This window comes from Aquarana catesbeiana, linkage group LG12 (genome assembly GCF_042186555.1).
Source record: "Aquarana catesbeiana isolate 2022-GZ linkage group LG12, ASM4218655v1, whole genome shotgun sequence".
NCBI classification, from domain to species: Eukaryota; Metazoa; Chordata; class Amphibia; order Anura; family Ranidae; genus Aquarana; species Aquarana catesbeiana.
The window spans coordinates 43423943-43496031 of NC_133335.1; the positions used below are offsets into that span (position 1 = coordinate 43423943).

General features: G+C 43.5%; 1 protein-coding gene across 2 annotated transcripts; it reads left to right on the plus strand.

The window, feature by feature from the left end:
* Positions 1-5812: 5812 nt before the first annotated feature.
* Positions 5813-35646, plus strand: GOSR2 (golgi SNAP receptor complex member 2). Of its 2 annotated transcripts, XM_073607658.1 has the most exons (6): positions 5816-5996; positions 10910-10974; positions 15557-15665; positions 24699-24831; positions 31089-31229; positions 35243-35646. In XM_073607658.1, the coding sequence occupies exons 1-6, from the start codon at positions 5968-5970 to the stop codon at positions 35402-35404; spliced, it is 639 nt and encodes a 212-aa protein (XP_073463759.1). In that variant the 5' UTR covers positions 5816-5967; the 3' UTR covers positions 35405-35646. The 2 variants fall into 2 exon arrangements, with proteins under 2 accessions (XP_073463760.1, XP_073463759.1); XM_073607659.1 differs by lacking the exon at positions 31089-31229 and having other exon boundaries at positions 5813-5996.
* Positions 35647-72089: the final 36443 nt, after the last annotated feature.

Below are 72089 nucleotides of genomic sequence, written 5' to 3' on the forward strand. Positions count from 1 at the left end.
TGAAGGGGTTAAGTGTGTCCTAGGGAGTGATTCTAACTGTGGAGGGTCGGGGCTATGTGTGACATGACACTGATCACCGCTCCCGATTACAGTGTCCTGTCACTAGGCAGAACAGGGAAATACTTGTTTACATCAGCATTTCCCCGTTCTTCCTCTCCGTGAGACGATCGCAGGTATCCCCGCGGACATCGAGTCCACGGGACCCGCAATCACACTCACGGAGGACGCGGCGCGCGTGCGCCCGCAAACCACTTCTTAAAGGGCAACGTACAGGTACGTTAATCTGCCTGTACGTGCCCTTCTGCCAACGTATATCGGCGTAAGCCGGTCGGCAAGCTGTTAACGGGGAACTAAACCCTTCTATTCTTTCTCTTCAACCCAGGAAGTTGCCATCTTAGCCTCTGTTTTATTTGCAACTGCCATGGTGCTGCACATGGAATCAGTTATGATCCCAACCATTTGATGGCTTTAGTTTGGTTGAAAGCACACAGAACCATGACGGTTAGCATTCACAGCATGCCTTGAATGTAACCGTTTTGGGTAACAGTTAAATTAATGGGATTAATTTCTCTTTAAAGCGGAACTAAACCCATCGATTTAACAGTTTTTAAAAAAAAAATCATTCCCGGATTGCGGGGAATACTAACTGTCACAATTTCTTGTGCTCTCAACCAAACTGTAAAACCATGGCTGGTGTCATAACTGATCACATGTGCAGCACTATGGCAGTTGCAAATCAAACTGAGGCTAAAGCACCATACACACGATCAGAAAATCACACCAAAAAAAATATTGTTCAATTAAATGTTTCAAAACTAACAAACTTTTCTGTTTTTGTTGATTCTTTCTTCCATTCTCTTTGTGCACTTTTTAAATTAAAGGGAAACTAAACCCTTCATCCTTTTCAGCCAAGGAAGTTGCCATCTAATGCCTGGTTCACATGATGAGATTATCGGAACAAAACAATCGTCCGTTTTTTTTTTTTTATTTTTATGCAAATCTCAGATCGAACCTGAAGAGTTTACTAAAGTCACGAAAATTGTCGGACGACAGAATAAAAAATTCAGAAGTGATGTCATGTGTTGTAGTGTATATGTATTGCATTTTCGAATGACAACTGTACTGATAAAACAAAAAAATCATACAATCTGGCATCGTCCGAAAAAAAAAAAATGTGTGCATGAAAGCTCTGTACTAACTATAAGATTATTGTACGATCGCTCCGAAAGCTGTATTTTTTTTTTTAAATAAACTTTTAGCCCTGGTTCACACTGACAGAGGGAATGAATTTGCACAATTTCATTCCCGCATGTCAGTCCCGACTTCGGGGGCGATTTCAGAGACATCTGTGCGCGTTGCTGCACAGATGTCAATGGAAATCACACCCCAAAATCGGCAAAAGTAGTACAGAAACTACTTTTGGGAATCGGTGCGGCATCACCTTGATTTAGACAGTGCCATTGCCAGCAATTGCTGCTGATATGGCATGCGATTTGACATGTCAAAACTCGTGCCAAATCACATCAATGTGAACCAGGGCTAAAAGCAGGAACTATCCCTGGAAACAAAGGGGATAGAATCAGTTCTTAGACATGGGCTGCCAGGGGGTGGTAAAAACAGGCTGCTGAGCCGTGGTTTTACCCCACCCCCCTCCAAATCACAATACAACCAGCCAGGGCTATACAGATAAAGGAGACGTTGGGTGGAGGGGACTTTTTTTTTTTTTTTTTTTTTTTTTTAGGCACCATATCAAACACAAACAAGTATTTAACAAAGCTTTATTATTCCAAAGTTAAAAACCAAAACCTCTGCACTGGCCATATATTATTGCACCTCACATATTGTATGTACAAACAGGGTTGTATATCCATACATAATGCACAGAGCAGCATGTTTCTCCCAATAGTACAGAAGATATATATTTTCCACAAGGAGCATTATATCATGTCCACGTGCCCATCGCGTTTCAAGACTCTCTCTTCCTCAGGGGCAATTTGATAGACAATATGGTGCAATATATGAATAGTATACAGGACATATGAGAACGCAGCCTGTGATCATAAATTTAAAAAGGGAGGCTAAGATGCAACAGCAGAGAACTTAGAGGGGCCTAACAAGATATGACAGAACCATCCAGTTGCATGGCCGACTGCAGCCCACCACAAAGAGGAGCCAGCAGTGTTATGCGTTGATATATGGTTCCTATAAAAGTCCCCGCCACCTCTATTTTTGTATTTGAAATTAATCTTTCGGAATAGGCACCTGTAGTTCTAAGTCACAGCATCACTAGTTACGGCTATACACCCCTGATGACTCCCTTATTGGTTCTAACGTCCAATCGTGCCCATACACAACGGGACACGACATCTACCGATCTGTCTACTTGATGATCCGTGGTGTGCTGGCAAATGTCTTCATTGTGGCTTTCTGATCCAGTCTCCAGCTGGTGGTTGTTGCAGCATCAAAACCTCTAGAGCCGTGTTTTTCAACTCCAGTCCTCAAGGCGCCCCAACAGGTCACGTTTTCAACATTTCCCTCAGATGAAATGGCTGTGGTAATTACTAAGGCAGTGAAAATGCAAATCACCTGTGCAAAATAATGGAATGCCTGAAAACCTGACCTGTTGGGGCGCCTTGAGGACTGGAGTTGATAAACACTGCTCTAGAGCTTTCTCCAGGAATGCGTGAAATGGGAATATGCAGTACTAATTGTGACTGGCTTTCACATCTTGCACCCCTGACGACTCCCCTATTTGAGGGTTCTAACATCCGATCATGCCCATACACAACAGGACACGACATACACCGATCTGTCTACTTGATGATCCGTGGTGTGCTGGCAAATCTCCTCATTACGGCTGTACACGTGCCACGGTCGCGGCAGTTTTAACTCAGGCTTCAGTGTTTACCGCCTATCAGACTCGCCCTTTGAGTTCAATGGGGCCGCTCTGCAATGGTGACCGATGCATTTCAGAGGCACCCCCTGTCAGAAAGCGTTCCCACTCATGTGAAAGAGACCTAATGCACCAGAAAACACCAAAGCATGTAGCCTTTCTGGCAGTGCACTACACATCCTTTAGGATGCATGGCGCCGCATTGCAAAAATGCAGGCAGTGTTCATTGCTGCACATTACCACAACGCAATAGTGTGAATGGGCCCCAAAAACGTAAACACACACCACCTTTGAACTTGCAGGAGGTTACCATGTGACTACCTCCATTTCATAAATGAAGGGCCCTTTAATACCATTGTGAAAACACGTAGGTTGGTGACGGCGGCCCCCATGGGCTGTTCTAGCACAACACACAGAGACCCTGTGCAATGTAAATGCAGCCATCTTTCCTCCACCAGGGAAACCCGGGGGCTGCGTACTAGGGATCGATCGATTATCGGGACGGCCGATATCAGCATTTTCTGAAAAATCTGTATCGGTCACAAACTAGACCGATTTTGGTCTCCGTGGGCCACGGCCATCTTTTTGGGGCCCAGAAGCCTGCAGACCCAGTGCGCAGGGGCGCGTGGCACACAACTTCATTATGCCTCCACGCACTGGGCGTAACAGGCCTCCCTCACCTCGACAGTCGGACAGACATGCCACCCACCCACAGTAAGGTGCCAGGCCACTGAGGCCGTCCAGCCAGGTGCCGCCACCCCCCCCCCCCCCACAGCAGGGTGCCAGCCAGCAAGCCCCCCACAGCAGGGTGCCAGCCAGCAAGCCCCCCACAGCAGGGTGCCAGCTTGTTGTTATTTTTAAAAAGTTTAAATGTACAAAATATTCGCACATAATATTGGCTAGGAGAGGTTGCCAAAATATTGGTATCGAATCGGCACAGGAAAAAAAAAAAAAAACATATTGGTCGATCCCTACTGCGTACAGCCTTCCATAAACACCAATGGCTGTGCACGGCTGGACTCCACTATATACAGGTACTTGCCTAAGGCCTTATACACATGGACATTTAAAAAAAAAAACAGGCTGTAAAGCTAGTAACAACGCCTGGAAAAAAGCAGCGTTAAAAACGCGATTTTATTAGCGTTTTGATTTGGCGGCAGTGCGCGTTTAGCGTCGTCGTTTGTAAGCATTAACACTAAGGCGCATTTAAAAAAAAAAAAAAAAAAAAAAAAAAAAAAACATCCCTCTGCTATTTTTCACTCCCAAATTACCCACATAAAAACGCCATGGTGTGTATGAGCCCATTGAATAACATGGAGTGGCAGCAAAAAAAGCCGCTGTTAAAACATCCGTGTGTATGAGGCCTAAACATGAGTACACCATGCAGGCACATAAAAGAAAGAAAGAAAAAAAAAAATGGAGCATTTTATATTTATTACATACATTGTATGCTATCTAACATTTTATCACCGCCATACAGCCAGGGTACTTCTGAGCACAGCCATACAACTCTATGGGCAGCTCTGGCCAGTCAGGTAAACCAACACACCAACAGCAGCCCAAAAATGGTTCTTGCATTAACCGCTTCTGGACCAGCCGCCGCAGTTATACTGCAGCAGATTGGCTCCCCTGCGCAAAACCACGTAGCTGTACGTTGGCTCGCGGGGTCCAGATAGCAGGCACGTGCCCGCTGCACAGCGGGGGTGCTGATGCTCACGGCCGACGATCACCGGCCACGAGCAATTGTGACCAGGAGACACAGAACAGGGACGAGTGTGTGTAAACACACACTTCCCTGTTCTGACAGGAGTGACAGATCGTGTGTTCCTATTGGCTAGGAACCAGATCTATCACTTCCTGTAGTTAGTCCCCTCCCCCTTCAGTTAGCGCAGGGAACAGTTAACCCCTTCACTGCCAGTGACATTTTTACAGTAATCAATGCATTTTTAATCGCATTGATCGCTGTATTAATGCCAATGGTTCCAAAAATGTGTCAAAATTGTCCGATGTGTCCGCCATGTCGTCGCAGTCATGATAAAAGTCGCAGATCACCACCATTACTAGTAGAAAAAAAAAAAAAATTAAGGATGAGCTCCGGTGTGTTCACACAACCCACGTGCCGAGCTCGCCAGGAAGTTGGCAATGCGCTAATCACAAGCAGTGAGACATTGTCCCGATGTGCGGCTGCACATGCTATAAATCTTTCCCCTATTTTGTAGACGCTATAACTTTTGCGCAAACCAATCAATATACACTTATTGCGATTTTTTTTACCAAAAATATGTAGAATACATATCGGCCTAAACTGAGAAAAAAATTGCCTTTTAAAAAAAAAAAAAAAAAAAAAGGGATATTTATTATAGCAAGAAGTTCAAAAAAAATTGTGTTGTTTTTTTCAAAATTGTCCCACTTTTTTGTTTATAGTGCAAAAAATAAAAACCGCAGAGGCGTTCAAATACCACCAAAAGAAAGCTCTATTTGTGGGACAAAAAAGGACATCAATTTTGTTTGGGTACAACGTCGCACGACCTCGCAATTGTCAGTTAAAGCGACGCAGTGCCGCATCGCAAAAAAACTAAATTCTTCCGGGGCTGAAGCGGTTAAACTCCATTATTTCTTGGCCTCAGCATGCTGAGACTTGTAGTCCTACAGAAGCTAATGTGCCACACAGGTTACCTCTCCAGCCTTCTACCACCTGCACCTACACAACAACAAAAAAAAACCGCCAAACCATCGTTTCCATAGCAGTGACCCACTATACCACACTGGGGGGTGTCCTAGTACTGCCTGACAAAACCACCTTCTCTGAACAAGAACTTCATCATGCTGCGGTGACTTCTATCCGACGAAAATAAACCAGTCAGACAATACGCTGCCTTTCCCTACGCCCACCTCCACAACGGAACGCAAACAGGCAGTAATGTAGACAGACCGGCAGCGGCAGGGCTCTGCCGGAACCCGGAAGTGATGACGTGTGCCGGCCAAAGTGGAGAAAGAAAAAAGCAGCTGATTACCTATTGATAAGTAATCGACAGCCGAGCGCTGAGTGGTGGCTGCAGGCAGGAGCTGGAGCCATGGAGGCTCTCTATCATCAGAGCAACAAGTGAGTCTGGCTGACAGGCAGGAATGATAGGAGTGAGTTCTGATAGATGTATAGGAGAAGGGGAGCACAGGGATCAGTGTGAATCATACAGGGAATGGGGCCATGACACTGACAGCCTGGACACATGGGAATGTCACTGGCATAGTGTTAGGAGATGTAGATTCTTATTGATTGCTTTGGACTTCTATATCTAAAGGCTTTGTATTTGGATAGAGTGGAGAGGGTTTAGAACACCTGTCAGGTTTTATTGCTGTCTGTGTCCCCATTAGAGAGATTCAACATATTTATTTGTCCTGTTTACCATTATTGTTAAAAGTGAAAGTAAAATTTGTGGGTTGTCACCAGAACAGGAAGATAAGGAAAATCTTCCAGTGGGGACACCAGTTGTGGTGACACCCAAGGATTTCCTCTCACTTCCTGTTTTGGCTATGGGACAGGAAGTGAAGGGAAATCTCTCCTATAGGACACAGATGGCAAAAAAAAAAAAAAAAAATCTGGCAGGGGTTATTACCCTCCCTTACCTTATCCAAAATGGGGAAAAAAAGTTTTATTTCTACTTTTAGGGAACCTGTGTTCATAGAAATATGAGAGCTGACTTTATAAAGATGGAGCTTCCCCGGCTGTCATCTTGCTGCTGTTGCATGGAGTCAATGGACTCAGAGAGGGTCATTTACTAAGACTGGTGCAGACAGAACAGCTGTGCCCGCCCAGCGCAGTGTAGAATTTTGGCATTGCCGAGTTGAATGAACTCCCACGCATGCGCAGGAGTGACGTCATCACGGCCCAGCCACTGGAAACTGTTGGCGATCGATTCCCGGAAGCCACCAGGCGAAAGACGACCGCAGCCACTGGGCAGCTCTGGAACAATCGCAGCGCTGGAGGGCGAGGGTGAGTATATGAGTATAGTTCTGCTCTAAGCCCTCGTTCACACCAGTGTGATTTGTCATGTGATTTGACAGTTCAAAATCCCATGACAAGCGGCACCCTATTTTCGGCAATGGAACCTTTCAAATCATTTGCGACGCTGAAAAAGGTTCCTGCACTAATTTTCTGCGATTTTTTTTTTTTTTTTTTTTTTTTTTTCTATTGCGTCTTGCACTGACTTCTGCTAAATGGAGCCGCAGTGAAATCGGAGCACCAAATCGCACTGATCTGTGTCTTTGAAATCACCCTGAAGTAGCACAGTTTCAAAACCGCACTGGTGTTAACCAGGTTTTACTGAACAAGCTGTAGATAGAAGATGATTGGTTATTATACACAGCAGCTCCAGATCCTGTCTTCTCCAATTTTAATGCATTTTCCCCTACTAGGTAGTGAATCCAGGATTAGGTGGATCAGAATGAAACGACATACAGCTGCACGATTAATCGCCAAGAATCGTTATTGCGATCCCCCCCCCCCGTCGCGATCTTTAAAAAAGTGTTTCACGATACTTGCTATGCAAAGAATTCTCTCTGCTCTTCTGAAGCCACAGCGCTCAAAAGAAAGGAAGGAAAAATCTGGGCAGTCTGCCAAGAATCAAAACATTCTTTAGCAGTTAAATTGAAGTATAAACATTGTAACAATTTGTACAGTACAATAGAACAGACTTGTGTGTAAGTGAGGAAAGTTTAACCACTTAACCGCTTCAGCCCCGGAAGAATTTACCTCCTTCCTGACCAGAGCACTTTTTGCGATTAGGCACTGTGTCGCTTTAACTGACAATTGCGCGGTCGTGCGACGTGGCTCCCAAACAAAATTGACGTCCTTTTTTTCCCACAAATAGAGCTTTCTTTTGGTGGTATTTGATCACCTCTGCGGTTTTTATTTTTTGCGCTATAAACAAAAAAATAGAGACAATTTAAAAAAAAAAAAAATGCATTCTTTTTTACTTTTTGCTATAATAAATATCCCCAAAAAATAATTAAAAAAACATTTTTTTTTTTTTCCCTCAGTTTAGGCCAATACGTATTCTTCTACATATTTTTGGTAAAAAAAAAATCGCAGTAAGCATTTATTAATTGGTTTGCGCAAAAGTTATAGCGTTTACAAAATAGGGGATCGTTTTATGGCATTTTTATTAATAATTTTTTTTTTTTTTTACTAGTAATGGCGGCGATCAGCGATTTTTTTTTTTTTTTTTTTTTTTTTTTTTTTTTTATTATGACTGCGACATTATGGCATTATGGCGGACACATCGGACATTTTTGACACATATTTGGGACCATTGTCATTTATACAGCAATCAGTGTTATAAAAATGCACTGATTCCTGTGTAAATGACACTGGCAGGGAAGGGGTTAACCACTAGGGGACGGGGAGGGGTTAAGTCATTACTAGGGAGTGTTTTCTACATGTAGGGGGGATGGGCTAGCTGTGACAGGTCACTGATCTCTGCTCCCCGATGACAGGGAGCAGAGATCAGTGACACTGTCACTAGGCAGAACGGGGAGATGCTGTTTACATCAGCATCTCCCCGTTTGTCCTCTCCGTGAGGCGATCGTGGGTATCCCCTCGGCGATCGAGTCCGCGTGACCCGCGACCCGACCCACGGAGCTCCCGGCCGGCGTGCACGCAATGGCACGGTGGGAAATTCAATGGGACTTACAGGTACGCCCATTTGCCCAGCCGTGCCATTCTGCCGACGTACATAGTCTTGCGTCGGTCGGGAAATGGTTAAACGCTAAACCTTTTTCTGACATTTGTTGGTTTCAAGTTAAAATCTTTTTTTTTTTTTTTTTGCTAGGAAATTATTTAGAACCCCCAAACATTTATATATATTTTATTTAGTAGAGACCCTAGAGAATAAAATGGTGGTTGTTGCAATATTTTATGTTGCACTGTATTTGCACAGCGGTCTTTCAAATGCAATTTTTTGGGGAAAAAATTACTTTAATAAATTAAAAAAAAAAAAAACAACTAACCAGTAAAGTTAGCCCAATTTTTGGTATAATGTGAAAGATTTTACGTTGCGAGAATCATGATCTTTTTATCCTAAGCAAAAAAAACGTGATTCTCATTTTGGCCAGAATCGTGCAGCTCTAACCTGACAGTGCATGGCCATCCCTTGAAAAAAAGTAGATCTGTGTGCCATTGGGGAGATTTACTTTCACTTCCTGTCCCATAGCCAAAACAGGATGTGAGAGGAAATCCCTCCAAAGTGAGGGAATCCCTGGTTGTCACCGGAACCAGTGTCCCCATTAGAAGATTTTCCCCTCTATTTCTGTTCTGATGACAACCCAAAGTTTCTGATTTTCTTACACTCTTAGTAATAATAGTAAACAGGACAAATCGAGAGGGCGAATCTTCGGGAACACAGACAGCAATAAAAACCTGACAGGTGTTCTAATCCCTCTCCACTCTATCCAAAACTAAAAGGAATGTTTTGCTTTTAGCTATACTATAAAATGGAACTAAAGCTCAAACTTTTTTTTTTGGATTTGAACAGAGTGTAGAGGGAGTAGAAACCCTTTTCAGGTTTTTATCACTGGCCGTTTTTCCGTTGAGAGAGTCACGTCTCGATTTGTCCCCCGTAACTATTATCAGAGGGAAATTTAAATAAAATTCAAAATTTTGCTCAAAAGAACAGGAACAGTGGGGAAATCTTCCAGTGGGGACACTTGGGGTTTCCTTCACTTTGGAATGCTTTCCTTTCACTTCCTAGTTTTAGTTATGGGACAAGAGGTGAAGGGAAATCTCCCCAAGAGGACACAGAAGGCAAAAATAAAATCACACGGGGTCAAAACCCTTCCTTACTATATCCAAAATGCAGAAAAATAGTTTTGGTCTAAATGGAAGTAAAAACCTTCACCTTACATTTAAAGTCGCCTAGTAGAAGATGACATCATAGGGTCCCAACACGGAATCCTGATAAGGCCCCTTTCACACGAGCGGTCCGATCATGTCCGCTAGGCGGATCCAATCACACCCTCCATTCTCCTCTATGGGTAGTCGGCTGTAACTGGACTTGTGTGCGTTTACACTTCCATCCCGCAAAAACAAACAGAAGGGGATCAGTTCCTCTCTGTCTGGCCAGATCGGGGGGCAGTCGGGTGTAAAGGGACCGCTGGTCCATCTATATCTGACTGCCGATAGAGCAGAACAAGCTGTGTCTGCGTTCGCTCTGCATAAGCGGAGCGGGCACGGATCTGTCATCTGGTTGCTCAGCTCAGCAGGGGATCAGCGGACGGATCCCCTGCTAAGAAAAACCGGATCCAGCCTGTTTGAAAGGATCCCAAACTCCACTAAGGTGGGGCACAGTGACATCATTCGCTTCTAGGCAAGTGCATCGGAATTGAAGGGGATAGGCAAGGTCAGAATTTTACAGTGGGGGTTTTTTTTTTTTTTTTTTGCTTTAATGAAGTAGTTTTGTTCAGGGGTCAGTGGGTAGGTAATAAGCAGACACTGCATTTTTATGAGAAGTCCCCTTTAAACATTAAAGTGTCTCTCCAGCCAGAGTTTTTTGTTTTTTTTTTTAATTCAGTTATAAAGTGTGAAAGTGACAGATCCTGTCGGGTTTTTATTGCTCATTCGAGAAATGGCCAGCATAACAAAAATTAGCCTCTGAAGTCCAAAGCCTTTATTGATGTTCAAATAAAGTGCAATAAAATAAAGCACAAAAAGAAGGTATATCCACCAATATGATCTATCAAGGGTCTCAAACTGGCAGCCCTCCAGATGTTGCAAAACTACAAGTCCCATGAGGCATTGCAAGGCTGACAGTTACAAGCATGACTCCCACAGGCAGTGGCATGATGGGACTTGTAGTCTGGCAACAGCTGGAGGGCCGCCAGTTTGAGACCCCTGATTATCATTCTATATGCTTGTTTTTTGCACTTTATTTCATTGCATGTTGCATGACTGCTAGCTATATTTTACCGTTTTTTTTTTTCTTTTTTTTTTTTAATTTACTATGACCCACCTTTCTCTCATAGACATGTCCATGAGGTTCAGTCTCATATGGGACATCTAGAGACAGCTGACAAACAGTCCGTACATCGTAAGTGTCTTGATTTTTCCATATGTGTAAGATGCAGGAACATGATTATGATCGTACTCACATTCAATTAGAAGCGTCCCTAATGCTGGTGACTGCTTTTTTATTTGAAATCTTCTGTCCTCCAACCCCCCCCCCCCCCCCCCCAACTCTTTGCAGCTGGCAGGTGTTCTAATCTATCTCAACTCTGCCCAAAACTTAAATAAAAAGTTTTGCTTTAGTTATATTTATCCAATGCAGGGTCCACAGCCCTGCACTAAATGTGAGGATGCTAAGGAATAGTTCACTGTTTGAGAATTGGGGAGTACCCACTGCTGTAGTAGCAGGATTTTTGCTTTCCCTCTAGTTGGGCTTTAATTCATATGTCCTACCAACACTTTGCATGTTGAGTGACATCAGTAGAATCCTAATTCACTTTCATGGCTGCAGCTTCTTCTGTGGCTTAACTATTTGCCGATCGCACACTGTAGTTATACTGCTGCAGTGCAGGGCGGCTGTGCATTGCCCGGAGGCTGTGCTGTGTTTTGTCACAGCACATGCCGATCACTGGGTCCCGGCCAATGATTATTCGCCAGCACCCGGTGATTGGTTCTAAATTTTGTTTGGGTACGGCGTTGCATGACGGCATAATGTGGCGCAGTGACGCATAGCAAAAAATGGCCTGGTCATGAAGGGGGAAAAACCTTATGGAGCTGGAGTGGTTAAAGAAGTGTGGGATTAAAAAAAAAAAAAAAAAACCTTCATAATGAACTATGTGGCTGCAGCATTGGTCCGATGCTGCAGCTGTCCCTCCGCCGGCACTAAGTCTTGGAACTGAGCGATTGCATGATCGCTCGGTTCTCAGTCTTCACTGAGCAGAGCAGCTGCTCTGCTGCTCCAGTGCTCACTGGGGTGCCAGGCTGTGGAGAGGGCGGGAGCAGCTGGCTCAGGCACTCGGAAGCATTTTGACATCAGCTGACGGCGGGTTTTAGCCTACTGACAGCTGAATCTCAGCCAAAGAAGTGCAAAAATATGTGCACTCCTGTGACCCAGAAGATAAGAATGGCCAAAAAAGCTTTGACTCTACTTCTTCTTTTAGGTCAGGTGAGACAAAACCAGAGTACCACAAAACCACCTTTTTTACTGTGAATTAAATGTTTGTTAACTTTATTGCCCCTCCTCCACCACTCTTCAGTTTTAACATAGGGGAAGCAGACCTAACATAACAGTTACAAGTAGTAGGCATAGCCTTTATGTGTAACAAGGAAATATGGCTGCCCCCATGTACTTGTATAAATTCTAATTATACATATAAACAAGGTTTCCAAAACATTAACACATATTGATAAGATTTTGTTTACACCCGGTAATATATTATAATATACAGTGGGGACAGAAAGTATTCAGACCCCCTTAAATTTTTCACTCTTTGTTATATTGCAGCCATTTGCTAAAATCATTTAAGTTCATTTTTTTCCCTCATTAATGTACACACAGCAGCCCATATTGACAGAAAAACACAGAATTGTTGACATTTTTGCAGATTTATTAAAAAAAAACCTGAAATATCACATGTTCCTAAGTATTCAGACACTTTGCTGTGACACTCATATATTTAACTCAGGTGCTGTCCATTTCTTCTGATCATCCTTGAGATGGTTCTACACCTTCATTTGTGTCCAGCTGTGTTTGATTATACTGATTGGACTTGATTAGGAAAGCCACACACCTGTCTATATAAGACCTTACAGCTCACAGTGCATGTCAGAGCAAATGAGAATCATGAGATCAAAGGAACTGCCTAAAGAGCTCAGAGACAGGATTGTGGCAAGGCACAGATCTGGCCAAGGTTACAAAAAATTTCTGCTGCACTTAAGGTTTCTAAGAGCACAGTGGCCTCCATCATCCTTAAATGGAAGACGTTTGGGACGACCAGAACCCTTCCTAGAGCTGGCCGTCCAGCCAAACTGAGCTATCGGGGGAGAAGAGCCTTGGTGAGAGAGGTAAAGAAGAACCCAAAGATCACTGTGGCTGAGCTCCAGAGATGCAGTCGGGAAATGGGAGAAAGTTGTAGAAAGTCAACCATCTCTGCAGCCCTCCACCAGTTGGGGCTTTATGGCAGAGTGGCCCGACGGAAGCCTCTCCTCAGAGCAAGACACATGAAAGCCTGCATGGAGTTTGCTAAAAAACACCTGAAGGACTCCAAGATGGTGAGAAATAAGATTCTCTGGCCTGAAGAGACCAAGATAGAACTTTTTGGCCTTAATTCTAAGCGGTATGTGTGGAGAAAACCAGGCACTGCTCATCACCTGTTCAATACAGTCCCAACAGTGAAGCATGGTGATGGCAGCATCATGCTGTGGGGGTGTTTTTCAGCTGCAGGGACAGGACGACTGGTTGCAATCGAGAGAAAGATGAATGTGGCCAAGTACAGGTATATCCTGGACGAAAACCTTCTCCAGAGTGCTCAGGACCTCAGACTGGGCCGAAGGTTTACCTTTCAACAAGACAATGACCCTAAGCACACAGCTAAAATAATGGAGTGGCTTCACAACAACTCCGTGACTGTTCTTGAATGGCCCAGCCAGAGCCCTGACTTAAACCCAATTGAGCATCTCTAGAGAGACCTAAAAATGACTGTCCACCAACGTTTACCATCCAACCTGACAGAACTGGAGAGGATCTGCAAGGAGGAATGGCAGAGGATCCCCAAATCCAGGTGTGAAAAACTTATTGCATCTTTCCCAAAAAGACTCATGGCTGTATTAGATCAAAAGGGGGCTTCTACTAAATATTGAGCAAAGGGTCTGAATACTTAGGACCATGTGATATTTCAGTCTTTCTTTTTTAATAAATCTGCAAAAATGTCAACAATTCTGTGTCTTTCTGTCAATATGGGGTGCTGTGTGTACATTAATGAGGAAAAAAATGAACTTAAATGATTTTAGCAAATGGCTGCAGTATAACAAAGAGTGAAAAATTTAAGGGGGTCTGAATACTTTCTGTCCCCACTGTATATGGGGGGAAAAAAAGTATTTGATCCCCTGCTGATTTTGTACGTTTGCCCACTGACAAAGAAATGATCAGTCTATACTTTTATAATATAATTTTAATGGTAGGTTTATTTTAACAGTGAGAGACAGAATAACAACAATAATATCCAGAAAAACGCATTTCAAAAAAGTTAAAAATTGATTTGCATTTTAATGAGTGAAGTAAGTTTTTGATCCCCTGTCACTCAGCAAGATTTCTGTCTCCCAGGTGTCTTCTATGCAGGTAACAAGCTGAGATTAGGTGCACTCTCTGAGCCTAGGTTCACATAGCGATTTGGCATGTTAAATCGGCGGCTATTCCCGGCAATGGCACCGTCCGAATCGGTGTGACACCGACTTTGCGGCGCCGCACCATTTCCCAAAAGTAGTTTCTGTACTACGTTCGGGTGCGATTTGTATAGACATCTGTGAAGCAACCCACACAGATGTCTCTGAAATCGCCCCCGAAGTCGGGACTGACATGCGGGAATTAAATTCGGTTGAACTTGCACGATTTCAATCCCGCTGTCAGTGTGAACCTGGGCTAATCTCAGCTTGTTACCTGTATAAAGACATCAGTCCACACATGTACAGGCCCGTCTGAAGTTTGCTAATGAACATCTGAATGGTACAGAGAGGAACTGGATGAAAGTGTTGTGGTCAGATGAGACCAAAATCGAGCTCTTTGGCATCATCTCAACTCACTGTGTTTGGAGGAGGAGGAATGCTGCCTATGACCCCAAGAACACCATCCCCACCGTTAAACATGGAGGTGGAAACATTATGCTTTTGGGGTGTTTTTCTGCTAAGGGGACAGGACAGCATCAAAGGGACAATGGACGGGGCCATGTACCATCAAATCTTGGGCGCGAGAACCTCCTTCCTTCAGCCAGGGCATTGAAAATGGGTCATGGATGGGTATTTGAGCATGACAATGACCCAAAACACACGGCCAAGGCAACAAAGGAGTGGTTCAAGAAGAAGCACATTCAGGTCCTGGAGTGGCCTAGCCAGTCTCCAGACCTCAATCCCATAGAAAATATGTGAAGGGAGCTGAAGGTTCAAATTACCATACATTAGCCTCGAAACCTTAAGGACTTGGAGAGGATCTGCAAAGAGGAGTGGGACAAAATCCCTCCTGAGATGTGTGCAAACCTGGTGGCCAACTACAAGAAACGTCTGACCTCTGTGATTGCCAACAAGGATTTTGCGACTAAGTCATGTTTTGTAAAGGGGTCAAATCCTTATTTCACTCATTAAAATAGAAATCAATTTATAACTTTTTTGACATGCGTTTTTTTTTTTTTTTGTTCTGTCTCTCACTGTTAAAATAAACCTACCAATAAAATTATTGACTGATCATTTCTTTGTCAGTGGGCAAACGTATAAAATCAGCAGGGGAACAAATACTTTTTTCCCTCACTGTATTACTCCATGTCCTTAAATATAACTGTCTGTTGTACGGTACGGTACTATGGATTTATATTTTACACACCACAGGAAGAGGTTAAGCATTAGATTCATAAGTTTTCAAAATTAGTCATGTGATCTTCTTCCCTTTAATTTCCTACCAGTCGTGGAGAATGAAATTCAAGCAAGAATAGACCAGATCTTTAGTAACTTGGAACGATTGGAGATCCTTTGTAGCAAAGAGCCTCCCAGCAAAAGGCAGAATGCTAAACTGTGAGTATAACGGTAAACCACTGGAGCGTCCATTGTCTCCCTAAACCACTGATGCAAAAATTGTTAATTCACCTTTGCACCACGTTCTTCCATCATTTAAAATGATCCTTCATTTGTGCAATATTTTGTAATTGACCTTAAGCGTCATACTTTACTCTTAGGACACCTCCCAATCACACCTACTATGGCCAAAGTTCACCCCTTCAAATTACTGAGTTTAGGTGTTTCCAATGAAGGGTGCTCAGTGGCGGCTGGTACTCAAAATTTTCGGGGGTGGGCACTGTGAGCCCCCCCCCCCCATGCCTGTTTGCCATCTGCCCGGCACTTACCCTGTCTCGGTTGCGGGTCAGGCAGGCATGCAGGTGACGGCGGTGAGCGGTGGGACCTTGCAGCAGGTCAGACAGCTTCTGTGCGGCGGCACCTGTGTCCCCCGTGCATCTCCTCCCCTCCTCCCGATAGGCGTCCAATCATAGCGCCTGTCCTTTCAGCCAATCAGGTGACGGGTAACAGACCTGCGCACCTGATTGGCGGAGAGGCGGTTCAGTGTTAGGAAAGCGAATATTCATTCACTTTTCTAACACACCCTCGTGGTAACAATCTTGGGAAGGCCCTTTTTGTTCCAGCATGAGCGTTCCCCTGTCCAAACCATGCTATATGGAGATGACTTTGTGGTGTGTAGCAATATGGGTGGTCTGCACAGATTTCTGAACTTAACCCTACTGAAGGCCTTTGGGATTAAATTGGAACGCCAATTGCGAAACTTGTCTCCTAATCCAAAATCCACACCTGAACTTGCAAATGCTCATTTGGCTGAATGGGCAAAAATTCCCACAGGCATGCTCCACAATTTTGTGGAAATCCTTCCCAGGAGAGTGGAGACTGGTATAACCCCAACAACAGAGACCACGCCATGGTTTAAGAATGCAATGTCCAAACACTTCTTATAGGTGTGACACTTAGGTGTCCACTCAGTGGCTCCATATTTCATCTTGCGAAGAACTAGATCGGCAGTGCAAATATACTGCTATTGTACCCTGCATATTTGCCCATGTTTAAGATATCTATTCAAAGGGTTTTATTGCAGTCCATACTGGAACACTAGCAACCAAGCCCTCATAGAGGGGGATTCCTTGGCCCCAATGTGTCGGATACTGCTTTTTCACTGGTTGTGATTTCACTGTCAAGAGTAAGCCCTTGTTCACCCTAAACGCGGGTTTCAAATCATGCAAGTTCAGCTAAACTCACACGATTTCAAACCCGCATTTCATTGCGAGTTCGGGGACAATTTGAAAGACATCTGTGCAGGTTCATGTACAGATGTCTATTGAAATCGCCCCTGAAGTTGCCAAAAGTAGTGCAGGAACTACTTTTGTAAAACAGTGCGGTGCCGCAAAGTCGGCGTAGCACTGATTGGGACAGTGCCATTGCCGGCAATAGGCTGCAATTTGCCATGCGATTATTTATTTATTTTTATTTATTTATTTATTTATTTTTTGACATGTCAAATCGTGCCGATGTTAAGGGGGGCTGAAGGATATATGGACTTTTGAACTGACTGGATATTGTTTTTCCTGTTCACAAACAGTGGATATAAAAAGTCCACACACCCCTGCTAAAATGTCAGGTTTCTATGATGTAAAAAAAATGAGACAAAGATTAAATCATTTCAGAGTTTTTCCACTTTTTAAAGTGACCTATAAACTGTACAACTCAATTGAAAAACAAACTGAAATCTTTTAGGGGGGGAAGTAAAAATAAAAAAAAATAAATAAAATAATGCGGTTGCAGAGGTGTGCACACCATCTTATAACTGGGGATGTATCTGTGTTCAGAATTAACCAATCACATTCAAACTCATGTTAAATAGGAGTCAGTACACCCCTGCCATCATTTTAAAGTGCCTCTGATGAACCCCAAATAAAGTTCAGCTGTTCTAGTAGGTCTTTCCTGACATTTTGTTAGTTGCATCCTACAGCAAAAGCCATGGTCTGCAGAGAGCTTCCAAAGCATCAGAGAGATCTCATTGGTAAAAGGTATCAGTCAGGAGAAGGGTACAAAAGGATTTCCAAGGCATTAGATATACCATGGAACACAGTGAAGACCGTCATCAAGTGGAGAAAATATGGCACAACCGTGACATTACCAAGAACTGGACGTCCCTATAAATTTGATGAGAAGAAAGCTGGTCAGGGAGGCTGCCAAGAGGCCTACAGCAACATTAAAGGAGCTGCAGGAATATCTGGCAAGTACTGGCTGTGTGGTACACGTGACAACAATCTCCCGTATTCTTCATATGTCTGGGCTGTGGGGTAGAGTGGCAAGACGGAAGCTTTTTCTTATTAAGAAAAACATCCAAACCCGGCTAAATTTTGCAAAACACACATCTGAAGTCTCCCAAAAGCATGTGAGAAAATGTGTCATGGTCTGTTGAAACCAAGGTTGAACTTTTTGGCTATAATTCCAAAAGATATGTTTGTTGCAAAAACAACACTGCACATCACCAAGAGAACACCATACACACTGTGAAGCATGGTGGTGGCAGCATCATGCTTTGTGTCTGTTTTTCTTCAGCTGGAACAGGGGCCTTAGTCAAGGTAGAGGGAATTATAAACCGTTCCAAATACCAGTCAATATTGTCACAAAACCTTCAGTCTTCTGCTAGAAAGCTGAACATGAAGAGGAACTTCATCTTTCAGCATGACAACGACCCAAAGCATACATCCAAATCAAAAAAGCAATGGCTTCACCAGAAAAAGATTAAAGTTTTGGAATGGCCCAGACTTGAAATCTGATTGAAAATCTGTGGGGTGATCTGAAGAGGGCTGTGCACAGGAGATGCCCTCACAGTCTGACAGATTCTGGAGTGTTTTTGCAAAGAAGAGCGGGCAAATGTTGCTAAGACAAGATGCCCCATGCTGATAGACTCCTACCCCAAAAGACTACTGAGTGCTGTAATAAAATCAAAAGGTGCTTCAACACAGTATTAGTATAAGGGTGTGCACACTTATGCAAACATATTATTTTTGTTTTTTATTTTTACTTCCCTCCACCTAAAATATTTCAGTTTGTTGTTCAACTGAGTTGTACAGTTTATAGGTCACATTAAAGGTGGAAAAAGTTCTGAAATGATTTATCTTTTGTCATTTTTTTTACATCACAGAAACCTGAGATTTTTAACAGGGGTATGTAGACTTTTAATATATCCATGTATGACTTTTTCTATATTATGTATACTTCTCAAGTCAGGTATGTCCCCCTCACATTTTCATGTTTTCCGAGCAACCGGGATTCATTTGACAAGAACTACTATCGACCTGTATTTGAAGAAAGTCAAGCTTTAAGTCCAGCACCTCCTTTTTATTTTATTTCGTTCCACAATTTTTCATCTTGGCAGTTGTGTTCTGCCTCAGTAGCTAAATGATTATAGTTTCTGTTGTTCTGAATCTGAGCCAAGACAATGCAGTGAAATGTATAACATGGTCCCTTTGCCCGCTTCTTCAGAGAACACTGCAGCTTTCAGTTAAAGTGGAAGGTTAAAATACCAACCATTTAATGTGGAACCCCTTGAAATAATTTCCTTTTGATTTTGGATAAAGTAAGGATTGATAAAAATATAGATTTGTGTCAGTGTCTATAGCCCAATTAATGACATCTTTGCTCCCTTCCTGTCCCATTGATGGCAACAGAAAGTGAGGGTAAATATCCCAGACGGGGACACAATAAAAAAAAAAAACAACTGAGGTTTTAACCATTCCCTATTCTTTCTAAAGCTAAGAAAATTGTGTGGCTGGTGATGCAATATTCGTTTTTTTGGCTTTCTATCACTTTTTTGTCAACTTTATTTTTATGTCAGTCCCAGACAGTCATTTTGTAGACATCTTTAGCTACTATTGATATCAAGTATAGCATCTGATAGACTTATAATGTGTGCCTTGAACAATCTTTCTCATTAAAAAAAAGTCTAACTTTTTTTTTTCCTGCCAAACAAATCTTATGTTTAAAGCAGAATTCCCTTTATTTGCTAAAAATTTAAATTAGGCAACTGAGGTGTTTAAAATATTTTAAATGCAGCTTTTGTTGCAATACTCTCCTCTTCTTTATCTTTCCTGCTTTAAATAAAAGGTGGGGGTGATTGGCAGATGACTTGAAGTGTGGGACAGAATGATAATCTTAAAGCAGTATTAAACCAAAAAGCAAAGATTTTATTATATTCCAGCTTACCAATGCTTAGACGTGATGGCTGCATTCTTTTTTCCTTTTTTAGGCTTTTTTTTTTTTTGCCCTGGTGATCCAGCCAGTAAGTCTGTTATATAGTTAGTCAGGCTGAAAATAGACAAGTCCATCCAGTTCAACCAATAAAAAAAAAAAAAAAAAATCATACAATCCCATATACACAATCCTAGACCCACAGTTGATCCAGAGGAATGCAAAAAAAAAAAACAAGTAAAGCATGATCCAATTTGCTACAGCAGGGGAAACGATTCCTTCCTGATGTCCCGAGTGGCAATCGGATTTTCCCTGGATCAACTTTACCTATAAATGTTAGTATCCAGTTATGTACATTTTAGGAATTAATCCAGGCCTTTTTTTTTTTTTTTTTTACCCACTTCCCGTCCGCCCTATAGCGGATTGACGTCCAGCAGGATAACATGCCGCCGCGCGCCCATCGCGGCGATTGGTGTGTCAGCCTGACACACCGCTCTACCGATCTTGGTAAAGAGCCTCCAGCGGAGGCTCTTCACCACGTGATCAGCCGTGTCCAATCACGGCTGATCACGCTGTCAATGGGAAGAGCCGTTGATCGGCTTTTCCTCACTCGCGTCTGAGAGACGCGAGTAGAGGAGAGCCGATCGGTGGTTCTCCTGACAGGGGGGGGGGGGGTCTGCGCTGATTGTTTATCAGCGCAGCCCCCCCTCAGATCACCACACTGGACCACCAGGGATCGCCACTAGGACCACCAGGGAAGGGGCAACATGTGGATGGCCAGGTATGTACCCCATGGCCATCCACATGTGCCCAATCTGTGCCAATCCGTGCCCACAAATGGGCACTGATTGGCACCATTATGTTTTAGTTATGCCCAGCAATGCCACCAATTTTATCAGTGCCACCAATCAGTGTCATCAGTGCCACCTGTCATTGCCCATCGGTGCCACCTATCAGTGCCACCCATAAGGACCAATCAATGCCACCTATGAGTGCCCATCAGTGCCGCCTATCAGTGCCCATCAGTCCCACCTATCAGTGCCACCTCATCGGTGCCCGTCAGTGCAGCCATATCAGTGCCCATCATTGAAGAAGAAAACGTACTTATTTACATAAAATTTTAACAGAAACAAAGAAAAACCTTTTTTTTTAAATTTTTCGGTCTTTTTTTATTTGTTGTGCAAAAAATAAAAACCGCAGAGGTGATCAAATACCACGAAAAGAAAGCTCTATTTGTGGGAACAAAATTATAAAAAATTTGTTTGAGTACAGTGTTGCATGACCGCGCAATTGTCATTCAAATTGCGACAGCGCTGAAAGCTGAAAATTGGTCTGGGCGGGAAGGTGTCTAAGTGCCTGGTATTGAAGTGGTTAAAGCAATCTACTGAGCTGGCCAGAACCACCTCCTGGAGGGAGCCCACATTTTCACACCTCTAATTCCGCGTACACACGATCGGACATTCCGACAACAAAATCCTGGATTTATTTCCGACGGATGTTGTCTCAAATTTGTCTTGCATACACCCGGTCGCACAAACCTTGTCGGAAATTCCGAACGTCAAGAACGCGGTGATGTACAACACGTACGACAAGCCGAGAAAAATGAAGTTCAATAGCCAGTGCGGCTCTTCTGCTTGATTCCGAGCATGCATGGAATTTTGTGCGTTGGAATTGTGTACACATGATCGGAATTTCCGACAAAGGATTTTGTTGTCGGAAAATTTGAGAACCAGCTCTCCAATTTTTGTTGTCGGAAATTCCGACAACAAATGTCCAATGGAGCTTACACACGGTCGGAATTTCCGACAACAAGCTCACATCGAACATTTGTTGTCGGAAATTCCGACCGCGTGTACGCGGCATTACTGTGACGAAAACTTTCTGTATTTGGAGATTAAATCTTTTTTTCCTCTAGACATAAAGAGTGCCCTCTTGTCCTCTGTGATGACCTTAAAGTGAATATTGTACATGTTGATCATATTCCCCCTTAATCTCCTCTTCTCAAGAGGGAATAAATTCTGTCCCTCTAACCCAGGGATCCTCAAACTACGGCCCTCCAGCTGTTATGGAACTACACATCCCATGAGGCATTGTAAAATACTGACATTCACAGACATGACTAGGCATGATGGGAATTGTAGTTCCTGAACAACTGGAGGGCGGTAGTTTGAAGACCCCTGCTCTAACCTTTCCTCATAGCGGAGCTCCTCTATGCCTCTTAGTCTGTTTTTCAAAAAAACAAGCTGTCCTGCAGATGTAGCAGTTACAGGGCTGAGAAAAACCATTTAAACACCTACAGCTGTGCTTACAATGATCAGCTCTTGTTTATGTAAAATATTTACCCCCCCCCCCCCAATTTTTTTATTCTGTAACTGTCAACGAAGTGTTAGCTGGAGTTCAGCTTAGTTTGGTAGTGTATCTAAATCTGCTAGTGCATCTAACAGTCCCCTCCCTCCAGATTAACAATGCTGCTGTCCAAAGGTGCTCTCTGTGCTCCTTCATCCAGAGGGGGGGGGGCACTCTGGGGGTGTGTTACCTGCCAGATCACCAGGTAAAATGGGATGGGGGTTTTAAGGAAGCCTAAAAAAAGAGAAAACTAATGCAGCCACCCTATCTAAAGATTGGTAAGTTTTAATATGTTTATATTTTTGGTTTTGGGTTTAATATTCTGTAAATCTAAGCTTGCAGGCAAAGGAAATGGGCATAGGTAGTATCTAAGATCTTTCAGTTATCTTAAGGCTAAAAAACAGAGATGCAAAGTGATCAGAAAATGTCAGAAAATTGGTCAAATTCCAGTTCTAAATGTGTTGTCGTGGGCAGTGTTCATTTACATTAAATCAATCAAGGGTCCACCTATTTGGATAAAAATTGGAAGGATTTTTACATTACATAGTTGATTAATGAGATGGAGATGTGCAAGAAATTGTGCAGTCAGCAAAAACACAAATTTTTGTTGCAATCGCACATTTCTTAAAATTGTTAGTATCTGTCCAAAGACAACTTTTAAATTGGAGACCAGTCGGTGCCCTTTACAACCTTGTAATGATCTACATTTTTCCTGTCGTCCACTTTTACCAACATGACTCAGATATGGCACCTATTGTCGAGAACCTACCTGGAATGGGTTAAGAAGATAAACTCTACTGGTATGAAACGGAAGCAAAAATAATTTCTTTACAATTCTCTGCTTCCATAATTCTAATTATTTTTTTTATGGTTTAAAAATGCCTCAGATCCTATCTGCCGTTATAACCTGGACTTCAAAAAGGGTTGGAAATGGACAAGAATAATAATTTACTAAAGAGAGGGGGAGGTAAGGAGTGAGAACTGCAATACCTATGTAGCTGGCATGCACACTCCCCCCCCCCCCCCCCCCCTGCTTCGGATTCCACACACACCCCCAGGGCGGTTTTGGGAAGCTTTTAAATGATTCAGGTCAGGAGAAGGGCTTGAAACAGGTTTCCTGTGTATGGTTCTGTGATAGCAAGTCAAGTTTCCATACTGAGCAGGTAGTTACCACCATTAACCCACAGTGCACCAGGACAAAAGAGAGCACAGCCAGGAAATGAGCAATTGGGATTTGCCTGCGTAAAGATATATTTGGGAAATAGTTGGCAAATCTTTGCTTACAGTAAACGATACATTTAAAAAAAATTTTAAAAATACAAATATATATATATATATATACAAGGGGTCCCCGGGTTACAAACAAGATAGGGACTTTAGGTTTGTTCTTAAGTTGAATCTGTTTGTAAGTCGGAACAGGTACATTTTTTAATTGTAGCTCCAGCCAAAAAAATCTATTTTTAAGTTTTGTAGATAGCATAGGGAAGGGTTATCACCCCTGTAACATTTGTTTTGCTGTCTGTGCCCCTGTTCAGAAGATTTCACCTCACTTTCTGTCCCAATGACAATTGGATTTTGAAAATTTGGGGTTATTAGGGAAATAAGGATTGGTGATAAAGCATCAGTGGAGACACCTTTTTCCCATATTAACTCTTACAGGAGTGAATTTCCCTTCCTAGGGGTAGATTTCCTCTCACTTCTTGTTGTCTCCCTCCGTTTGTAAGTAGGAGTCGTTTGTAAGTCGGATGTTTGTAAGTAGGGGACCCCCTGTATATATATATATATATATATATATATATATATATATATATATATATATATATATATATATATATATAAATATAATGTATGGTTGTTTGTTGTTTTTTTAATATACATTTTATGATTATTTTATGTTCAGTCCCAAAAAATATTTTTAAGGCTTGTGTTTACCATTTGCAGCCAGCTAGCGACAAGGTAAGTGCATTCAGTCATCTCCATAGGCACTTTTTTATAGTTTTTTTGTTAGAAACAGGCAGCAGTATAAATCGCAGAGGTGCACATCCTTCTTTCCTCACTGCTTTCAGAGAAAGAAATGTATTTTGCAAAGGCTACCAAAAAAAAAAAATAGCATGCGAAGTGTAAGCCATGGATTCATGTATCCATTCCGCTATATCATCCAAGGCAATTCTTCCCTAGGCTTTTTGCAGGGCTACTTGGTAGGACTGCAGCCTCTTGTCTTATCATTTTAGTGTTTTGCAACCACTCTCTTTCTCTAATGCTCCAGTGAATTTGGAAAGAGAGTAGTGCTTGAGCCACTGAACACCTTGATCTGCATTTTTGCAGGCTTAGACTTGTGTCATTTTAAATATGTCTTAGGTCTTCGGATTTAGATAGAAGCAAACCAAGCATGTGCAAAAGATGAACACCAGCATGAGATTTAGCAAAACTCCCTATGTGGATAATAAGTTAACCCTTCTTCTGCAATTTTTGTCTTGATAGCCGGGTAGACCAGTTGAAATATGACGTGCAGCATCTACAGACAGCACTGAGAAACTTTCAACATCGGCGCTATGCCAGAGAACAACAGGATAAGGAGCGTGAGGAGCTGCTGACACGGAATTACACCACCAATGTAAGTTTCACTTCCTAAATTGCCCACATTTATTCATACCATAGACATATGAATTGATAACTAGTTTCACCTCTCAGCTGCATCTAGACCCATTTTATTAAAGTCCAGGCTAAAATCTCTAATGGGTAGGTCCCCTACAAATCTGTATTTCAGGGGCTTAAGCTGGTCCATAGCAGGAACCAGCCTAATTTCAATCCACCTAGGGGCAGGCTGGTTGTATTGAAGTCGATGCATTGACTTCTGTACAACCAGCCTGTCTGTTTTGGGGTTTTTTTTGCCCACTCATCGCCAACATTTATAGCTACCAGCAGTGATCATTGTATTCTGCCAGTGGGGAAGGCTCCCTTCTGGCAGAACAAAATGGCTCTGGGGAAACTGAACAATTTTCTTTCCTTCAACCCATGGTTGAAGGAAAGAAAATTGCATAATGTATGGCCTGCTATGCCCTGCATAAGTCCCCCTGTCCATCACTGTAATTGATGCAGTGGGATCCTTCCTCTCGCCCCTACCCCTATGTAGGCAGAGTATGAGAGTAAGGGTCCTGCTGCCCTGATTACATTTATGATAAGCTGGACTCCAGGACCATTTGGGTGCCTGTTGGGCCAACTGCCCCATTTTTTAATACGGATTAAATCAGCCCTGGAATTTCCTGGAGCCTTACACTTCTCAAAAGTTCCTGGCTCTTCCCCACTCTGCCATAGTCTCACCCCCTCTGTTGCACCAAAATGTATTCTCTTTATGTTTTATATCCTCCTGTTCACAAACGGATATCTAAATGCTGAAGTGCCTATCTAATATACCCATGGTTTAACTCTCAGCATCCACCAGAAACTGAAATGGTGGACTGACCCTGTTTCATTTCCCCAGCAAATTAAATATAAAACCCAACTGGGTTCAAATTTTGGTTTCATTTTTAAAACCTCATCTTCTTATAGAATCTCTTGGGTGGTAAGAGAGCTCTACCTTCACTCCATTTAATTCTTTGTATTTAGAGTGGATGTAAAAAGTCTACACAAAGACAAGACAAAGATAAATCATTTTAGAACTTTTTCCACTTTTTTAATGTGACTTATAAACTGTACAACTCAGTTGAAAAACAACCTGAAATCTTTTAAGGGGGGGAGTAAAAATAAAAAACTAAAATAATGTGGTTGCATAACTATGCACACCCTCTTATAATTGGGGATGTAGCTGTGTTCAGAATTAAGCAATCACATTCAAACTCATGTTAAATAGGAGTCAGTACACACCTGCCATCATTTAAAGTGCCTCTGATTAACCCCAAATAAAGTTCAGCTGTTCTAGTAGGTCTTTCCTGGCATTTTCTTATTTGCATCCTACAGCAAAAGCCTTGGCCAGCAGAGAGCTTCCAAATCATCACAGGGATCTCATTGTTAAAAGATATCAGTCAGGAGAAGGGTACAAAAGAATTTCCACGGCATTAGATCTACCATGGAGCACAGTGAAGACAGTCATCATCAAGTGGAGAAAAGATGGGACAACAGTGACATTACCAAGAACGGGGACATCCCTCCAAAATTAATGAGAAGAAAACTGGTCAGGGAGGCTGCCAAGAGGCCTACAGCAACATTAAAGGAGCTGGAGGAATATCTGGCAAGTACTGGCTGTGTGGTACATGTGACACCAACCTTCCGTGTTCTTCATATGTCTGGGCTTTGGGGTAGAGTGGCAAGACGGAAGCATTTTCTTACCAAGAAAAACATCCAAACCTGGCTAAATTTAGCAAAAACACATCTGAAGTCTCCCAAAATCATGTGGGAAAATGTGTTCTGGTCTGATGAAACCAAGGTTGAACTTTTTGGCCATAATTTCGAAAGATATGTTTGGTGAAAAAACACTGCACGTCACCAAAAGAACACCATACCCACCGTGAAACACAGCGGTGGCAGCATCATGCTTTGGGGCTATTTTTCTTTAGCTGGAACAGGGGCCTTAGTCAAGGTAGAGGGAATTATAAACAGTTCCAAATACCAGTCAATATTGGCACAAAATGTTCAAGCTTTTGCTAGAAAGCTGAACATGCTGAGGAACTTCATCTTTCAGCATGACAATGACCCAAAGCATACATCCAAATCAACAAAGGAATGGCTTTACCAGAAGAAGATTAAAGTTTTTGGAATGGCCCAGCCAGAGCCCAGACCTGAATCTGATTGAAAATCTGTGAGGTTATCTGAAGAGGGCTGTGCACAGGAGATGTCCTCGCAATCTGATAGATTTGGAGTGTTTTTGCAAAGAATGGGCAAATATTACCAAGTCAAGATGTGCCATGCTGATAGACTCGTACCCAAAAAGACTGAGTGCTGTAATAAAATCAAAAGGTGCTTCAACAAAGTGTTATTTTAAGGTTGTGTACACTTATGCAACTATATTATTTTTATTTTTACTTCCCTCCACCTTAAAGATTTCAGTTTGTTGTTCAATTGAGTTGTACAGTTTATAGGTCACATTAAAGGTGGAAAAAGTTCTGAAATGATTTATCGATGTCTGTCTCATTATTTTTTTTTTTTTTTTTTTTACAGGGGTGTGTAGACTTGGTACACGTTTACTCTGCAGTCCTAGCATTCGTTCTTCCACGTTACTTTACACTAAAAAGAATACTATTTGTGGGATATAATCAGCCAGACGTTACTAATTGGATACACGAACATGTCTGCAGCTCATGCCCCAGTGTAATAGTCGCACACAGTCTGCTATTAAGCTTACTTGAAGTTCATGCCAAATTATTTTGCTCTGTCACAACTTCTCCTTTTAGTCCATTTTTTACTTTTATAGTGGACATATGCTTAGAAGGAGAGGGGATAGAAGGTAGGCACTGTATTTGTTTGTTTTCGTGATGAAGGTTTTAATGTATTTTGGATGTGTTCTGTTAAGCCAGGATCTTTTCTTTGCTTCCTTAGTCATTCTTGCTTGTTATGACAGCACTAGATAGTTAGGTTGTGGGAGTTAAGCTGGCCATAGACTGATCAAAGTTCACAGGGATTGGCTGGATTTTGATCCATGTGTGGCCATCCTCGTTTGACGGAAGCTGATTGTTAGACTAACTTCTACCAATTGGACAAGCTTGAAAACGTTTGCTGATCACCAGTTGCAGCCACTGATCAGTGTACAAAGTCCTGGCAGGGGAATTCCTCCATGCGCCTCATTTGTGTGGATGGCAGAATCTGTTCCTGAACTATCTATAGCCATCTTAAAGTGATTGTAAGGGCACAAGGTTTTTTCTCAAGTCGTCTTTCAGGATGGCACCCTCAGAGATGACTGGTCCCACCTGACAGGAAACACAATCAACAATGAGGTTAAAACCCACACCTCTCCCCGTGCTCCTCAGTTCTTGATTGTGTTTCCCCACAGAGAAACCGTTTGCTTTTTTTTCTAAAAGACCCAAAGCCGTGGGCTGATGGTATCCCCCTGGGAGCCGGGCCGCAGGCTTGTTGAAGCTTTTGGGTCTGGTAGGGCTTGCCCTTTCTAAGGGGGTCTCCCTATTTTTCTCAGGGGGGGCGGCAGATTTGGGAAGAGCCCCCCCCCCCCCCCTCCGAAAGCTGAAGAACCCTGTGTACAGTGGGGCACCTGGAACGTCAGGGATCATTTTCCGGTCCCGTCCCCCCCCCCCCCCCCTTATCTGGTGGGCGTCCATTTAGTGGGGGGGTAGAGGGAGGAGAGCTGTCGGTCGGGGTGCCGGGTGCGGCATACCCCCGACTCCTGGTCACTCCCTGCAGAGAGTCGCGTGGGCCGCTAGCAGTGAGGGATGGCACCAATCAGCTGGGCTGAGAGGACTCGGCTCCATCTTGCAAGAAGAGGAATGACATGGCTTCCTCCCTATCGCCGGGAATTATGTCGCCACGCCTCCCCAAGTCCGGGGCTTCAGCAAAATGGCAGCGGCATTCTGAGCTGGGAGCAGAGGTCTGACCAATGGTGGAGCAGGCGTCCACATCCTGCTCTTCCTGATCATCACACCAGTCTCAGCAAGGGTTGGAAGACTCAAGTGACAAGATGGAAAGAGAAGAGAGGCCCTTAGCAGCTGCAGCATTAGAGGAGACCACAGGGGTGAGTCAACCTAGCTGGCAGGGGTAATGATGGGAGCGGCAGACCCCGACTCTTACTCCTGCAGGACATAGCAAGGGGGGCATTGCTTTCTAACTTGCATATGTGTCTCTCGTAGGGGAGGACGGTACTGCCCAGGTGGTCGCCAGCCATCCTAAAGCCCCTTCCCGCTCTAAGAGATGCAGATATTGTAATGATAAATTACTACAGGATCACCCTAAACCTTTCTGTTACAAGTGTATCCATCTGGGATGGGACAACACTTCTAAGACTCGGCTGTGTGGTCTTCCATTTTAGGGTTCCCTGCTCTTCTGCACTGGGTTTGATCAGGCCCTTTTTAGGTCTACAGAGAAAGGCAAGAAATTTCCCATAAAACCGAAGAAGGAAAGGGGAAAAGTTTTTGTTTTTTTGAGGGCCCCCCAGGCTAAAAACCGGTTTAGAGATAAAAAGGAAGGTACTGTTACCAGGTGCTGGGGGGGGGGGGGGGGGGGGGGGGGTCGGTAAAGGCAAGCAGAAGGGGAGGTCTGGTCTTCCCCAGCCAGAAGTCTGCCGACAAGGATACCAAGTTACGTAAGGCTGGGGGAAGACTTTCCCACTTTCTCAGTGGGAAAGGATTACTTGGAGCCCTTTTTTTATTATTTGATGACAGGGTTGTATTCAGGTAGCACCCCCTGTACCTCCCGAAGGTAGCCTCAAGTTTCCACAGAACTCAAGAGATTGTCCTTCCTTCAGTCTGTACCAATCCTCAGAACGAGAGAGAGAGAGTTCCTTTCATTGTTTAGATGTCAGACGTTGTCTGTTGGCTTATTTGGATAGATTTAAAGAGTTTAGAAGGTCCAGCCACTTATTAGTTAGTTTTTCTGGCCAGAATAAGGGTCAGCAAGCGTCTAAAGCATCCATAGCGAGATGGATCAAGCGGACTATTACCTTGGCCTATGATCAGGCTGGTAGGGCAGCCCCGAATAACCTTAAGGCACATTCTTTCGACCTCTTGGGCAGAAAGGGCCGGAGCATCGGTGGAGCAGCTACTTGGACAACCTAGAGCACCTTCCTCAGACACTACAGGGTGGAGTTGCTGTCACCTCAGGATCTGGCGTTTGGTAGGAAGGTCCTACAAGCTGTTGTCCCGCCCTAAGGTAGGCCTGAGTTACTTGCTCTTCTCTCAGGGTGCCGTCCTGGAAGACGACTTGAGAAAATGACCAGTTACACTTACCAGTAACGGTGTTTCTGGGAAGTCTTTCAGGACGGCTAGCCTACTTCCCACCGGCTCTTTTGGTATGTTGGGTTTGATTGGAGATTTGAAGTGTTTCACTCTCGTGCAGTGGTGTGGATCAATACTTTTTCACAACTGAGGAGCACAGGGAGGGGCGGGGGTTTTAACCTCTTTTGTTGATTGTGTTTCCTGTCAGGTGGGACCAGTCATCTCTCAAGGTACCGTCCTGGAAGAGTTCCCAGAAACACCGTTAAGTGTAACTGGTCATTTTTACCTTCATGCATGAAGGTAAACTTTCTGTGGTGCAGCAGCCCCCCCTAATACATACCTGAGCCCCATCTCAATCAAGCGATGTCCACGAGAGCCTTGCCTCTCTGCCATTGATCCAATCGGGAGACGGAGGTGGTGGGGCTGAGCCACAGCTCCTTGTGTGAATGGACACGCAGAGCCAAGGCTCGGGAGTGTGCCTGCTTTAGTTTGCTCTGGGGGCACTCGGGAGGAGCCAGGAGCACAGGCATGTGACCCGAGAAGAGGAGGATCAGGGCTGCTCTGTGCAAAACCACTGTAAAGAGCAGATGAGTATAACATGTTAGCTAGTCACACCTTATTAAAGCCTTGGTATTAGGTGTGACTAATAAACAGCTGTATAGGGGCTTCTATTGTCCTACACGTGGCTGGCACCTGTTCATTTGGACATAGGGTATATGGAAAGTGGCATGCTTTAAAGTATGTTGTCTCTGTGGCTTAACCCTTCCTAAATACACTAAAACCTTCATAACAAATAAAACATTTTGTTAATGCTTACTACTTGCAATATTTTGCAGAATGACAGTTCTACTATATTGTCTTTTATTGCTACCAGTGCACTGTAGACAGATGTGAGACCTCAGGGTATTATCTATAAGAATGCTATAAAACTGAAACCCTTAATGTTTTTATATAAGAACAAATAATCAGTGCAGTCACTTACCAATCTCTCACACAGGATTCAGATACCTCAATTCACATTGATGAGACCCTTCAATTTAACTCCTCTGTCCGTAACGCACACCAAGGCATAGACGACCTCCTGGGGAGTGGTACCAGTATACTGGAAGGGCTGAGGGACCAAAGGAAGACCTTAAAGGTGGGGAATCAGTTGGCCAAGATGGGGGCGTTGAGTAATTGGTCTTACTGGGAAGAAATGACCCAAAACTGCTTATTACATCAAGTCCGCATTTATACTATAAAAACCTGAACTGAGAGACATGGCCTGCCTATTGATCAATCTCTGGAGTCATTGGGGTTGATTTACTAAAGGCAAATCCACTGTGCACTGCAATTGCACTTGGAAGTGCAGTGGCTGTAGATCTGAGGAGAAGATATGAAATGAGGGGAAGCTTTGCTGATTTCTATCATCCACTCATGTGCAAGCAAAAATGTTTGTTTTTTTTTTTTTTTTTATTTTCCTTGCATGTCCCCTCAGATTTGCAGCGACTGCACTTCCAAGTGCATAGTGGATTTGCCTGTAGTAAATAAACCCCCCCGTCTCTGAACATGTTTGTTGCAAACTAAAAGTTCTGACAACACTCATGACTTCACTGGCTCCATGCTTCTTCTGGGTCAGTGACTTAAAGAAGTATTGATGCCAGAGATGACCAGACATCTAGCATTTTTCAGAAGGAGGTCATCAATTGCAGACTCTTCACCTCTTCACTTCTCTCAAAACCGGTTTACTTTATAGACTCTGTTATTTTGCCCAATGAGAAAACAGAGTCACTTACAAGTCCATTTTCCAACCTGTGTATATCCTTGTTTTTCTCTGCCCCAGGAGTCAAACTCTGCACAAGCTCTGTTCCAAGGCATACACGGGGTGGACGAGGTCACCTCTCCCTCACACGAGTGTTCATGCTTGACTATGGGCCACTTAGATTAAAGTGCTTGTACTACATCCTAAAAGGATATCCCATTCTCCCAAATACATGGAAATGCCAGGTATTTTATGGCAGTTACAACAGAGCAACTGAGCAGTGGGGGATCATGGGCACAGTGAGTATAACTGGGTCAGGGTGGCCTATAAATTGTAGTTGTAGTAAGCAGAGATTGCTGGAGTACCAGTACTCCCCTGCATGATCCTCAAAATTCATAGAAGCTTTTATACTGAGCATTTGTGGAACCCATCAACCTGCTCCTGCCCCCTTCCAGGGTTTCAGCAAATCCGTGTAAGACTTTTGTGTGTGTCCAGCACCTAGCTCAGGGATATGCAATTAGTGGACCTCCAGCTGTTGCAGAACTACAAGTCCCATGAGGCATAGAAAGACTGACAGCCACAAGCATGACACCCAGAGGCAGAGGCATGATGGGACTTGTAGTTTTGGAACAGCTGGGGGTCCGCTAATTGCATATCCCCAACCTAGCTCATGCAGTAGGAGTTGCAGGTCATTGGGACTCAACTGTACAGGGTCACTTTATTTCACATGAACAATCGGCACTTATTGCAGCTGCCACTGTTTCTGAAACAGGAAGTTAAAGGTAATCTCCCACATACAGTGAAGGAAAATACCTGGAAGGAGTTTTAAACGTACCCTGCTTTATTGAAAACCATGTAAAAAAAAATATCCACTTGTAAACAGATGACAACAGGGGATGTCAAGTTATACTCAGTGAACAAACCTTCTATATGACCAACATTAATTATTTATAAGAATGGCATTTTTTACTAATATTCTAGAAGTTTTTCAGTGAAAGACCTAAGGGCCTGATTTAAAAAAGGGTATAAGATTTACCATAGTACAGTAAACCTATGCCAGTTTGGGTTTAATTCATTAAGGTGTCTCTAATAAGCATCATTTGATGCTAAATATGTCTGAAAATAAATCTGATCCGAATCACATTATTCAGTACTCTACTGAGAGAATAAAAAAGTTTAACCACTTAAAGCGGGGTTCCACCCAAATTTTGAACAATATCTGTATGTATTCTCTTCCTTGCCTAGATGCTGACATGCCGTTTAAAAAAATTTAAATCGCCGTAATTACCTTTTATTTTTCTATTCTTCTTTGCACTTCCTGGTTCTCCTCCAGTGGGAGTAGGCGTGTTTCTAGCCTCTCCCAGACTCCTGGGAGCTAGTCTCAGGCTTCCCAGGATGCCACTGAGCATGTGCGGGAGCGAGCGGTGAATGCTGGGAGCACAGCATTCACCACATCCAGGAAATAAATGCTTGTGGGCTTCAAATGCCCACAATGAAGATGGAACCCGCCTGCAGTGAATAATATAAGTTATTCTTTCCAACGAAATCTGACACAGGCGGACATATTACACACAATATGTGAGTATGTATTGCTGAGAAGAAAAGTTTGTGAATGAACTCAAAAAAAAAAAAACGATAGATAGGTGGACCCCCGCCTTAAGGACCGGAAGCATTTGCCCCCTCAATGACCAGGCCTTTTTTTGCGATACGGCACTGCGTCGCTTTAACTGACAATTGTGCAGTCGTGCAACGTTGTACCCAAACAAAATTTATGTCCCTTTTTTTTTCCCCACAAATAGAACTTTCTTTTGGTGGTACTTGATCACCTCCGCTATAAACAAAAAAGACCATTTTGAAAAAAATACTATATTTTTTTTTTTTTACTTTTTGCTATAATAAATATCCCCCCCCCCCCCCCCCCCCCCAAAAAAAAAACCAAAAACAAATTTCTTCCTCAGTTTAGGCTGAAATTTTATTTTTCTATATCTTTTTGGTAAAAAAATAAACGCAATAAGCGTGTATTGATTGGTTTGTGCAAAAGTTATAGTGTGTACAAAATAGAGGATAGATTTATGGCATTTTTATTATGATTCTTTTTTTTCTTTTCCCTTTTTTTTTTTTTAACTAGTAATGGCAGTGATCTGCGACATTGCGGCGGACAAATTGGACACGTTTGACACTTTTTTGGGACAATTGACATTTCTACAGCAATCCAAGTTAAAAATACACTGATTACTGTATAAATATCATTGGCAGGGAAGGGGTTAACACTAGGGGGCGATCAAGGGGTTAAATGTGTGTCCTGGGGAGTGTTTCTTACTGTGGGGGGGGATGGGACTGCCTGGAGGAGGAGACCGATCGCTGTTCATATTCTGTATGAACAGCAGATCTGTGTCCTCTCTCCTGACAACAGGGATCTGTCTGTTTACATTGACAGATTTCCGTTCTGCCTCTCTCAGGAGCGATCGCGGGTGCCCGGCGGACGACGCGGCAGCCGGGCACACGCATCGGCTCCGTCGTCGCGCCACGTACGCCACCCATAGAGCTCTTAAAGCAGCGGACGTACAGCTATGGCGAATCGACCAGGGGAGTCAACCTGCCACAGTATAACTGCGGCGGCTGGTTAAACTTTTTAAACCAAATAATTAAACCTTTTCAGTGAGATGCATGCAAAGTATTCCCTGGACGAGGTGGAGAGTGTGACATCGCTGCCCCGCCTCTCCACCTCATCCAATCAAAGAAGGCTTTGCATTCATTCGGAAAATGAAAAGTTTTCTCTGAATCAGTGGTCATCAACCCTGTCCTCCAGGGCCCACTAACAGGCCAGGTTTGCAAGATAACTGAAATACATCACAGGTGATATCATTTGCTGCTCAGTGATTGCAGTATTCTAGTCTGCATCTCCCCCAAGTAATACATAAAACCTGGCCTGTTAGTGGGCCCTGAGGACAGGGTTGATGACTACTGCTCTGAATAGCACCCATGTTAAGCGGCCAACCTCCTGTGTTCAGAGTTCATCAGGCCGGCCATTCAGCACAGGATCCAGAAGCAAATGGAGATCTCTGGAGTATTGGTGTTTACTTTGGTGATTTTCCAGCTTCCAGAGCCTTCGGTCAGGTATGGTATATACATAGTTACATTGTTCCAAGCTGGACAAATTACCTGGGTAAAAATCCACCATTCAGTCTAGCTGGAGTGGTTGCTACAGGGAACACACAGACATCCTTCGATAAATAGAGCTTACTAAATATTGGGCACTTAAAGTTATTAGTAAATTATATTCAAGATATTATTTTTATCTCTGCTTCTCATTTAGATCACATAGATATGTCTTCTAAACCAACATTCATATAACACCTTGCTTTTTACCTCTGTCCTCCCTTGTCCCCATCATCCTGTTATCTCCTCAGGGGGCCCAGAAGAAGATCCTGGATGTGGCCAACATGCTGGGTCTGTCCAATACGGTTATGCGGCTGATTGAGAAGAGAGCATTTCAAGATAAAGCCATCATGATTGGAGGCATGATTTTCACCTGTGTGGTCATGATTCTTGTCTTCAAGTATCTGACATGAAATGGAGGGGAATCCTTCTAATCCATGGACTGCCCCTCAGCCTAGTCTCTTTGCTGCCCCTCATCCACTGTGAAACATCCCTGACACCACTAATGACAGAGAAAGGAGGAGAGGCCGTTTAGAGAGAAAACAGACTTTTAACAAAGACTTTACATGCTTCTCAAATGAAACGTATACTTGTGTATTTAATACTGTGTCCTGTTCAGCTGCACATTCTTTATTAAAATTTGTGGAGTACAGGAGTGGTAGCTTGGTGATGAGCTGTGTGTATGGAATATGTAGCTGTGTGAAAGAATAGGTGCGTCATCTACAGAAACTTGATCTGAAGTGTTACACATGTACATTACTTAGTACTCGTGTACTTAAAGCAGAACTTCACTCTCTCAATTAACATTGACTATTGTTAAACTTTTATACTGCTAGCATTAGTAAATAGGAAAGTATGTGTTACTTGTTATCAACTTTTTTTATTTTTTTTTTTTCATTTCTTTAGTTACTTCCTGCTTTTCAGGTCTAAGCAAATGATGTCGTACATCCCTGGAGTCTTCAGGAGGGGCTTTCTCGGCTAAGCACACCCTCCTACCTGCATTCCTGAGCTAAATGCATGTAGATTCCAGGAAGTAAATGCTACATGAATCATGTATCTCAATATAAGTGGTTACTCAGCATAATAAAGCATTGAGACATGGATGGATGGGGGTGTTTGCATTGAATATCAAAAATAAATGATATGGTGTTTTTGGTTTGTGGTGCTCCGACTCAGTGTAGTTCTGCTTTCACATGAAAGAAACACGCCCACATTAGGGTCCTAAGAATCCAGGATAGCCTGACCACATCTCAAGGGCACACCGTGAGCAATTCGTTTACACAAGAAGCACTTTGAAAAAAAAAAAAGCAACCGTTTTCACCTCAGTAGAGGCAAGCCACTGCAGGTCACGTGCTTGTTCAGGCCCTTTCCCCAAGGAAGCAGTGTTAATTTTGCCATCAAATTTTTAATTTAGTTTTAGTCTTTTGACTAAAATGCCATTTTTAGTTTTAGTCCCATTTTAGTCATCTGCTATTGTTTTAGTCGACTAAAATCTCCAGTACATATTAGGCGAATAAAATAATTTTAGTCAACTAAAGTCTAATGTGTTTAGTTAAATTGTAATGCATTATTTAAGCATTTCTATAGAATTTACAAACTCATTATATACTCCTGGAGTAAAAACATATAATATGTTGTTATTTATAGTATTAAAGTTTGAACAAACTCGCAGATAAAGATTTAGCCACTCTGGACGGTCTGAGGAGGCCTGCAATGCTGCACAGTGCTCTGGAGGGTGGTCTGTCTGAGGAGGCCTGTAATGCTGCACAGTAATCTGGATGGTGGTCTGAGGAGGCCTGTAATGCTGCACAGCGCTCTGGATGGTGGTCTGTCTGAGGAGGCCTGTAATGCTGCACAGTGGTCTGAGGAGGCCTGTAATGCTGCACAGTGCTCTGGATGGCGGTCTGAGAGGAGGCCTGTAATGCACAGTGCTGGATGGTGCTCTTAGGTCTGAGGTGAGGCCTGTAATGCGCAGTGCTCTGGATGGTGGTCTGAAGTGAGGCCTGTAATGTTGCACAGTGCTCTGGATGCAGGTGGTCAGAGGAGGCCTGTAATGCGCACACATCGTGCTCTGGATAGACTGTGATCTGAGGGGAAGCCTCAAGCCTGCTTTTGGATGGTCGTCATTGTGAGTCGGTTAGTGGAACTCTCGTCGGGAGGCCTGTAATGCAGAGTACTGCTGTGGATGGTCGTCTGATGAGGACTCAGAGGTCTGTAGTACAGGCTGCACAGTGCTGCAACTGCTGCTAAGCGAAGCATGCTATTGACTCGACTCGCTTGCTTGCTGGGAGCATAAGTAGGCGGAGCTCTGTGGAAACTAGAAGTTCACAAGGGTAAACTTCCCTGCCTCACATTTTTGTTTTTGATTTAGTTCGTTAACGAAAATGGAATTGATTTTCGTCAGTGGACAAAAATGTGCTGTACTTTTCGTTTTTCGTTTTTGTCACTGTAAAATTTTGACAAATGTTTTGGCAAGCAAGGCAGAGCTGAGTGGAGCTGTCAGTAAAGCATCTGATCTGCTCCACAGGCAGCAACACCTACATAGCTGATCAGATACTTGATTTGACGGCTCCACTCTGCTTGACCTGGGGGGACCTGAAAAAGCATGTGACCTGCTGTGGTTTAGCCCCGACCTGGGCCGTGCTAACGTAGGCAGTAGGAGGATTACCAGTAAAGGCTTGCGCACATGGAGCTCTGAGCATAAACACGCGTTCAGACTTGCGCCTTTGGATGTCACACATCAGAAGTGTGTCTACCTGCTCATTTTAGGGCCCGGGTGCCACGGTTGTTGTGTACAAATTAATTAGCATATACAGCTGTACGTGGGTATGCACAGTTCTGAGTGTAAACGCGTCCATGCACATTCATGTTCCAGGTTGCCTATAGCCACGCACAGCCATATCCTGGAGTTCATTTGTACAGGTAGCTGTATGCAACACCTGTGGCTCCTGTGCTGAAATGCGGGCGTATTTTAGCTCCGCACGAGCCCTTAAGTGTATGTCAATATTGCAGAGTTGTACCGCGTAAATGTATAAAATGTTTCTTTTTTTCTTTCCGTAACTCTTAATTTCCTGTTCTGACAACACTACCTTTTTTCCACTGACATCTCAAGGGATGACATTAGCCCTGCCCTGTTATATTTTGTCGACCTACAGAGCCCTACCTTCTCTCCTAATCTTCATGACATAGATGGAGGGTTTCTGTAGTTCAAGGAATTCAGCTAGGCAGAACTGATAAGACTGCTTGACATAACGGAGTGAACAGGACTCTTTTGGGTGGAACTCCGCTTTAAGTGGGATTTGCCTTTTCCTATAATACATGATTTGCAAAAAAAATGCTACATTTAAATGAGCATGGAGGATCATAAGTGCCTCTGCTTTCAACAGAAGTACTCACTTGGGCTTCTTTATTTCTTGCAGGACTGTTGTGTTTTTTTGTTTTGTTTTTCTTTATTTTTACATTTTTTTTTTTTTTTGCCTTTTTAAGTGGTATTTTAACAGCCGCAAATAAGAGAAGTTAATTATTAAGGTTTAAATACGCTTTTAGGCCGGGTTCACACTGATGCGACATACACTCTGACTTTGGGGACACATGTCGCACGACGTACAAATCAGTGGTTCCCTATTAGAGCCATCCTAACTGGTCCGCCACAAGTCAATCCGACTTTAGAAAAGGTTCCTGCACTACTTTGGTCAGTTTTTAGCAAATTCAACATCATTGAAGTCACATCAAAGACGGATCCTCGTCCTAACCATCCAACTTGTGACATCCAACATGGTGATTACAGTAGCAGGAAAAGGAATTTGTCACACTGGGATTGTTTTGATTGGTCAAAGGACAAGTTGGAAGTCAAAGTCAGAGCAAAATCGTATCTTGTTCATTAAAGTGGGATGGAAGTAGGACCGACGTTGCAGGGCAAAGTAGGTGACAGTCGTACAACAATCATGTCGTACCAGTGTGAACCCCGCCTTAAAGCGGAGTTCCACGGTCCATTGATGCGGCTGCCCAGTGCCTCGCTCCTCTCCCCCTCTTCTCCGCAGCGCTGTCATAGCAACTGTGACAGCTTGCGGCTTCACTGCCGGCGGCGCACTGTGCGAGTCGCACTGCGCTCTGCTATTGGCCAGGCAATCTTCTGGGACGTGTGACGAGTCCCAAAAGATTGCAGGGAGGGAGGAGCCGCCTAGGGGGGGAGGAAGAGGCGGCCGAGAGAAGAAAGGAAGAAGTGGGACAGGAAGTCCCTCTCAAAAGAAGGTACCCACCCCCCACCCCCCAAAAAAAAAAAAAAATGACATGCCAAATGTGGCATGTTAGGGGGCGAGGAGTGCTTAAAGCGGAACTTCCACTTTTGGGTGGAACTCCGCTTTAAGTGGGATTTGCCTTTTTTCTATAATACATGATTTGCAACAAAATGCTACATTTAAATGAGCATGGAGGATCATAAGTGCCTCTGCTTTAAACATAAGTACTCACTTGGGCTTCTCGCAGATAAGAGTTGGAAGCAGATAGCAGTAGGGTCCAGCAGTGCAGGGGTTAAGTTCGCTAGAAGCCCCTGGTGTATATACTTCAGAGCTGGGATTGGCATACACAGCTGTACATCTGTCGATTTGATTATTCTAATAGAGCCAGGGAAACTCACCCAAGCAAACACTATACGGGTCCAAATCTAGAGCCCTTATTTATACTTTCACAAAGAGAGTGCTAGACTGCAGAGGATTTAGCACTGTGTATGTTAAATCTTATCAGCCCTGTCACTGGAATGTATGATTTTTGTGTGAGTAATGTGAACCTATCCTGCATTTAAATTGAAACCCAATTCAACTTTTTTTTTTTTTTTTTTTGTACTGAGGGCTGAACCAACCGTTCTGCTGTTTTTATTTTTATTTTTTATAGCTGTCTGTGTCTACATTAGAGAGATTTGTCTTCACTTCCCCTGTCATTAGGGCAGGAAATGATTAGTTATCTCTCTAATGGGGACAGAGGCAACCGCAAAAGCACATTTACTTAGAAGTAGAAGAGTGAACATATGTCAGTAATTTTTTTTTTTTTTTTTTTTTTAGAAATACCTGCGCCCCCTCATTTCTTGTCCTTGTTCTCGACTCCCCACAGAAAACACAGGAAGTAATAAAAAAAAAACAATTGCAAAGTTATGATGCAAAATATTGTAACCTATAGCAAATAGCAACTGCAAATCAGCTAGAACACTGTTTTATGGTCTCAGATTGGTTAGTCTGCATTTTATGTACTTTGAATTATTAAATAAAACCCTTTTGGTATGCTATACAAATAATAAGCCAAGAGAAACTTGTGAAATATTTCATGTGACATGAATGAGTTTTACTTTTTTTTTTTTTAAGCGCGTTGAGGGTGATCTCAGGATATGTTCTTCAAATTTAGTCAATTCTGGATATTTTGTTAGAGCGCCAAAGCAATGGTTTGGCTGTTGTCAAACAGCTCCCCCTACTGTTCAATGTAAGTAACCAGGTGAGGCAAGGGAATAAAGACGACAATAAAGGAATCCTATTGTTGAAATAAGAGATAGAGGAAGTTTAAAAGTTGGTTGAACTTATTTCATAAATGTATATAGAAAGAGTGATCCTAGATTAAGACTGGGATGCCATTAAAGTTCAGCGTGTTGTGTGGTTTTCTTTGACTTTCTTGACCTTCATATTTGTTCTAAGGCAGGGAATCATATAAAGCAAAACTAAAGGCACAAGTATGTACCTTGGTTTCAACCTTGTTTTGCTCTCTGTCTCCTCCAGTTTTTTACTCTTGTGATCTGTCTTCCTGTAATGCCGCGTACACAAGAGTGGACTTTACGGCAGACTTTGTCCGGCGGACTTTTCGACTTTACGAATGAACGGACTTGCCTACACACAATCAACCAAAGTCCGACGGATTCGTACGTGATGACGTACAACCGGACTAAAACAAGGAAGTTCATAGCCAATAGCTGCCCTAGTGTCGGTTTTTGTGGGTCGGACTAGCATAGAGACGAGCGGATTTTTCTCCCGGACTCGAGTCCGTCAGAAAGATTTGAAACATGTTTCATTTCTAGGTCCGTCGAACTTTTGGGGAAAAAAAGTCCGCTGGAGCCCACACACAATCGAATTGTCCGACGGACTCCGGTCTGCCGGACCAAGTATGCCTTAAAGTCCGGTCGTGTGTACGTGGCATTAGAGGATTCTGCATGGTCCCACTTAAGTAGAAGCATAGCCATACTCTTTTGCTTGCCCCGAGATAGACTACAGTAATGGATTTATACAACCCCTAGCAAAAAGTATGGAATCATGGATTGTGGATGACTGGATGAAAGCGATATTTAGTGATGAATCACGAATTTGCATAGGGCAGCGTGATGATGCTGAAACTTTTGTTTGGTGCCGTTCCAATAAAATGTATGAAGACGACTGCCTGAAGAAAACATGCAAATTTCGGCAATCATTGCTGATATGGGGTTGCATGTCAGGTAAAGGTACAAGGGGGGTGGACAGTCATTAAATCAACAATAAATGCAAAAGTTCATATTGAGATTTTGGACACTTTTCTTATTCTATCAATTGAAAGGATATCTGGTGATGATGACATAATTTTTCAGGATGATAATGCATCTTGCCATAGGGCAAAAGCTGCAAATAGCTTTCCTTCAAGAAAGACATATGGGGGTTGATTTACTAAAGGCAAATAGACTGTGCACTTTGTAAAGTGCAGTTGCTCCAAAGCTTAGTAAATGAGGTAAGGCTTCACTTTGTAAAGAGTGCCCAATCACGTGCAAGAAAAATAAAAAAAAGTTGCGTTTTTGCGTGCACATGATTGGATGATTGAAGTCGGCAGAGCTTCTGCTCATTTACTAAGCTCTGGTGCAACTGCACCTTGCAAAGTGCACAGTCTTTTTGCCTTTAGCAAATCAACCCCATAATGTCAATGGCATGGCCTGCAAATAGTCCTCAATCCAATTGAAAATCTATGGTGGAAATGAAAGAAAATAGTCCATGACAAGGCTCCAACCTGCAAAGCTGGTCTGGCAACTGCAATAAGAGGACGTTGGAGCCGGATAGATGATGAATACTGTTTGTCGATAATAAAATCCATGCCTCAGAGAATTTAAGCTGTTATAAAAAAGCCAGAGATGGTACAACAAAATACTAGTTGTGTACTGTAGTGTTTTTTTTTCATAATTCCATAATATTTTCCTCAGAATTGAGTGATTCCATATTTTTTTCCTCTGCTTCATCAGCAAAAACAGTTGCAATTGTTTACATTTTTCTTTATTTTTTAAGTGTTTCTTAAAGCCAGAAGGTTGGAATGTTAAATGAAAATAGTTTTGAGGCATGTCTGTGATTAGTTTTTTTCTACACAATTAAACAATAGAATGAACATTTTCCAAGAGTGGTGATTCCATACTTTTTGCCAGGGGTTGTAGCGCGCATAAGACCCCTTTCACACGTTTCTTCTGTGAAATGGTGGGTGTCAGTGGATGCATGTCCACTGACACCCGCCACCATCCGATCTGATCCTGCCCGCCAAAAACAGACAGATGGTGGTCCTATACCCCTTCCATCTGGCGGATTGCAGTTGACACATGTCCACCGACACCCGTCGCCATCCGATCCGATCCTGCCCGCCAAAAACAGACAGATGGTGGTCCTATACCCCTTCCATCTGGTGGAACGGATGGAAACAGACAAGCGGTCCATTTCCATTCGATTGCCTCATAGAGGAGAGCGGGACTGTGTCAGTGTCCACTCTGCATAGCGGAGCAGACACAAACCCGTCATCTGCCTGCTCAGGGGAGAGATCCCCCGCTGAGCAAGCGTATTCCACTTACCAAAGGCACTCGGGTGAAAGGGACCTTAAAGTGATCGTGAAGGTAAAATTTTAAAAAAATAAATAAAATAACAAACATATCATACTTACCTCCACTGTGCAGCTTGTTTTGCACAGAGTGGCCCCGAACCTGCTCTTCTGGGGTCCCCTGGCGGCTCTCGCGGCTCCTCCCCACATCTGATAACCCCCTCGGAGAAGCGCTTCCCCGAGGGGATTACCTTGCGGGCGCGCCCCCGAGTCCAGCATTCGACGTCCATAGAAGCTGAATGCAGGACTCTGCCCCGCCCCCAGCGCTCGCGTCAATGGATTTGATTGACAGCAGCGAGAGCCAATGGCTGCGCTGCTATCAATCTATCTAATCAACAGCTGAGAACCCCGGGCAGAGAGACAGCGAGTCCCCGTGGGTCAAGTTTGAGGGTTCAGGTAAGTAAAATAAGGGGCTGGTCACTGATAGGTGTTTTTTCACCTTAATGCATAGGATACATTAAGGTGAAAAAACACGAGGGTTTACAATCCCTTTAAGCATTGCATGTAACCACAACTTATGGGCACTGCCTATTTCAAATAAACGTAAGCAAGCGGGGAGATAACGAGGTTTGGTAGCTCATGAAGGATATTATAGGGAGGCAGAAAACACAGTAAGAAGTTATTTAATGAAAAATGGATTACAGGGTCATTAATTGTGTATGGAAGATGTTTTTGAAAATAGGATATAGCTTAGCGTCACTTTAAGCTCAAACCTTCAGCAGGATCACTGAGATGGGTGAGGTTCCATGGACTGGGGAGACCTGGAGACTTCAACAGGGAGATCCTACTATTATTAACACACAAGCGGTCCAGTACCATACCTTCCAACTTTTTGATATGGGAACGAGGGACTATTAGCATAAGTATGTAGGCATAGAACAAATCCTCTACCACGCCCCCTTAAAGAAAAATTATACAAAAAAAATAGTTAAACCCACAAATGCTTTTTTTACCACTACTATTATACTGGCTTTTGACATTTACAAATGCAGCCATTTAGAATTTTGGATAAAAGGTTTAGCATTGAGAAACACTTTTTGAAAAATAAAAAGTTAATTTTTATACAACTATATAGATCACCCCAAAATGAGGGACACATTAGGAGGAATGAGGGAAAGAGGGACTTCGTTCCAAATCAGGGACAGTCCCTCGAAATCAGGGACAATTGGGAGCTATGGGTGATCCAACCCATCAGCATGTGTCTAATACCAAAATATCAGTAAATGAGGACTAGCTTTGATCTGCACTATTTTCTGCTTGGTGGCACATTTGCCTTCTTCTCATAAATAACATTCAGAGGCCTCGATTAGATATTGACAGCTGACAGTAGCGATAGCGTGTGAACAAGCCATAAGCTGCCCTGAGAAGGGCGTCCTCGTGTTTCCATTCAGCTGCATCAGAATGGAAAAAGCACGAGCTGAGGGGAGAGGAGACGGAAGGGAGATGCACAAAGCAGACAAATATGATGTGCAGAGGAAAGATTGATAGAAGGAGAGTGTGCTGGCTGAGAGTGTAAGCAGTGACACACCAACTTCCCAGGGACTGTCTGGCATTCCCAGCTCTGAGCCAAAGACTGCACACAGATATTTCTCCTTGTCTTTCAGTGACCGCCCTGAGTCAAGGACAGACTGAACCTCTGGGCGACATATCAACAACAGCCAGGATACACCTGCCCCAGCCTCCTCCAGCCATAACACTACACAGTGGAAGGCAGGGAGCGACCAAAGGAGTAACGAGGAACGTGAGCAGGGAACACCAGCAGAGGGGAATGCTACTGAATGGAATGCTGGCTTCGACAATGTTGGTTTCAGAATAAATAGAGCAAATGTGCCCAGAATAGTACTGTAAAATATTATGTGAAACAACTAAAGGGTTAGTTCACCTTTACCAAAATAAAAACTGCCTATGCAGATAAGGGGCATCTGTATATAAAACCAAACTGTGCAGCTTGCTATAGGTGTAGGCCAGTGATGGTGAGCCTTGGCACCCCAGATGTTTTGGAACTACATTTCCCATGATGCTCATGCACTCTGCAGTGTAGTTGAGCATCATGGGAAATGTAGTTCCAAAACATCTGGGGTGCCAAGGTTCACCATCACTGGTGTAGGCCATTTACATACCTCCAAATCCTGACTGAAAAACTCCCAGGATGTTGCTAAGAGGGGCCCAGCTGTTACTGCTCACCTCCACCATCACAGGAGTGAGCTCTCAAACGCTGAACTCTGAGCTACTGCACCAGGGGAGAGAAAGCGCATGTGAGTGGATTTAAATCAGAGAAAGAGCTCCCTCCAGTGAGGGCGAAGGAGAACAGTAAGAGCTGGGCCTCTCTTAGCAATTTCCTTAGCAACTTCTTTGGAGTTTTCCAGTCAGGCTTCATGAGACTCGTAAATGGCCTACACCTATAGCAAGGGCATTATTCAACTTTGGTCAAAGCTGCACAGCTTGTTTTTATCTATAGGCTCCCCTTATCAGGCAGTTTTTGGAAAAGGGGAACTATGCCTTTAAGTAGTTTTAAACTTCAGCGTTTTTAGGTTAGCACACTGAGCCCAATAGAATAAACATTCCCCAGTAAACTATTTGTTAAAATTCTTACCCCAGCACTTGCAGTTTACAGCTTTCAATGCTGCTTGCTCTCTCAGTGCTGCTTCACTGAAAGAGTGGACAGTGCAGTCAAGAGACAATCTGTTGGCTTGGAGAAGGAAGGAAGAAACAGGGGAGTGCTTTCCCATCCTAGGCTAGGAAGCTCTGTGTTCCTGTTGATTCACACAGTGACAGTTCTAGTCCCTGCATGCAAAGGTGAGCCAGTGGCGGCTGGTGCTCAAAATTTTTGGAGGGCGCAAACAAACTAAAAAATACTGAACCCCCCATCAATTGCAGCCTCACTGTGCTCATCAATTGCAGCCTCATTGTGCCCATCAAACGCAGCCACTGTGCCCATCATATGCAGCCACTGTGCCCGTCCAATGCAGCCACTTGTGCCCATCATATGCAGCCATTATGCCCATCAAATGCAGCCATTGTGCCCATCAAATGCAGCCACTTGTGTCCGTCAAATGCAGCCACTTGTGCCCATCATATGCAGCCACTTGTGCCCATCATATGCAGCCATTGTGCACATCAAATGCATCCACTTGTGCCCAGTATATGCAGCCATTTGTGCCCATCATATGCAGCCACTTGTGCCCATCATATGCACCACTGTGCCCATCACATACAGCCACTTGTGCCCATCAAATGCAGCCACTTGTGACCATCCAATGCAGCTACCTGTGCCCATCATATGCAGCCTCACTGTGCCCATAAAATGCAGCCACTTGTGCCCAGTATACGCAGCCACTGTGCGTATCGACCCCCACTCACGGCTCTGATGGCCCCCCCACTCACGGCTCTGACGCCCTCCGCTCGTGGCTCTCTGACAGAACCCCCGCGCAGGTGGTCACTTACCGCCAGTCCTGATGTCCATCCTCATGTCTCCTCTGTGCCACCTCTTCCTAAGTGCCACTTGTGCCCATCAAACGCAGCCACTTGTGCCCAGTATATGCAACCACTTGTGCCCGTCAAATGCAGCCACTTGTGCCCATCATATGCAGCCACTTGTGCCCATCATATGCAGCCATTGTGCCCATCATATACAGCCATTTGTGCCCAGTATATGCAGTCACTTATGCCCATCATATGCAGCCATTGTGTCCATCAAATGCAGCCACTTGTGCCCATCATATGCAGCCACTTGTGCCCATCAAATGCAGCCACTTGTGCCCACCATATGCAGCCACTTGTGCCCATCATATGCAGCCACTTGTGCCCATCATATACAGCCATTTGTGCCCAGTATATGCAGTAACTTATGCCCATCATATGCAGTCATTGTGTCCATCAAATGCAGCCACTTGTGCCCATCAAATGCAGCCACTTGTGCCCACCATATGCAGCCACTTGTACCCATCATATGCAGCCATTTGTGCCCATCATATGCAGCCATTTGTGCCCATCATATGCAGCCATTGTGCCCATCATATGCATCCATTGTACCCATCAAATGCAGCCACTGTGCCCATCATATGCAGCCACTTGTGCCTGTCAAATGCAGCCATTTGTGCCCGTCAAATGCAGCCACTTGTGCCCTCCATATGCAGCCACTTGTGCCCATCAAATGCAGCCACTTGTTCCCATCGAATGCAGCCACTTGTTCCCATCAAATGCAGCCATTTGTGCCCATCAAATGCAGCCACTTGTGCCAATCAAATGCAGCCACTTGTGCCCATCATTTGCACCCACTTGTGCCCATCATATGCAGCAATTGTGTCCATCAAATGCAGCCACTTGTGCCCATCATATGCAGCCTCACTGTGCCCGTCAAATGTAGCCAATTGTGCCCAGTATATGCAGCCACTGTGCCCACCGACCCCCCTTGCGGCTCTGATGGCCCCCCCCCTGCTCGCGGCTCTCTGACAGAACCCCCCCCCCCCCGAAGGTGGTCCTTTACCACCAGTCCTGATGTCCGTCCTCGTGTCTCCTCTGTGCCACCTCTTCCTAAGCGCCAGGCATCCAATAGGATTCCCTGGCGCTTTGGCCAATTGGGAAACAGGTCTGACGACCTACCTCCCTGATTGGCAGGGAGGAGAGTTAGTGTGAAAATAGTGAAAATTCATTCGTTATCATCACACAATTGGGTGGGATTAGGGCGCACTCTCTGCACCCCGAGCCCACCCTATTTTGAAGCCTATTAGAGCCTCTGGCTTTAATCAGGTGCTTCAAAAAAGTATCACTCCCTCCCGTCTCCGCCATAGGAATCCATGCGTCCAGCGTCCTGAAAGGGGCCGGGCGCATGGACGGGGGGGCGGCACCCGTGCGCCCACAATGCACGGACTGCCCCTGAAGGTGACTCCAAAGAATGCTACAAGAGAAATTAGCCACCCTGAAATAGGAAACCTAGGGCAGTGGCTATGGCACCAATGTAAACTGGGACATACAGTGGGAAAAATAATTATTTGTTCCCCTGCAGATCTTGTAAGTTTGCCCACTTGCCCATAAGTGTATTTTAAATGATAGAGAAAGAATATCAACCAAAAATTCAGAAAAAAAAAAACCATAAAACAAATGCTATAAATTTAAGTTGCAGATCAGTGAGTAAAAAAAGTATTTGATCCCCAAGCAAACCATGACTTAGTACTTGGTGGAGAAGTCCTCGTTGGCAAGCACAAAGGTAATACTTTTATTGTAGTTAGTGACCAGGTTTGCACACATCTCAGGAGGGATTTTGGTCCACTCTTCTTTACAAATCGGTATGTTTTGGGTCATTGTCATGCTGGAAGACCCATCCACGACCCATATTCAGTGGTCTGGCTGAGGGAACAAGGTTCTCATGCAAGATTTTACAACACCATGCCCCGTTCAATGGCCCATCAATGCGGAAAAGTCAGCCTGTACCTTTAGCAGAGAAACAGCCCAAAAGCATAATGTTTCCACCTCCGTGCTTGACTGTAGGGATGTGCTCTTAGGGTCATTGTCAGTATTTTTCTTCCTCCAAACACGGTGAGTCGAGTTAATGCCAAAGAGCTCTTTTTTTCTCATCTGACCACAGCACTTTCTCCTAATCCTTCTGTGAATCATTCAGATGCTCATCGGCATGACTGTACATGTGCCTTCTTGAGGAGGGGGCCTCTACATGAGCGTGGAGGAGCAGATCAGGAGAGCTGCTGATTGACAGTCAGCAGCTCTCCGCTCGGGGAGGTGAGAGCAGTGAGCCATTTGCGATGTCCGTGGCTCAGTGAAGAGGCGGCGGGGCATTGGACTGTTTCTGCATCCACCTAGGTAAGTATGATTATTGGATAAAAACATAATCCTATACTCTCTTTTAATGAAGTGGAAACCAGCAAGAGGTTTAGGCTGAATTCAAATTATGTGGGGTGACCGGCGTTTTACTGCATTGTCACCACAAGGACACACAGAAAACAGTTGATTTCTGTGTCTCTCATTCACACTGCAATTCAGCCCAGAGCCACTCTGCAGTAAGCTGCGATTAAAATGTAGACATGCTGCACTTTATTGCAGCATACCATACAGGATTATGTGTCACTGTACAGCAGCACACTGCTGTACAGTGATTTGAATGAAGTGTACTTTTATACACTTCAAATAAAGTTCAGTGAAAGAAAAGGAGCTGTGTGATGCACTGAATTGCCCACCGCACTGCCCCCTACCGCAGCTTTAACAGACAGCTGCCAGAGAGGGGGTGAGTTGGTGATAGTTTCCCCCAACAGAAGATATATTGTGGAATGCTCCTGGCAGCAGCCAACCAAAGATATGTGTTTGTTCCTCTAGGGGTCTCCAAACTGTGGCCCTCCAGTTGTTCCGGTACTACAATTCCCATCATGCCTAGTCATGTCTGTGAATGTCAGCGTTTTACAATGCCTCATGGGACGTGTAGTTCTGCAACAGCTGGAGGGCCGTAGTTTGGAGATCCTCGCTAGCACAATGTTACTAAATCAAACTGGCTACTGCTGATATAAAGCAAATGACCTTACCATCTGAGTTTTAATCTTGACCTCTGGATATTCGGTCTGATGATTACTGTCCACATCTGGTTCACGTTTGGCATCTGTAAGAAGCCTTTATATAGGAAGTTTAATCTTGATGAATCTGAGCACAGTGTAAATTCCTGACCCACATTACTGTTTTGTCAATCTGCTTTGCAGGCTGTTAAAAGGAACATTCAAATGACATTCAAATTTTACTAATTTCTCCTCTCTGCCAATCCCTTCACTGGCTTCCCCTACCCCACCGTGTAAAATTCAAAATGCTAACCATAACATACAAGGCCATTCACAACATCGCCCCCATCTATATCACCAACCTCATCTGCAGATATCGCCCAAATCGCCCCCTCCGCTCCTCCCAGGGCCTCCTGCTCTCTAGCTCCCTTGTTACCTCCTCCCATGTTCGCCTTCAGGACTTCTCCAGAGCCTCTCCCATCCTCTGGAATTCCCTGCCCCAGTATGTTCGATCAGCCCCTACCCTGTCCACCTTTAGGAGATCCCTGAAAACTCATTTATTCAGGGAAGCCTATCCCACACCCACATAAATGTCCCTGAGCCACCCCCATCAAATCATTCTTTGCAGCTATTACCTTTTGTACCACCACCTTCTCCCTTTAGAATGTAAGCTCTATGAGCAGGGCCCTCCTGTACCTTTTGTATTGAACTGTACTGTAATTGTGTTGTCCCCCTTATACATTGTAAAGCGCTGCATAAACTGTTGGCGCTATATAAATCTCGTATAATAATAATAATAATTTCTGTTTGTCTTTGCAGTGCCACAATCTTTTTCATAGCTATCTTTACTTAGGATTTTTTTTCAACTGTATATCTGTACATCTTATTTATACCTTTTGAACATCACAATCCTCTCCTCCAAGTACATACCGCCTTGCATTCTGTGAAAAGAATGCAAGGCCGATTTTGAATGGAGGATGAGGTACAGCGATCATTTTGTTACAGCCAGTAGTGAAAACCCTAGCACCAGACATTCGGTGCTGACAGGAGAGTGTGGGCTGAATGAAAATAAAGGGATGGGGGCACACTTCACTTAAATAAGCTGGCATGAGTATACAGAAGCAGTGTTCTACCAAATCAGGCAATGAGAGCAGACTGAATATTTGTCCTTTATCACATCAATAGCGTACTTGTTTATTTGTCAAAACGTGAACCATGCCACGTATTTTCACATTGTGAATTTCTATAGTCTAGGTATTGTCTTTGTTGGGGAAATAGTCAAACGTCTGGTCCACCAGAGGGCAACATTTCAACACAATTATACCTATCCACTACTAAAGATGCACAAAAAAAACAAAAAACACATAATATTCAATTATGACCAAATAGTTTTTTTCTTTTTGAAAATTTTTAATAGTTTTATCACAAATAAAGAAAAAGAGGTACCAGACAATCAAAGTAGAATAGTACAGAGGTTTCATGGTATAAAATATCAAACAAAATGTTGAGCGACTAAACCTTGAGCTCGTGCAAACAATACCTTATCTGCCAGGCTGGTTTTACCCAGTTGAAATCATAAACATTATCAACATTAAAGCGGAGTTCCATCCAAAAATTGAACTTCCGCTGTCCGGATTCCTCCCCCCCTCCGGTGTCACATTTGGTACCTTTCAGGGGGGAGTAGATACCTGTCTAATACAGGTATTTGCTCCCACTTCCGGCAAAAGATCGCTGCAGCATCTGCAGCGACTTACGCCATGTCCGCCCTCCCGCTGTCTTCTGGGAGGCACACAGGTCCCAAAAGACAGCAGGAACCACTCAGAACGCGCAGTGCGACTTGCGCATGCGCATTAGGGAACCAGGCTGTGAAGCCGCAAGGCTTTACTTCCTGATTCCCTTACTTAAGATTCCTGTCGCCTCCACCCGGGAGCCGAGGGACAGGTTGGCTTCGGGTGAGGACATCGCAGGCTCCCTGGACAGGTAAGTGTCCTTAATTTAAAAGTCAGCAGCTACAGTATTTGTAGCTGCTGACTTTTAATATTTTTCTTAGGTGGAACTCCTCTTTAAGGGAAGGAGAAAATAGATGCACAGGTCGTATTCCTCCCTCTATCTAGAAGCTCAACTAGATTGATTTGCGAACACTGGAGAGTGCAAAATCTGGCACAGCTGTGCATGGTAGCCAATCAGCTTCTAACTTCAGCTTGTTCAATTAAGCTTAGACAATAAAACCTGGAAGTTGATTGGTTTCTATGCAGGGATGCACTAGATTTTGCACTCTCTAGTTTTAGTAAATCAACCTCCAAATGTACTCTGTACCACTATAAAAGGAAAGCAGAGTAGAAGAAAGGAGAAGGGGATAAGAGAGGGGGGAAGAAAATGAGAAAGGAAGAATAGAACGTCCACTTGTCATGTCATCCAACCAAGACCGGAGGCATCCATCACTGTGTACTCTGCGTAGAACATAAATCTGCACCTGCAGGGCATAGATTAAGTAGGGGGAGTTTCGAAAAGGTCCCACAGTTCCCAGACCTGGTTGTGGGCATCTAAGGAGTCATTTAGAGAAGCAGGTATGTATTCCATCCTCTTCACATCTCGGATCCTGGTATGCAAGTCAACCGGGGGGGAGGTTTCTGTTTCTTCCACTTGAGTGCAACTAAGCACCTCACCAAGGTTAACACCTGCGCTCTGAGTTTTTTTTAGAGGTTTTAGAAAATGTTTACGGGGTTAGGGGGATCCCAAAAGATAGGTTTTGGGGTTGAAGGGGATACAGGATCCAAAGATGAACTGGACAATCATATGAACTGTCCGCCTGTAAGGGGCAATCAGAGGGCATCAAATAGTTGTATTTTTACAGTCATGTGTGAGGACACATTCCTCAATTAGTTTGAAGAGAGCTCTGCCTAAGTCTTATTCAAGCTTATGTAAATCCTATGCAACTAAGCAAAGTATTCACAGCCGTATAATTTCGATAATATTGTAAATGTCCCAAATACCTTTTTGAGCCTTATTTTACAAAAGTCATAAGAGCGCTGTCTTTCTTGCTAAGCTGAGCTCCTGGGGTTGTGGGTGAAGGCTTTCCTTTAGGAGCTCACCGACATAGCTATGACCCACACTGCAACTTTCTGCCTGTCAGGGCTGGCCTCAGCCCCTCCTTCTCTGAGCTGGGCGCTCAGCTGTCGGCTAATTGCCAGCTCCTATCTCTCCACAGTTACTCAGCTGTTGATGATATCCTGCTCGTCAGTCCTGCCTACTAAAGCCGTCCAGTCCAGAGGAGCTCTGCCTTCGCCTTGGTGAAACATCACAGAAACTATCTCCTGCGATCCTGTTTAAAACTTGCTTTGCTGACATCCCTTCTGCTCCAGATCCTGCTTGCTGTTCCACTACATTGATCCCTGACTTCTGGCTTGGCTGACTCTCCGGTCCGTTTACTGAACTTTGGCTATGTTTTGACTACATTTGTTCTTTTTAATTTTATCATTAAACAAGCGTGATTTAACTGTACTTCTGTCTCGGCCTGATTTCATAGTTTCTGAGACTGCCCTTATGGGTTGACAGTGGTACTCCTACAGGAGCAACTGTCGAACACCTTGGGCGGTTTGGTCAATGCCTCCCTTAAAGTGTAACTCCACTTTCATAGAAAAATAATTTGCAAAAAAAATAATAATATAGCATATACAATCATATTGTAATTGAATGTTATTAAACATTAAGTTTCCTTTTCAATCTGCAGCTGCTGTCATTTTATGTAAAATGCAATGCATTATGGCTACCTGGAGGTGTTCTGTACACAGAATGTGTACAGAGCACCCCCAAGAAACATCATTTCCTGCTTGTGTGATTGGTTCACTGATTTTCCCAGAAGTCTACACTAAGATACAAGTCAGATTTTTGGCATCCACTGCAACAAAAAAATTTAAATTTTGGTAAGATACTCCCAATAGGAATTCACATCTACAGGGATGCAAACCCACCAGTTTTCCTCATTAGAGCCCTACAGCTGCAGCAGCTGGTTGATAATTATAAAACCACGCCCATTAGACTCCCACAGGGGCACAGAGAAACAAACTGTGATTTCTTCAGAAAAACAAAAGGTAGGAATCTGCAACAAAGTTTGTTAAAATCCCTGCAATGTCCATAGATCACCCAGAGGGGAATATTTATTTTCTCAACAAAAGTTACTCTTTAAAAAGGGATCCAGTGAGGTCCCAAAATCTCACCTTGTGATGCCTGTTGCTTTGTGTGAATAAAGGACAAGATTATTACAATACAAGGGTGTGCTGGTAAAGATCCTTTTTCTACTGGTGCCCAGCGGACAGACAGCAGCACTGCCACGAGAATAGGACCCTGTGGTTAGTACTGTGACCAATACCAGGAAGAGGCAACAGGTCCAGAAGCAACAGGTCTTTCTACAAGGGTAGACAATGGTCAGTGCAAGCACTGAAAAAGCAATCATGTCTTGGGTTTACAAACACTTTAAAAAATTCTAATGCTAGTTGCCTGGTTGTCATGCTGACTCCCTTACCTCATAGCTTTGAGCCACAAACCCAGAACAAGTATGCTAATGAAGACTTTTTTATCCATTATCTTTAGATGCTGCTTGGGTTGGAATGGACTAAAATAAGCCTGCTACTCTGCCCTGAATAGGGAAAGCACATGTTTGCTTTAAGTCACACATATATATAGTGTTATGTTCGATTTGTCATGTGATACTCAAATGGAATAGTCAGAATTTCATTTGGGCCAGTTCACAGCACGAAACTGTCCTCCAGATATGTTCCGGATGCGTTTCTGCATGTGGATTTTTAATGCTTTTTGATGAATTCCAGTGCATTTTGTATGTGTTTCAAGATGCATTCCAGTTGAAATTTTTTCTTCTTTTTCCTGTACTGGGGTTCAGTGTTTTTTTAATGCTTTTTAGTGCGTTCCAGTACAGTTGTGTGCAAGAAGAAAGCTGCATGTTGTACCCCTTTTCTGGAAAGGAAAAGCACTGGAATGTACTGTGCTGGTGATAACCATGCCATTGGAACCCATATAACCTACTTTCTAAGATTTTTTGATGCAGAAAAAAAAAGCATGGCACGGCATGATGTGTGAACTGGCCCTAAATAACAGAAAGAGGGGGGGGGGGAATTTGCAGGGACAAGGTCACCCAGTGCTCATGGAGAAGATGCCTGTAGTACCCTCCTCTAGTTAGGCTGCTAGGTTAAATTTCGTTTGTGACTTTGCTGCAGTCAGTGGAGCAGTAATGTATTGTTTTTGTCTGGTCAGGGTTTCCTGAGTGTTTGATTCTCCCACCTACTTCTGGGGGAAGATTCCAGAATATAGGGCTGGGAGAGTCAAATGTACAGTATGAATATTTAGCAGCTGGGAGATAGCTAGTGAGACAAGAAATTGCCACTGCCATAGCAGATGGTGGGCTGAGATGCTTGATGAGGGGCGCGGCAGTCACGTCACTGCAGCCTGTACACCCAGGAAACGCGTTGCTTGCCAGTGACGTAATTTCTCCTCGCCCGCCATCCACCTGCGCTCCGAGCCTCATTCTGGTCCTCTGTTGTTATTGCGGCCGGCTTAAACATCACAGCAGTGTCCTTCCACACGCAGGCAGAGCAGCCAGCAGACAGGAGTTTAATGACCGACCTGACCTGATGATACCCCCTTGATGGATATTCCACATTTACATGCCTTTTGACGATCTTCCAAATGTGAGTGTGATTGACACAAGATTTATGAATAAAACTGTTTTTAAAGTCTACACCCAGAGGCGCCTCTCTCTCTTTGTGATGGTGGGCTAAGGGCCTGAAGAAGATTGCTAAGGGATTATTTTCTAGAGAGCATTATCCTGGAGTCCTGGTCTTGAGAAGAAGCTTTGTTGCCCTCACTGAGGAAATATATGTGGATGCTGGGTGGCAGACAGCTCCTGGGACATTGTGAGTAAAGACCTTGCTGTGGATGTTTGGACGTGCAAGTGCTAGAAATTAACTAAGTGCCAGAAGATACTATATGGACTGGGACTGCTCTTATAGAGTCCTAGATATATTAGCCATCCCCTGTTACCTCCAGGAAAGGCTACTTAGAGAAGATCGGTGAGAAGCTGATGTTTAAAAAAGACATCCCCTAGTCCAGTTATGGCGAACCTTGGCACCCCAGATGTTTTGGAACTAAATTTCCCACGATGCTCATGCACTCTGCAGTGTAGTTGAGCATCATGGGAAATGTAGTTTGAAAACATCAGGGGTGCCAAGGTTCGCCATCACTGCCCTAGACTAAGCCTGTATTGTCGAAGTGCATGGAGCTGTGCCTGTGACAGGCAGCCTCTGTACTAGCAAGGGGGACCTAGGCATATTCTCAGCATGCCCCACTCCCCCTATCCCCTAATGTGGACGTCCCTGTTCGTCATCTGCAGCTGGGATCTTTGAAATTACCACTACAGCCTGTCTGAGGGTTTAAAGGTGCAAAAAAAAAAGAAAAAGATTGTGGCTGGCACCCCCAGAGTGCTAGTACCTGGTGCAGACCACACCCCCTAAGTGGTGCAATAAATAGATATTAATACCTGAGACATCACCGTGCCTCTGCTTGGGCTCCTCTCGTCAGGTGGGGCAGTCCCCAGGCAGCAAGACAGGTCAGTAAAGAAAAGAAGGGGTAAGGGAGGGCTTTCAGCTCAGTTGAACATACTCTACTACAGGCTGCTACTTTGCAGCCCCCTTCCCTAACACAAATAAACAGTGCCCATGGCAGCTGTCCCTTCTATCCCCCTTCCACCTCCCCCAGTCATGTATTTGTTTATCATTTATAGAATAGAAATCTATATATGAAGTACACAGTGACATCACTGACATGATCAGATTGATTATACTGTAAATATGTCCATTAGAAGACAAACAATCACAGCAGATCAGTGCATACTACCAAATCATTATTTAGGATTGAACATCTTGGCCAAACTCTTCATTTCTGCAGATTAAGCAAAGATGCTGCAGGTTTAACCTATTGGGAAAAGTTATCTCCAGAGGATCTGGTTTTTCACAGTGATATAAGCAGAAGCTCTAATACATGAGTGAATTTACATGGGATAGGATGTGTGATGTAATGTACACATTTCTGAGTCTTCAGTGCCTGGAGCTATGTGACATGTGGACTTCTAACTATCCTTCTGTCTGACATCGTACACTACTCTGGGATGACACGATAAGAAAGACCCATCGAAAATGTTGACATCTACTGTTACAGCATGAAGAAGTTGCTTGGGGAGCCTGGTTAAAAAAATTAAGGGCTGAGAGGATTGAAGAGGCAATGTGATAAAAAAGGGACAAGGCCTGGTGGTTGATCAAACACGACAAGACAGTGAAATAATGAAACAGGCAGAAAAGGATAGGGCAATAAATGAAGGGGATAAAATGATAAAAGGTTGTATGATCGGAAGAGGCAGGATACAAATATAGCTGATAGTGCTATATGTGCTATAATTGGCTAATTAGCCAGGGTTTGAGAACCTATCTTAGATGGAGGATCAATAAAGACCAAATAGTATCCAACAAACTTGACAAGCTGTCATCATCCAGGAACCAGATTACACTAGGAGCTGCCACAACACACTCTTTACATATATCGACATCTGTAGGTCTGTACGTACACTGACAGACACAACTGCTTACAAGGTCCACACAAAAATGCTTTGTTGCATTTTAATAATACAGTCCCGCCAATCTAAAGGGTACATTTTGCTGACAATTGTTATTTGTAGCTTATGAACAAAACCTTAATTTAAAGGTAATGGTGAAGTGTCAACTTTATTAAATTAAAAATTAATCAGTCAATAATCAGTATCATAAACAAGTATGTAATCATAGCTACATCAGATCATGCCCCGAAGCACTGGGGTCCACAACTGCTTGCAATACAATGATTAATTCGAGTTGAATAAAACACCAGGACAGATGACTTATGCCGCGTACACACGGTCGGACTTTTCGTCTACAAAAGTCCGACAGCCTGTCCAACAGACTTCCGACGTACCTTCGGCGGACTTGCGGCAGACTTTCTTACGAACGGACTTGCCTACACACGACCACACAAAAGTCCGACGGATTCGTACGTGATGACGTACACCGGACTAAAATAAGGAAGTTCATAGCCAGTAGCCAATAGCTGCCCTAGCATGGGTTTTTGTCCGTCGGACTAGCACACAGACGAGCGGATTTCGGGGTCCGTCGTACTTACGACGTAAAGATTTGAAGCATGTTTCAAATCTAAAGTCCGTCGGATTTGAGGCTAAAAAAGTCCGTTGAAAGTCCGGAGAAGCCCACACACGATCGGATTACCAGCCAGCTTTAGTCCGTCAGCGTCCGTTGGACTTTTGTAGACGAAAAGTCCGACCGTGTGTACGCGGCATTACACCCATGTGTCCTCAAAGAGTTGAGCTCTGTTATTTCAAAGTCATTGTTTCTAATTTTTAGAGCCTCTTTCATGACTCACATGGTACCATTGGATTGGTGCAAGGCCAATGTGGTGGTCTTGAGTCTTTATTTCAGCCTAACTATGTAACTATATGAGTTGCAGTATCATTGAATATATAGTTTGGGAAATGTATTATAAATTTGTAATCTGCATCAATAGAGAAATTGCCCTTTAGATGCAGGTTAAAGAGACAGGGAACACGTTAATGATTTTTCTATGTGGCTTCATGACAAATAACTACTGTCCTAACCAAAAAATCCTTTTTTACATACAGAGCTGTATACTATTTCCACTTTCTCCATTTAATTTTTAGCGCCTTATAAGATCTAAAACTGTCCTTTATATATTTATAGAAGTAATACACCTTTTGCACAAAACAGGGATCATAGTTAAAAGAGAAGTGTGGGATTAAAACAAAAAAAAATCATACTCATTTATACTTGGTGAGTGCAGCATCTGTCTGATACTGCATCTATACCCCGCCACCTCTAAGACCAAGAACTGAGCAATCAAAGAATTTCAGTCATTGCTCTGTGCTCTGCCCCTCCAGTGCTCAGTGAAGCACAGGGCTGTGGAGGGGGCAGGAGTGGCTGTCTTAGCGGTGTGCTGAGAGGCTGAGCCAACTGCTGCTCAGGCATCTACGTGGATCCCCACATTACAGTCAAGATCCCTCCAAAACCTGGACTGAGTCAAGATCCCTCCAGAGCTGATGTCAGCTGACAGTGAGCTTTAGCCCGCTGTTGGCTGAATCTGGGTCATAGGTGTGCAAAAGTGCACACCTGTTACAGGAGAAGTAGGGCCAGAAGACATTTAAAAGAGAACTAAAGGCAATTTTTAGTTGTAACCTCTGTCAGTTTTTTTTTCGCATTTGTGTCCTTTAGGGGAGATTTCCCTTCACTTCTCATCTCAGCCAAAACAGGAAGTAAGAGGAAATCCTTCTAAAGTAAAAGAATCCCTGGTTGTCACCAAGGGTCACCAGAACTAGTGTCCTCATTGGAAGATTTCCTCTTTATTATTGTTCTGGGGACAACTCAAAATTTGTGAAATTCTCTCACTTTCAGTGATAAGAATAAACATAGGAAATGGAGAGGTGACTCTCCCTAACAAGGGCACAGACAGCAAAAAAAAAACAAAACGCCTGAAGGATGTTCCAATCGGGAGGCTATAATGGACTTTAATGGTACCATATACCAACTTACAATAGACAGTCGTGAGTAAAATATTGAAAAAAGTTTATTTACAAAAATATACATATATAACATTCGGCCATTACATATTAAAACCAATAGTGATCATCAAGCAAATATTGGTTTCACTTCTACAGTCGCACTACAATGTGACAACATATAACATGGATACCATCTGTATACTGGTTGCTTTACATGTTTCACGGATCACATTAACCACTTCTTCAGTAGCTTTATTTTTACAGTTAGGTGGTTATTAAAAGCTGATTATCACATAACTATGAGATAACGAGAATATATATTAGTCCCCATACAAGAAAGCATACTTTTTTTTTTACTATACTGGCATATTATACTAGTGTAAATAAAACGTCTGCTGTGAGTACCCCCATCATCCACTGTTTTACCAAGAGCGTCGAATTGCCAGGGACCCAAGAGAGGATGACCCACCAGGACACGGGAGCCCTTTAGAAGGCACAGGGTACAGAGATATTAATCTATTAGAAAATATATAAAAATATGCTCAGAACCAGTCTATATCAGAGTTATAAATGTAAAAATTATTATAGAGTTGATCAAAAGTCATAGATTAGTTCATACCGAAGGGGGCTAGGCTTAACCATAGAGGCTTCAGTGTAATTGGAAAAACATTGTGGTGTGATATATATCTATAAGGTAAAGACAAGTGCAGTGTCATATTGTATATTACATATATGCAACAAGAAAAACAGAGACATGCACGCACATTTGTGCATTACCCCATATACCGTGTAATATATAAACTATACCTAAGAAGTAAGATGCATCTAGATTAAAGATGCAGCAGGTAGCTAGATTCAGGGTGAATTTGTTCAAAATAGCCAAAGATCAGGACCTATAAAGACAATAGTATACGCATATCAATGAATGCGGCCAAGAAAATATATAAATACGTATATGTTTAAACATATGTGTATATATATATATATATATATATATACACATACATATACGCACACAAAGTGTGCTGTGTGCATTCCTATATAGCAAGTAAATCGAGCTGTCTCACCTTAGAAATTTAGTTATCATTGGTGACACCCAGGAGGATTGTGTGAAGCAGGGTAGATGGCATATATGCCCATCAACAATCTGGGAGGAAGTCTTAGCCCCCTAGAGATAAAATTCAACATGCATATAGTAAATATTGATCACCCAATATGGTTGGAGAGAGGAGTTGTAAACCACAAGTATATTGTGCCTACCTGGTCGCCTGTATCGCCTAAAACTGCCCCAAACGAACACAGAGAGGATGACTGTGTCATCCTCTCTATTTAAACGTCTGTGCACAATTGGGCTCCTGTCCAGCGATGCCCATGGCGCTCGAGGCCCTCGAGGCATCTGACGTCACTGGACCCGAAGTGCGCATGTGCCAAATTGGCGCATGCGCGTTGTCCAAAGACAGCGGTGTCGCACATCACAACGTGAGTGCCCCTTCAGGGCCGCATACCCACCGGGGAGAGCCCAAAAATGCAGAATAAACTCCCACAAGAAATGGTTTTGGCTCAGTTCAGTAGATTGTTTTAAAAAGAGCTGGATGCATTTATAAAAGCACAAAATACAACTGGATATTAACATGCATAGGTAATAACACCAGAGATTGTAGATCCGAGAAAAGAGGGAGAGATGAAGGCACTCTGGGGAGGCTGGGTATCCAGTCTTTAGTAACAGTGGAGAGATGGCACTGAAGGCAGCACTTTGTAGAGAAGAAGCAGCTCTGGAGGGTCATAAAGGAAAGAGAAAGGCGCCTCTAAGTGCAGTGGTTAAATGATTTATTACAGGCACAATGGGATTAAAAACACTTACAAGATAGTAAGAGTTCATAGGTATATAATGATTTGTCCTCATGCAGATCGCTGTAATCCTCGTCTTTCTGAGGGAGGGAGAGAGACGTCTTTCAGCTGTCAGAGTCCCTGGTAACATGGATTGGCAAGGAGGTGACGATACGATAAGGCGGCCGGGTTCTGGAACCAAGCTGGAACGCATGCGGCCAATGTGACATCGAAATGCTCCGAAACGCATTACCACCCACCACCTTCACGTGATGTCACATCGGCCGTGTGCGCTCCACCTTGGTTCCAGGCCGCCTCATCGCATCTTCACCTCCTCGCCAATCCACGTCACCATGGACTCTGACAGCTGCAGGGCGGCTCTCTGTCTCTCCCCCAGACAGACGAGGATTACAGCAATCCGCATGAGGACAAATCATTATATACCTATGACCTCTTACTATCTTGTAAGTGTTTTTAATCCCATTGAGCCTGTAATAAATCTTTTAACCACTGCACTTTGAGGCGCCTTTCTCTTTCTTTTATGGCCTTCCATTGTTGATCCAAGGAATATCCGATTGCCTTCAGGGAATCAAGAGGATTTTTCCCCCAGCTGGGGCAAATTGGACCATGCTTTATAGGGTGTATTCTTGCCTTTCTTTGGATCAACTGTGGGCACAGGATTCTGTATACTAATATTACTGGATGATTTAAAACACATTTCTGGTGGTCCACAATAGCTTCTCAGGGCAGGAAACAGCCACATCCAGAGGCATAAGACTGGTCAGAGTCTTGGGGACTGAGAAAGAAACCCTGGTCAGAGTCTTGGGGACTGAGTCTTGGGGACTGAGACTTGGGGACTGTATTTACTCTAACGCATCAGATCACACGTGGAATAAGATCACATGACTAAATGCAGGACATGCAAGGAAGAAACTAATTGATGAATCAGTGTAATTGCACAGCAGTGTCTGTAAGGAAGGGATAACCAGAATTCGGAATTGTAGCAACAGAGGGCAAGCCAGGTCCATAATTTCCACCAGGGCCCTTTGCTCTGTAGCTACACCACTGATCCTAGCACAACAATAAAACAGAGGACCTGCTCAAAACTCATACAAACACATTTCATATTCTTGCTTCCTTTTCAGTTTTTGTGGGAACATGGAAAAAAATGGGGGGTGGAAGATTTTTATTTTTTATTACAATAAGCTTGCTAGAGACACAAATAGCAAATAAAAGAATGGAGCAAAGTATGTGAAAAAATGAATGCTGCTTTGTGCAGTATGAGCACACGCTTATAAATAAAATCCACCACTTGTAGTTGCCATATGGAAAGCTAGACTTTTATAGCTAAAACTTCCTCCTCCGTTACCGTAGTCTCCTGCCACTGTAAACACATAGCTAGTGCTACAGCACCATGGATAGCTCACTGCTGATTAACCACAGATCAAACATAACCAGACCATCACTGGTCCTCATCAGTGGGGAATAAATATTAAGACTAGCCAGCTTGAATTAGCTCAGAAAATCCCCCTGGGCACCAATTAAATATTAATGTGTGCCAATAAATGATAGCATGCAATGGTAGCAGAATAGTAGCACACTTCTAGGTTCTATCTAAAGTCCTGCTGTCATGACACACATCAAATATCTTTGAATATTTACTTTCATGTTAGGTGAAGTTCCCCATAATTATCAGAAGTTAGTTTTCACATTTTTAAAATGACCAAGGATGATTCTTGACCAGGTTGATGATCTAGGGCCCTATAAGTGGCTTAGTGGTTCCAAGCCTTCCTCCTGATTTCCTCTGATTCTCATCCTGACTTTCTTTTTTTTTAGCTAATTAAATCTCTATGGCTGCCAGCATTCCCATCTTCCTAATGGCCCTAGGACTTTCATGTTAGGTGAAGTTCCCCATAATTATCAGAAATTAGTTTTCACGTTTTTAAAATAACCAACGATGATTCTTGACCAGGTTGATGATCTAGGGCCCTATAAGTGGCTTAGTGGTTCCAAGCCTTCCTCCTGATTGCCTCTGATTCTCATCCTGACTTTCCTTTTTTTTAGCTAATTAAATCTCTATGGCTGCCAGCATTCCCATCTTCCTAATGGCCCTAGAACTTGTTAAAGCTAAACTCCAGGTATGACCTTAAAGGAGAAGTACAGCCAAAGCTCATTTTGCTGTACTTCTCCTGTGGATGCAGTTCATTCTGCACTTCTGTGACCCATTTTCAGCAGACAGCAGGCTGAAGCCCGCTGTCGGCTGACGTCACAGAACTAGTCCAGGCTTGGGAAAGATTGCGTTCATATGGTCAGGATACACCCACATGCCTGGACTGGCACCCAGCTAAGCCTCTCAACGAGCCACCGAGAGCCTGAGCCGGCTGCTCCCACCCCCTCCACAGAGCAGCACTCCAGCACAGTGGTGTAGTGGTTAGCACTCTCACCTAGCAGCAAAGGGGTCCTTGGTTCAAATCCTGACCACGACTCCATCTGCCTGGAGTTTGCATGTTCTCCCTGTGCCTGCGTGGGTTTCCTCTGGGTACTCCGGTTTCCTCCCACACTCCAAAGACATGCTGGTAGGTTAATCAGATCCTCTCCATAAATTGGCCTAGTATGTGTATTTGTATGTGTATGTGTTTGTAAGCACGTCGAGATCCTACGGGGTAACTGACCACGCTATATCAAGATGCAACTCAACTCAACTCAGTAAGCATGGGGGGGTAGAGCTATCAGTGTTAGTGCTGGCAGAGGACCAGTGAGTATGATTGAAAAAAAAAAAAAATCCCATACTTCTCTTTTAATTGCTTACTTAGATGCAGCTTGGACCGTTGTAAGTATGCATATTTCCTATCTGAGGGCTGCTGGAGAAGCTGACTGTCTATAGTACTCAGCACTAGTACACTGATAGCCATGATCTTCTGGGTTCTGTATTAGTGCCTTCCCCTCTTCACACTGGCCACAGGGAGTTGCTCAGTCAGCACTGCGGCCATTCATAGAACGCCTTGTATTTTTTTCAATGAATACAAGATGTTTTCTGATTGGATGAGAAAGAGAGGATGGGTGGTGACATCATGATCTATTCTTTGTCTAATCAGAGAACGCCTTGTATTCATTAAAGAGAATACAAGGTATTCTATAAATGGTGGCAGTGCCAAGTAAACGACCCACTGTGGTCAGTGTGCAGAGGGGAAAACACTTGAACAGGACCCAGAAGATTACAACTATCACTGAAGTAGCGCTGACTGCTACAGCGATTGTTTACTTTCCTAGTGGCCCTTTGGGTATGAAATAAACACACTTTGGTTTACTCTGGACCAATGTGAATATACAATAGAGATCACACCTGGCGTACAGCTTTACATGACTGTAATCAAGTGTCCCCAATTTCAGTGTTCCTAACCCCCTTTCAGTGAAAGGTGAGAGGAATGCTCCAATAATAGGTATAAAGAAAAGAATTACGGTATGGAATCTGAGCTATTTACCATAGCAAAAAACAACATTGGTAAGTAAAACAGCTGGTAGAAAAGATTAATACCATAGAAGAGAGCTAAGCCCCATTTATTTTAGCACAACCTTACAAAAAGAAGCTGGAGACAAAGTCGCATTAAAACGTTTCACTGGGCCAGCCTGCCCCCTTCGTCAGCCTCTGTAATTCCCAGAAAGGAAAATTGCACAGCACTAGGTCACATGACACATGATATGAGACAACAGTCTCATTCAGCAGCACTGTCACTATCTTATGTCAAGACTTATTACTGTGTGATAGACTGCGTTACCCAAAATCGTCCATAGACAACGCTAATGCCCTGTACACACGATCGGACATTGATCGGACATTCCGACAACAAAATCCATTGTTTTTTTCCGACGGATGTTGGCTCAAACTTGTCTTGCATACACACGGTCAGAAAAAGTTGTCAGAAAATCTGATAGTTCTGAACGCGGTGACGTAAAACACGTACGTCGGGACTAAAAACGGGGCAGTAGCCAATAGCTTTCGTCTCTTAATTTATTCTGAGCATGCGTGGCACTTTGTGCATCGGATTTGTGTACACACGATCGGAATTTCCGACAACGAATTTTGTTGTTGGAAAATTTTATAGCAAGCTCTAAAACTTTGTGTGTCAGAAATTCCTATGGAAAATGTGTGATGGAGCCTACACACGGTTGGAATTTCCGACAACAAGGTCCTATCACACCTTTCATCGGAAAATCCTATCGTGTGTACAGGGCATTACAGTGGTAGTAAACTCTTGGAATTGAAAATCCGCTGACAGGCAGGCTTTTTAATAACAGAAGAGACCCTAATGGTCTCTTCTGTCATAAATGCCCCCCCATGCCTGTCAGTGGGTAATGTGATCTGAGCCGCACATGCACAGCTCAGACCACATTTACAGCTCACTCTGTGCATGCGAAGGGCAGTGATGTCACCTGCAGCCTAGCCATTTGAGGGGCCCTCAATGGCTCCTAAATGCCCCTATCAGAAACATCCACTTCATCCCAACGGTAAAATCCATCATCATGACTCATTTAATGTGACATTTTTCTAGAAAATATTTATAATTCTGAATATTTGTACTATTTTATAGATTCAGATGTGCTCCCTGAAGAGACCGCATATAGGTCGAAACGCGTCGGGGCTTCGGCATTTTACTACACTATGTAATGTAATGATGCGTTAATGCATTTTTACCGCTTTATGGTTATAAATGTACTTTTGCCGTTTTATGGAATATGAACTTATCATTGGATCAGACTTTATATAAACATATGACTTTACTGGACACTTTGTCAATAAACTGTCTTCACAATACCTATATTAATGATTTTCGCAATGCTGTACTTTGCTGTTTTAAAATCCAATTTTTTTTTATCCAAAATCCTTTAGATAAATCAATTTGGGGGGGGGGGGGGGGGCAGCTATTTTGGTCTCTTTTATATATGTCTCCCTTTAGTTGCAGCCTAGCCATTCAAGCTCCTGAAGATCGGGAATCCGAAAGGAAGACCAAGAAGGGATGGAAGTCGCCAGAGACCAAGGAGAGCCGTGTCAGCACAGTGCTGGAAGGCTCCGTCTGTTATAATGTACTAGTATGCATACATTATGAGCTTAGCCTGCATGGGGGACCATTTAAATAAAATAAAGGACAAGACTTTACTACCAGTTTAAAAGCATTCACAATTTTTTAACTTAGAGTTAGCCATAAATAATGGCCCTAGAACTATTTCTCTCATTCCAGTGTGTACAGTGATATCCAACATGTTTTGCACAATAGTTGATTATGTACACATGTGCGCCATACGTCATGTTCCTGTGCAAATGGAGATTTTAAAAAATCTCATTCAGGAGCAGAGTTTCAAAAAAAAAGCTCAACCCAGCTTGTTCACTTAATGACTGTTTCTACACAGCTGAAAACCCATATGAAGCAACATCTGCTAAGAAAGAGGGTGTGGGGGGCCCTTCTCTGAGTCAGTAAGCTGTGGGTGTAGTTTGATCTCCTGCTGCTCACAACGTAGGCTATTCACAATCCACATTATAGCCACAAACCAACTTGGTGAAGCAGTAAATACTTAATATGACTTAATTGTAAAGGATCACCTTGGAAAACAGTCCATTCAGTTTAAAACTGAAACGAAAGGCAAAACATTTGTGTATAGATTGTGACAGAAAGCCAGGAAAATCTATGGGTTGTTTCCAAGATGGGAGATATATTTCTCCCAGATTTATGCTGTGCACTGATTGCTTTTGGGTTTCTGCTGGGTAGTGAGCCTGTTTGGGGCTCAATGAGGGTTAACAAGCTCAGGTGTAACAGATGAAGCACTCAGGACTCTATAAAACTCCCAGGTTGCTTCAACAAGGTGCTCCACCCTGGAACCAGATTCCTGCGTAGGACTGGGGAGCAGCTTCTTCTGAGTGGTGAGATTAAGTCTGTATGACTAAAAGACTCCCTTTTTCTGTGTTTTAGACAGGTTTTTGGGCAGCTGTAGGCTGTTCCAGACCATGTAGCTAGGTCGCTGTGTTTTGTAGTTAGACACCCAAAGTGGCAAGGGTTTATTTTCTGTTTTGTTTTATTTTTGCTGTTTTTGATAATAGGTCCAAAATGCAGCACATCAAATAGTCATTAATCCTAATTAAGTTGGTTCCGTCATTGTAGAGATAGGGAATAGACATGTGCACAGCCAAAAAATTTGTTCATTTTCGTTTTCCTTTCATTAGTTTATTATTTTTTTCGTTTTTTGGGTCATTCGTTATGATCGCGATTCATAAATTTGTTCATTCGTAAATGCGTTCATTAATACATTCGTAAATTTGAACATTTGTTCATTCGTACATTTTTAAACATTCATACATTTTTACATTTGCACATTTTTACATTTGCACATTTGCACATTTGTACATTTGTAAAGTCGTACATTCGTAAATTCGTAAAATCGTACATTTGTATATTAGAAAATTCGGAAATTTGTCAATTCGAAGTTTGAAAATCCAAAAACCCGAAAATTCAAAAATATGAAATAGTAACTACCGTATTTATCGGCGTATAACACGCGTCGCCGTATAACACGCGTCGGCGTATAACACGCACCCCAAGTTTAGGAGGGAATTTTAAGGACAAAAACTTTTAGGAGGGAAGTTTAAGGAAAAAAAACTTACATTTAAATGCCCATCAATGCAGCCTCATCAGTGTTCATCTGCAGCCTTGTTAGTGCAGCCTTGCCCCAGTGTCCAGTGCAGCCTTGTCAGTGCAGCTTTGCCCCAGTGCAGAATTGTCAGTGCAGCTTTGCCCCAGTGCAGCCTTGTCCCCAGTGGTCAGTGCAGCCTTGTCCCCAGTGGTCAGTGCAGCCTTGTCCCCAGTGGTCAGTGCAGCCTTGTCCCCAGTGCCGCCGACATACACAAGTTTAGTGTGTATTTTTAAATATGGCGCCGCGGAGTTCGAAGGGACTCGGCGGCGCTCGTTCAGCTGAACGAGCGCCACCGAGAACACAGTGACTGGGCGGAGCCGAGATACACATAGCCGAGGGTTCTCGGCTCCGTTCACAGTCACGCCCAGTCCCTATGATGGACATAACAGAGGTCCAATGGCGGGACTGGGCGGGACTGTGAACGGCGTCGGGAACCCTCGGCTATGTGTATCTCGGCTCCGCCCAGTCACTGTGTTCTCGGCGCCGAGTCCCTCCGAACTCTGCTGCGCCATATTTAAAAATACACGCTATGTGAATGTCGGCGGCGATCGCTCCGATAGATCACAAAAATGGCGGGGATCGGCGTATAACACACACCCACGATTTTCCCCTGATTTTAAGGGGGAAAAAGTGCATGTTATACGCCGATAAATATGGTAAGTATTAAATTATAGGTATTGTAATTTCCTTTCAAATTTGACTGTCAGTGAACGTAACAAATACGAATTTATCCGAAGTTACGAATTATCCAAAAGGAATGCTGCATCTAAACAAATGGAACGGAACAAATTAATAATAAATAATAATAATAAAACGTTATTATTATTGTTATTTATTATTATTAATTCATTATGTTCCATTCCGTTTTTTCAGATCATTCATAACTTTGGATAAATTTGTATGTGTTTCGTTCACTAACAGCCAAATTTGAAAGGAAATTACAATACCTATGATTTAAAAGTTACTAGTAATTACTAATAGTTAAGTTATTATTAGTTAACTATTATTTCAGATTTCCGAATTTTCGAATTTACAAATGTACAAATTCACTAATGTACGAATGTACATTCGTAAATTGTGACTGTACGAATGCCCGAATTTACAAATGTCCAATTTTATCGAATTACCGAATATTCGGAAAAAATTTGTTAAACGGGTTTTCGTTAATTCGGATATTCCCGAATTAACGAATTTGTCAAATCGTTAAAAAACGAATTCGAAACGAATTGCACATGCCCAATAGGGAATATAAGGAACCCTTTACCAGCTTCAGTGTGTACGAGACAGCACACCACACCCAAGTGAATACAATCTGCTTACCAGAGAGTAATGGTAAAAAGGCATGTATCATAAATCACAGAGGATCAAGGTGTCACACTCCAGAGATTGCAAATCGATCACAGGGAATCCATATCCAGATCACATATATCCACCAACTCATTAGACTCCAAAACAGGGATGCATATGATAAACCCTCATCAATGAGGTATAACCCAAATGGATAAAAAATAAGGCAGCAATAGTGAAGCCCGTAAGATATAAAAACAATAATTTATTGTAGTCCACTTACAGGTAGTAGAAAAATACAGGCATCGTGATGTGTAGTAGAAAATCCGCGGCTCATAGCGTGCTTGCATCAGCCAGTCTGACATGTTTCATCCCGGAATAGAAGATGTACTGCCCAAGGAAAATCAGGTGGAAGACCAATGCTTGGGATGAGGCATGACAGCACTTCTGGGGAAAGTATTGTGTCAGGCATGTCTTGCTGAGGCAGCAGCAGACAAAGAAGCAGAAAGAGCAGATATGGTCTCCCTAATTAGGCGGACAGTGAAAGACTTCCTACAGGAGATGGCTACTAAAACTAGCCAACCAGGGACTTCGGTGCCAAGCCCCCCTCTGGCTCAGAAAGACTCTCTAAAAGAACCATTACTGGCATCAGGCTCCGGGGATGAATCTTCAGTAGAGGAACTAGCAGCTGGGTTTGACTTTGCACTGGTTCAACCCCTAGAAGGGCAGTAAGAAAGGCCCTAGTATGAGAGGAAGAACTCTCACAGCCAGCAAAAACTGGAAATTACTACCCACAGCTAACAAAGTCGGTAAGCTCTTTTCCTCTGATTGAAGAAGTAAGAGCAGGGCCGGGACAAGGGGTGGGCAGGAGGGGCGGCTACCCTGGGCACTGTGGTATCATCTGAGGTGGGGGGGCACCACAAGGATATTGGGGGAAGGGGATTTGTGTTGGAAGGGGGAATTTGGCGGAGTGGCAGGGAGTTTTATTCTAGTTGGGGGAATTTGTGTGTGGGGGGGGCTGTTAAGAGTGATTTAGGAGGGTTTGTGTTGGGAGGGGTGATGGGGGGGGGGGGAAGATTCGTGCTGAGGGGGGGATTTTGGGGTAGAAGAGTTGTGCTAGGAGAGGGGGTTTCAGCAGGGGACAGATTTGTACTGGGAGGAGGGGGAATTTATGCTGATACTTAATGCTCATATATCTTGGGGGGGCACAGTTTGATATGTTCGCCCTGGGCAATAGATGACCTTGTCCCGGCACTGAGTAAGAGATTTGATTTATGATTAATGGAAAAAAAGTGGACAGGAAGCCATCACTTTCCAATAGATTTGAAAAGAAATCCAGTTATTGGAGGCAGCCCTACTTGTAGACGCAGCAGTCATGAGGCTAGCCAGACATGTAACGTTACCATTGGATGAGGCTGTATCCTTTTAAAGAGGAAGTAAACCGTGATGAGTTTACTTCCTCTTTGTTTCCCTGCAAAGGTAAAGCATAATGGGCTACTATGCATCGCATAGTAGCCAATTATGTGTCACTTACCTGACAAGGGAGCCTGCGATGTTACCACTGTTCCTTCTCCCACGAATCGTCCATCTTCTTCCCAGGTATCGCGGCTCCGGCGCTGTGATCGGCATGCGCCGCAGACATTGGTGCCTGTCTTTTGGAAATATCTCCTAAACCATGTAGGTTTAGGAGATATTTCTTGCACCTAGAGGTAAGCCTTAATCTAGGCTTACCTGAAGGTAAAAGTGGTCTGTAAGGGTTTACAACCACTTTAAAGATGCCTCAGAGAGGAAGATAGATACAGAATTAAAAAGAATTTACACTTTTGCAGGAGGCTCCTGCAGACCTCCCCTGGCACTCACATCAGTAGCTAAAGCAATTGGAGTGTGTGCCGAGGGTGCAGAGGCAGAACTACTGGCAGGTGCTGGAAATCCTGCGGTAGCGAAAATCTTGAGTATAATTAAGCAAGCAGGTGAGTTTGTAGGCGAAGCCGCCATTAACTCATTACGCTGTTCGGCTAGATGGCTAGAAGAGCCCTCTGCCTTAACCCATGAACGGCAGATGCTTCCTCCAAGTCTAATTGGTGCCAAATCCCCTTTGAAGACTCAGCCTTGTTTGGCAGAAAACTTGAGGCTGGAATTTCCAAGGTGACAGGGTGCAAATCAGGATTAATCCCACAGAATACAAAACCCAGACAACGACGTCAGATGGAAAGAAGACAGTTTGCTAGCAGATCAAGGTACTTAAGATCCTTTAGGAGTATCCAAGGACCTCAGAAGGGGATGGGGAACACCTCAGACATCAATGGCTCGATTGACCAAAGCAAAATCCACGTCTTCCCAGCAACAGAAACCCTTTTGAAGGTGTCTCCCCCAGACATGCCCAGTAGGTGACGAGGAAAACAAGAAAGAAAGGGCGCACCAGCCATGTGCATTATCCTTAGGTAAAATGTATTATAATATTGATAAAAAGGAACTACTTACAAACAGTAGTAGAAGATCTCGAAAGTATAAAATAATCTTCAAATCACAGCATGTGGTGAAAGAGCAGCAGAGCCCACCAGAGGTGCCGGAAGAGCTCACAAGAATCACTGCTGGCTGACGCGTTTCGAGGGGAACACCCCCTCTTCCTCAGAGCACTGCAGTGAATCCTCCTTCAGCATTCCCCTCTTTTATATAAATGAGTACATAGGCCCACCTGCACCTTCAGTCAATCAGGCCCAATCATGAAAGCCCCTCCTATCCATGCCCCTAAGGTGGGTGGACCAGCAAAAAGTAAATAAACAAATAAGTAATATGCGCTACATAATAATGTTGATAGTGGTAAGCTCTGAAAGATACCCATAATATTAATGGTAATGATATTCGATGATGATAATAATAATAAAAGATAAAAACGCCCACTAGAGGTGCATAACCAGACCTATGACAGCTACCATGTATACCGTACATTAATAAGCAGAAGTGAAGGGCAAAGGAACCTACATTTAATCAGGATAAATGCTGGTCTCAATGGAAGCTGCTAATAGCCCCTGTCAATTGCAAGGAGCCGTGCCGCCGCATGCACGCCGTTCTCCATAGTGGAAACGAATGATCTCAGTGTTGTTAAGGCTTGGAGCGCACGCCAAGAGTGTCTGCGCTCCAAGCTAAGGAAGGGGCGGGCCTGGCAAGACCTCCTCTGCGACGTGCGTCGCTCGTGAATGACGTAAGCGACGGAAATGAAGACGGCGCCATGTTGCTGGAGGCAGCATATAACGAAAAGGAGAAAAGTCGCTAATAGGCTAATGAGCAGCAACAATTACATGTACGACGCCCAGCAGGAATACACATTTGCTACTC

Bases quoted from the DNA above. Each gene is read 5' to 3' on its own strand.
- GOSR2 (XM_073607658.1), top strand. From the start codon at position 5,968: ATGGAGGCTCTCTATCATCAGAGCAACAA. The intron at 5,997-10,909 runs GTGAGTCTGGCT...TTTCTCTCATAG, and splicing joins CTCTATCATCAGAGCAACAA to ACATGTCCATGAGGTTCAGT. The intron at 10,975-15,556 runs GTAAGTGTCTTG...ATTTCCTACCAG, and splicing joins TGACAAACAGTCCGTACATC to TCGTGGAGAATGAAATTCAA.